General features: G+C 40.4%; 2 non-coding genes across 2 annotated transcripts; one reads left to right on the top strand and one right to left on the bottom strand.

The window, feature by feature from the left end:
• The first annotated feature begins 39,847 nt into the window (after positions 1-39,847).
• Positions 39,848-39,951, top strand: LOC130972047 (small nucleolar RNA R71). Its single transcript, XR_009083249.1, has one exon. It is a non-coding gene; the product is annotated as a small nucleolar RNA R71 (small nucleolar RNA).
• Positions 39,952-60,697: 20,746 nt separating this feature from the next.
• On the bottom strand, positions 60,698-60,805 carry LOC130972543 (small nucleolar RNA R71). Its single transcript, XR_009083705.1, has one exon. It is a non-coding gene; the product is annotated as a small nucleolar RNA R71 (small nucleolar RNA).
• Positions 60,806-72,089: the final 11,284 nt, after the last annotated feature.

Genomic DNA, 72,089 nt, shown 5'->3' with positions numbered 1-72,089 from the left:
ACCTGTTTAATACCCTTGCTAACTGAAGCATCGGAGTCCCTTGCAGGTACCCCCACTCTTCGGTGACGAAGGATCAGCACAACCACCAAGTTCAACAAGTCGGACACAACCGCGCCAACCAGTACAGAAGATCTCATTTGAGATCGACCTACAATTTTAGGTAACCCTCGGAATATTAGCGCCATTGCCGGGGAACCTAGAAGTCATCCCATCATCATGGCAGACAACCTTGACAACAACCACGACTCTGATCTAGAGGATAGGACACCGCACAAGAATGCGGATGTCACACCAAAGGATACTCCTCAAAACAAGGATAAGAGCCCACCAAATGTAGAAATCCTAGAGGCACTTCAGGTTCAAGAAGAACGTCTCAAACAACTCGAAAAAGAGGCCAAGTATCAACGAGAAGCCGAGAAGGACCTCAGAAGAAAAACTAGGCCACGCAAAGAGCTGGAAGACAAACTATTACAGCTTGAAGCAGATCTATAAAAGACTACTCGATCCAATCACGAGGATAATCCCCACAAGGATCAAGACCCATTCACCAAAGAAATTATGAAAGCCAAAATTCCAAAAGACTTCAAAGCCCCAGACATGACCCCGTATGACGGCACATCGGATCCAAGCCATCATCTCAGTAATTTCAGAAGCAGAATGTATCTCACTCATGCCTCGGATGCAATCCGATGCAAAGCATTCCCAACTACCTTAACTAAAACGGCAATTAAGTGGTTCGACAGCCTACCCCCAAGGTCCATCTCAAGCTTTGACGACTTAGCAGGAAAGTTTCTTGCTAGATTCTCTATCCAGAAGGACAAAGCCAAGCATGCCCCAAGCTTATTAGGGATCAAGCAAGGAGATCGGGAAAGTCTTCGCAGCTACATGGAAAGATTCAGCAAAGTATGTCTGGATATACAAAGTCTGTCAACTGAAGCAGCCATCATGGGTCTCATCAATGGCCTACGAGAGGGACCTTTCAGTCATTCTATATCAAAGAAACATCCTACATCCCTGAACGAAGTACAAGAACGAGCAGAAAAGTACATCAACATGGAGGAGAACTCTCGACAAGGAGAGACCTCAAAATCCGGATCCTTTTACTCCTCCCGAGATAAGGATAAAGAGTCCAAGAAAAAAGAAGATCAGCATGGAGAGAAGATCAAGAAATACCACAACTACACCCCTCTTCGGGTGTCTCTCGTAGAAGTATATCGAGAAGTATGCCACACTGAAAAAATCCCACCACCTTGCCCACTTAAAAGCAAAAAGGGAGGAGGAAATCGGACAGAATACTGTGAATACCATCGAATCTATGGACATCCCACCAACGAGTGCTTCGACTTGAAGAATGTCATAGAAAAGTTGGTAAGAGAAGGGAGACTAGATCGGTACCTAGCCAGTAAGACAGATGAGCCCAGAAAAAGAAGAAGAGACGAAGAGGGCGGGCAAATAGAACGACCACCTTGTACCCCAGAGAGACATGTTCACATGATACATAGAGGATTTGCAGGAGGAAAAATCTCCAAATTATCTCGCAAAAGACACCTCAAAGAAGTATATCACGTCGAGGGGGGAGAAGAAGCACACGACCTCCCTACTATTACTTTCACTAAAAAGGACGCAGCTGGTGTCATCTCGGGACATGACGATCCCATGGTCATCACTATTATATTGGCCAACACTAACCTCCACTGCACACTGGTGGACCAAGGAAGTTCAGCTGACATCTTGTTCAAAACAACCTTCGACAAACTCGGCCTGAAAGAAAAAGAGCTCAGAGCATATCCGAACAGCTTATTCGGATTAGGAGACACACCAATCCAACCACTTGGATACATCTCGCTACACACAACCTTTGGAAAGGGAAACCGGACAAGGACACTCAACATAGACTACATTGTGGTCGATGTGAGCTCAGCCTACAATGCCCTAATAGGTCGGACAACGCTAAATCAGCTCGGGACAGTAGTCTCAACTCCATATCTATGCATGAAGTTTCCAACTACAGAAGGGATCGCTACGATAAAAGGAGACCAGAAAACAGCACGTTGCTGTTATAGTGAAAGTCTGAACCTTCGAGGCAAAGGAGAAGAAATCCACACCATCGAACTCGGGAGAATTCGAGGCTGGGAAGAACTCTGTCTACAGCCTGAAGGTGAGATAGAAAAAGTCCAGATCGGAGATGTCCTAGATAAAACGACCAATATCGGCGCAATCCTAAAAGGAGAAGTAAAAAAGTCCCTTATACAGTTCTTAAAAGATAATAACGACCTCTTCGCATGGAAGGCCGTGAACATGCCGGGCATAAACCCCAAGCTAATGTGCCACAAGCTGGCAGTATATCCAGGATCTTAGCCAGTATAGCAGAGGCGTAGAAAGCTCGAACCAGAAAGATCCCAAGCTGTGGAGGAACAGGTACAAGCTCTACTAGAGGTAGGATTCATTAGGGAAGTCAAGTAGCCACTATGGTTAGCCAATGTTGTCTTGGTGAAAAAATCAAATGGGAAGCGGCGAATTTGCACCGATTACACCGACCTCAACAAAGCTTGCCCAAAAGATCCTTATCCACTCCCAAACATCGATACTCTAGTGGACGCTTCCTCTGGATACAAGTACCTCTCATTTATGGACGCCTATTCAAGATACAATTAAATCCCGATGTACCCACCTGATCAAGAAAAAACCTCATTCTTAACACATAAAGCGAACTATTGCTACGTCATCATGCCATTCGAACTCAAAAATGCAGGAGCTACCTACCAAAGGTTAATGAACAAAGTCTTCGCAGATCACATTGGAAAACTAATGGAGGTATACATGGATGACATGTCAGTAAAGACACAAAGTGAGGAATCATTACTGTCTGACCTCACCCAAGTATTCAATACCATAAGAAAGCATGGCATGCGACTTAACCCTGCGAAATGCACCTTCGCAGTAGAAGCTGGAAAATTCTTAGGATTCATGCTCACATAAAGAGGAATCGAAGCAAAACCCGGACAAATGCCAGGCCATACTCAACATGAAAAGCCCGACCTTTGTCAAAGAAGTGCAACAACTCAACGGGCGACTGGCAGCCTTGTCCAGATTTCTAGCTGGATCAGCCATAAGATCTCTCCCCTTCTACGTTACGCTAAGGAAGGGAAAGAAGTTCGAATGGACATCAGAGTGCGAGCTAGCGTTCCAGGATTTCAAAAGATTCCTGGGACAACAACCTGTTCTTACTCGACCTCGGGAAGGAGAAGCACTCATATTATACCTAGCAGTAGGAAGCCGGGCAATAGCCTCGGCACTAGTCCCAGAAGACGAAAATGGACAACAACCTATATACTTCATCAGCAAAGCGTTACAAGCGTCCGAACTGAACTATCAAAAGATAGAGAAGTTTGCCTACACTCTCATATTAACCTCTTGACGAATTCGTCCATACTTCCAGGCTCACACCATCAAGGTTCGGACCAACCAGCCCATAAAAGGCATTCTGCAGAAAATAGATTTAGCAGGGAGAATCCAACAGTGGGCAGTCGAGTTGTCCAAATTTGACCTCCAATATGAGACTCAGACAGCAATCAAATCACAGTATCTGGCCAACTTCATTGCAGAATACACTGACACCCCAGAAATCCCTACAAAGTGGAATCTTTACGTGGACGGCTCTTCCAATAAAACCGGGAGCGGAGTAGGCGCGATAATAGAAAGTAATCAGGGAACCCAAATCGAACTTTCACTAAAGTTCGAGTTCCCTGTTTCCAATAATCAAGCTGAGTATGAGGCACTATTGGCTGGTTTGAAGCTGGCTAAAGAAGTCGGAGCCCAGAAACTTGTCATCTTTAGCGATTCACAGGTTGTCACCTCGCAAATAGCAGGGACCTACCAAGCCAAAGATTCAGCTATGAAAATTTTCCTGGAAAAAAACCAGGGAACAACTCAGACAATTCCAGGAATATGAAATCCAACATATACCTCGGGAACAGAACGCTCGAGCTGACGCACTCTCAAAGTTATCCAGCACCAAACTAGGGGGCAATAATAGGAGCCTTATCCAGGAAGTACTGCAGAACCCGTTGATAAACCCATATTTTGTGATATATTTTGTGCTTAGTTTGAGTAATTTATTCAATCATTCACCCACTTATTCACATTAATTGCATGGTTTTACTTTCCCTTCCTTATTATGTGATGTATGTGAAAAACATGTTTTCTATGCTTTAAAATTAATTATTTAATTACCTTTATTTTCCATTCGATGCCATGATTAGTGTGCTGAATAGTTCAGATCTTCTAAGGCAGGAATGACTTAAAGGATGAAAAAGGAAACATATAAAAATGGAAGGAAAGCGTAAAACGGAGTTTTGGAGAAACTGGCATCCACGCGATCGCTTTCCAAGAGCGAAGAAGCAGCGACGCGGCCGTATGACTGACGCGACCGTGCACCTAAAGAAGAACACCTATGACGCGGCCGCATGACTGACGCGACCGCGCGACAAGGAAAACTCCAATTGACGCGACCGCGTGACCCACGCGGACGTGTGACAGAGGCCACGCACTAGAAATTGCAAAAATAGCTCATAGTGCATTCTGAAGCCCTTTTTGGCCCAAATCCAAGTCCAGAAGGCATAGACCAGATGTTTTGAAGTGGGGGAATGCATCCATTCAAGGAGCCTCCGAATTTTAGTCACTTTCCATGATTTAGGTTAGTTGGAGAGAGGTTCTCTCCTCTCTCTTTAGGATTAGGATTTAGATTTAGGATTTTATTTGCTTTGAAGATTATCTTTTTATCAGGTTCAATATTCCTTTTTCATCACTTGTTTTCTCAATTTAGTTTATGAATTCTTCTATGTTATAGATTACCCTTTCGAATTAATGTTATTTGAGGTATTTCGGTTAATATTGCTTTCTTTTATTTATGTTATTGATTATTCCCAATCTGAAGATATTTTTATTCCAGTAGATTTAATTTCTTTTTCTTTTGGTCTTGGTTAAGAAATCAGTAACTCATGAGTTATCTTAGCTTAACATAATTGATAATTGTTATCTTTGCTAATTGAACTGAACTTCAATAATTCCAACCTTTTCTTAGGAAATAAATAGGATTCGAAGGTCAAACTAATTAGTCCCTTGACTTCCCTTTGCTTTAGCAAAGGTTAACTAAGTGGAATTAAGATTCAACTTTCATTATTATTGATAAGAATAACTAAGTCTAGACTTCCAATTTCTCGTACCTTGCCAAAGGGTTTGCTTTACAGTATTTATTTATTTTAATTGCCATTTAAATTATTTGCCATATTCATTCCTCATTCTCAAACCCCAATTTACAATCTCCATAACCAATAATAAGAACATACCTCCCTGCAATTCCTTGAGAAGACGACCCGAGGTTTAAATACTCGGTTATCAATTTTAAAGGGGTTTGTTACTTGTGACAACCAAAACGTTTGCACGAAGGGATTTCTGTTGGTTTAGAATCTATATCTACAATGCGACTATTTTTATAAAATTCTTTACTAGCAAAAATCCTAACGTCAAAATGGCGCCGTTGCCGGGGAATTGCAAACGTGTGCCTTATTATTGGTTATTGTAAATATTTTTCAAAAGAAATATTTTTCTTTTACTTGTTTATTTGTTTTCTCTCTTCCCTCTTATTTCTGATATCTATTATGAATTCTCACCCCTCTCGCTTTGAGTTTGGTTCTAATTTTGTTGCAAGGAATGGAAGCTATAACAGGACTATGCATCAAGGTCTAAGCAATCAAAGATGGAAGGAGCCACAAGGATCCGATCAACCCTTTAGGCAACAACATCCTCCTAGATATCATGGACAGAGACCATTTTACAATGCATGCCCAACTGATAGATTTGGTGGACCACCACACTCACAAGCTTCTTTTCACCATTCACTACCACATGATCCTTATTCACCCCAACGCCAATCCAATTACTCCCAAGAACCACCACTCCCTTATGCACAATGTCCATATCCATCAAGCCATGAATCACAGTTTCGCTTCAAGGAATCAGTAAACCAGTTTAATGCAACCCTTCATCAACTGGAGCAAGCAATAAATCAATTATCTTCCAGACGTTCAGACACTCAATAGACTCCCATGGCTTCATGTGGAGAATCTAATGAAGAATATATTGTGAAGAAGACACAAGAAACTCCAGTGGACAGCATAGAGCATAACTTCGTACTGGAACAAGTAGAGGGCGCTGTCATTGCAGAAGAAGAAGAGTTGGTTGAAGATTTAGGAGATGCCGAACCGCCACCTGAATCCAGAGTTGTGGAGAACTCCGTCAAGGATGTTATAATTGATGCTAAAGAGGATGTTGCGCAGCCCCCAATGCAGATATCTTATGAAGAACTAGACGGAATTACCCAAGACACATGTTTCCGGGATGATGACAATCACCAGTCAAGTCCTCCTAGTGATGAACTTGCACCCGCAAGTGAATTCTTTGAGACTGAAGAATCTTCCCCAAGTGAATACGATGATGATGCAGAGGTCGACTTTTCTCAACCTCCTAATTATGACCCAAGTGATGAGGAAGATATGGAAGACTTTGACCAGGATATGGCTGGAATGGAAAAGGTTTGCAAGGAAGTGGAGGAATTCACTGAAAACCAAAAGGGAGTAGAGCTTGCAGAACCGCTGGAAACACTGACCCCAAGGCCACTACCACTCAACACAAACTTCAAGTGGGTAAAATCCTTGACCTTTATCTTCAATTTTCCATTTGAATATGGTTTTCTTGAGACAGATGGCCAGCTTAGAGCTCTTTGTGGCTTTAAAAAAAAGGGAAATGACTCGCACTCAGCACTGGTATGCAAGATTCAATGAGGTTTCGCACTTCAATTTGAGGTGCAGGAATTAGTGTCAAGCTCAATTTAAAGGATCTCGGAAGCTGTTTGGTCACTGCAGTGAGAATTCGGATTACTCCTCACCCAACTGGAACAATGTAGATCAAGACAAAGATGGGTGTAGAAGAAAAGTTTGGGATCCTGGAGTCTATTCTGACATTCAACATTCCGGGAGCCTACAAGCCTGTTTGAACTCACACAAGGGCTTTACGTACTTTGTTTGGGACCCCGGAGGATGCTGGCATTCCAAACACTGGTGGAAATTTCTGGACGAATTCAAGCACAAGCCACCATAACAGAAAGCTCATTAAATATCCAACTTAAGGACTTTAACTAAAAGTGCTAGGTGGGAGACAACCCACCATGTTATGATCGTTCCTGTTTCCATTTTATTTCGTTTTTATTTATTTTATATTGTTTATTTCTATTGAACCTGGATGCTATTCATAACATTTGCATTTAGCACCGCATACTGCATAATTACAAACCTGCATAAAAAAGAGAGAAAGGGAGAGAGAGAGAGAGAGAGAGAGAAAAAGGGCGTGCAATGCGACCGCATCGATCATGCGATCACGTTAGTTGCGACAAAACACCTCCCACGCGTCCGCGTCACTCACGCGGCCGCGTGACTTGGAAATCGGTGTAAAGATCCAACGCCCAGAAAGTTGGGCTGGAATCGTGTGGCCATTGTGCGTTTCGAACAAATTGAACCACGCGGTCGCGTCCCTGACGCGACCGCGTCAATTGCACACAACCAATCCCACGTGACAGCGTGAGTGACGCGATTGTGTCACATGGATTGCACAACACCCAACAATGAGACAGAGAGTTGCGCTGACACGATGCTAGAATCGTGTGTTTAGCACAATTTCAAGCGACGTGATCGCATGCCTCAGGCGATCGCGTCATCCCCTCTTTTATCCGTTCCATGCGATCGCGCGACCCACGCAATCGCGTCAACTCCTATTCCACCCCAGCCACGCGACCGCGTGTCCCACGCGATCGCGTGAGCCCAAATTTGATTACACCCTGTTCCGAGGGTTACCTGAAATTGTAGGCGATCTCGGTCGAGATCTTCTGTGTTGGTCGGAGCCGACGTGTCCGGTAGGTGTATAGCGGCCGGAGTTGGTGTGTCCGACTTGTGGAACTGAGAGTGTTGCTGATCCTTTTTCACCGAAGGGTGGGGGGTACCTGCAAAGGACTCCGATGCTTAAGTTAGCAAGGGTATTAAGCAGGTATTGAGTAGAATCAGAGTATGAGTTATACCTGGGTGCTCTAGTGTATTTATAATGGTGAGGAGTGAGTCCTAGAGTTTCTCTTTTACTGCTGTATCTTGACATCTGATGTTTTGCTGTTATTGTCTGAGTTGTTTCCTTATTTGTCTGAGTTGTTTGGTAATAACCCCATGGTCGACCTATGTCTTCTTGAAAAAATATTGCTGAGATGTCTACTAAGATCCCGGACGGTATGTCTGATTGACTGGATTCCATAGTTTTAATGCGTGTTCCTGTGGCTGACCCTGAGTACTATGTGCGACTTAGGAGGTTCTGTAGAATTTGTAGGGATAGGGATGAGGAGAAGAATTATGAGCTGGTATCGCCAGACTCTGAGGAGAGGGTTTGTTTTCCTTCCTTGTTGTGGTCTTGTAATGTAGCCTGGATGAGGCTTCTATTATTGCCCCCTGGTTTGGTGTTGGCTGATTTTGAAAGTGCATCAGCTTGGGCATTCTACTCTTGAGGTATGTGTCAGACTTCATATTTCCCGAATTGTCCGAGCTGTTGGTACTGGCTGATTTTGAAAGTGCATCAGCACGGGCATTCTGCTCCCGAGGTTTGTGTCGGACTTCATATTCCCCGAAATGTCCGAGCTGTTTTCTGTTTTTGTCTAGGGTCCCCCGAATTGTCCGAGCTGTTCTCTAGGTTTGTCCAGGGTCCCCCGAATTTTCCGAGGTATTTTTTCATGGTGGGATCCTCAGCTTGGTTGCTCCCTTCTATTTGTGAGGTGACTACTTGTGAATCACTGGACATGGTAAGCTCCTACCTTCTTAGCTAGCCTTAAACCAACGAGTAGTGCCTCGTATTCAGCTTGGTCATTTAGCTTGATTTGGCTTCCCTGATCGCTTAATATAATTACGCCTGCACCACTCCTGGTTTTGTTTGAAGAGTCGTCCATGTAGAGTTTCTATTTTGTAGGATTTCCCGGGGTGTCAGTGTACTCTATAATAAAGTCGGCCAGATATTGTGATTTGATGACTGTCTGAGCTTTATGTCGAAGATCGATTTCGGATAACTTGATTGCACATTGTATAATTCTTCCTGCTAAGTCTGTTTTCTGTAGGATGCCTTCTATGGGCTGGTTGGTCCGAACTCTAATAGTGTGAGCTTGAAAGTATGGGTGGAGTCATCGAGAGGTGAGTATGAGGGCGTATGCGAACTGCTCTATCTCTTGATAGTTTAGTTCGACCCCTTGTAGATCCTTGATGATGAAGTAGACAGGTTGTTACCCACTTTTGTCTTCTTTAACTAGTGATGAGGCTATTGCCAGACTTCCCACTACGAGGTATAATGTGAGCTTTTCACTTTCCCTTTGGTTGAGTAAGAACGGGTGGTTACCCCAAGAATTTTCAAAATCTCGGAAGGCTTGTTTGCACCCCGTAGTCCTATTCAAACCTCTCTCCCTTCCTTAATATACCTCTTTGAGGTGTCCTTTGCGAGATGATTTAGAGATCCTTCCTCCTGCGAATCCTGCATGAACATGTCTCTCAAGGGTGTGAGGTGGACGTTCAACTCGTTCGACCTCTTTGGTGTGAGACGTTCGACTTGTCCGACCTCTTTGGTGTGAGGTTGACCTTTAACTTGTCCGACCACTTTGGTGTGAGATGGACCTTCAACTTTGTCCGACCTCTTTGGTGTGAGGTGGACCTTCAACTTGTCCGACCACTTTGGTGTGAGGTGGACCTTCAACTTTGTCCTGACCTCTTTGGTGTGGGGTGGACCTTCAACTTTCGCCGACCTCTTTGGTGTGGGGTGGACCTTCAACGCGTCCGACCTCTTTGGTGTGAGGTGGACCTTCAACGCGTCCGACTTCTTTGGTGTGAGGTGGACCTTCAACTCGTCCGACCTCTTTGGTGTGAGGTGGACTTTCAACGCGTCCGACCTTTTTGGTGTGAAGTGGACCTTCAACGTGTCCGACCTCTTTTGTTTTTGATTGGGCGAGTTGATGGGATCTTCTTAGTGTTGCATATTTCTCGGAAGACATCCACAACAGACACCCGAAGGGGGTGTAATTGTGGTATTTTCTAGGCTTCTCTCCATGTTGATATTCTTTTTTCTTGGACTCTTTATCCTTATCCCGAGAGGAGTAGGAATGTTCGGTTTTTGAGATCTCTCCTAGTCGAGAGTTTTCCTCCATGTTAATGTACTTCTCTACTCGTTCTTGTACCTCGTTTAGAGATGTTTGGGTGCTTCCTGGATATTGAGTGGCTAAAAGGTCCTTCTCGTAGACCATTGATGAGGCCCCTGATAGCTGCTTCTGTTGGCAGACTTTGTATGCCCATACATGTTTTGTTGAATCTTTCCATGTTGTTGCGAAGGCTCTCTCAATCTCCTTGCTTGATCCCTAATAGGCTCGGTGCATGTTTAGCTTTGTCCTTCTGGATGGAGAATAACGGATTGCATCTGAGGCCTCCGTGAAATACATCCTGCTTCTGAAATTGCTAAGATGATGGCTTGGATCTGATGTGCCGTCTTACGGGGTCATGTCTGGAGCTTTGAAGTCCTTTGGGACCTTTAGCTTTCATGATCTCTTTGGTGAATGGATCTTGGTCCTTGCAGGAGCTATCCTCATGAGAGGATCGATTAGCTTTGGCCTTGAGATCGGCTTCGAGTTTTAGGAGTTTGTCCTCCAATTCCCGACGTCGCTTTATCTCCCTTTGTAGGTCTTTCTCAGCCTCTCGTTGATGTAGGGCTTCTTCTTCCAGTTGTTTTAAACGGTCTTGAAGCGCCTCCATGGCTCCCACATTTGGAGAATCCTTTTCGTTGTTAAGTTGAGGAGTATCCTTTGGTGTAGTGTCCATGTTTTTGTGCGGCGTTCTATCCTCTAGATCTGAATTGTGGTCGTTGTCATGGTTGTCTGCCATGGTGGTGGGATGACTTCCAAGTTCCCCGGCAATGGCGCCAATGTTCCGAGGGTTACCTGAAACTGTAGGTCGATCTCGGTTGAGATCTTCTGTGTTGGTCGGAGCCGACGTGTCCGGCAGGTGTATAGCGGCCGGAGCTGGTGTGTCCGACTTGTGGAACTGAGAGTGTTGCTGATCCTTTATCACCGAAGGGTGGGGGGTACCTGCAAGGGACTCCGATGCTTAAGTTAGCAAGGGTATTAAGCAGGTATTGAGTAGAATCAGAGTATGAGTTATACCTGGTTGCTCCAGTGTATTTATAATGGTGAGGAGTGACCTCTCTGGAGATAAGATAGTTATCTTATCTTATCTTATCTTATCTTTGAGTGAAGTCATCTTATCTTTAAGGGAACCGCCTTTAACTTTATGGGCTTTGGCTGCCTTTAGATTGGGCTGTGTTCCTTCATTTTGGGCCTGCTTTGGGCTCCTTTGGCGATTTGGCCGAGCTCTTTGAGAAGAGGTCGGATAGTCTGACCTGAAGAGGTCGATCGGCTTGTTGCTAAACATCCCGGGTCGGACAGCTTGACCTAGGGTATGAACACACCCTGTGACGCGAAACCCTACCCATTCGCGTGCCCCCCAAACCCTTCTCCTTCCTCTCTTCTCCCCAACTACCCAACCACCCAGCCACCACCACCGGCCACCGTCGCCCCCGTCGACCACCCAGATCCCATCACCACGCCTCCCCCTTCCTTCCTCCCCCTCTTTCTTTTTCTTTTTTCCCCTTCTCCCTCCACCGCCGCTAACCGCCCTCCGCGATCGCCACCCACCGCGCCGCCATCACCGCCGCACCTCTATCTGCCCACAACCACCACCCTCCACCCCCGTCCCAACCCTTCCCCTCCTACCCCCATTACCCCTGCCTTTCCCTCCCTGCCCCCAACCAGCTGCCACCGCCGCCGCGCCACCCTCCTCCATCGCGCCAGACGCCACTACCACCATCCCCCAGCCACCTCTCTGCCCCGCCTTCATTCATACGTCTACCAGGTTCCGCAGAACACCACCCTTCTATCATTCTTAGTTAATTCCATATTTTTTCTGTTTCTGTTTATCATTAAGCTAGTTAGATATGCATGTTGTAGTGGATTCTAGGTTGTTAGGTAGCCTAGGATGTGGTTAGTGGATTTAGGCCTGATAATTGCGCTGTTTGTGTTTCTTGCTTTCTTATTTTCACAATTCTGATGTTTCTGTGATGTTGCTATTGTTCATATGCTGTACTTTCTTGTTTCATGTTGCTTTTTATATTGCCTTTTCCTGTTCGTACTCCTTATATGTGATTGAAGCTATGTTTTATTTTTCATTCATATGAACTATTTTGTTGCTGTTTATTTTCTGAGATGATCCAATTTTAGCCGGAATGCTGCCCAAATTTCTGTAAAATGTTTCCATTCTTGTCTTGGTTTTGGCATTTTCAACTGTGCTTTCCTTAGATTCCCCCAAACCAATTCATCAATGCCAGGGAACGCATTCTTATTCTCTTTGATCTCCTGGTTCATAAATTGCATTTTTGATGTTTGATTCAAATTTTTGCTATTTCTATATCTATCTGAATCAACATCCCCCTGTTTTCCTTGTTTGGTTATGAGTTACCTGTAGCTTCTAATTATGAATGCTTGTTACCTAGAAACTTATCCTTATGCCACTTACCTCAACCCATTTTTCACTAACTCACTAATTTTAACTTCCTAAACTCTTTTTCAATTCTAACCAAACTAACCTTTTAAAATATCTCTTCTGGTTTTTCACTTTCTTTTAACTTTCTAATCATGGCATACTGATAATTTTTCCTAATTAACATGCCTTCTATTACATTATGGATTGTGCATATTTTTTCTCGGATTTCAACTCCTATACAATCTTTAATGCACATTGCTTAACTCAATTTTCATTCTTTTATTGCCCCTTTACGACTATGTGCTTATTTTATTATGTGCCTACCTATTTTCCTATTCCTATTATATCCTTGATTTCTGTCTTTTAGGATGTCTGACACCCAAAGAAAGGGAAAAGGAAAGGCAACTACTGGTAAACGGAAAAGAGGTGACTCCTCTATGTCTCTCATGGAACTTCTGCATGATGACTCCTGGCGGGACAAGCACTTTACCGCGCAGGAGAAGGCTGACCAACTCCTCCCTGCCAATGATCCAATCAAGTTTGCAACCCGGTACTGTGAGCTGAAGTTTCCTAAGTTTGCTACCTCCAGAAACCTGTACCTGGAGAGGACTTTGAAAATCCCAGAAGAACTACAGTAGTACACCTCCGATCAGATCAAACAAAGAGGCTGGTTCTTCTTAGAGCGAAACTTGACTGAGGTAAATGCTTCATGGGTAAGAGAGTTTTACTACAATTACTTCAAGACTTCCCTGGATGCCGTGCACCTCAGAGGGAAACAGATACTGGTCACTGAAGAGGTCATTGAGGATATTCTGCACCTTCCACCAAAGTCTGATCAGCCTGATGGGTACGAAAAGGCTGAGGAGGACATGCGCTTCATGAGGTTTGATTGGGATACTGTCATGGCAAGGATAGCCCTTGACCCGACTGTTCCATGGGAATTGGGTCAGGACACCACCATGCCTAAGGGAATCAAGCGAATTTATTTAAATGATGAGGCTAGGTTATGGCATCAGATCCTGAGCAACTTTGTTATGCCAAGTACCCATGAGACTGTGATACCTGCTGCCATGATCACCCTCCTCTGGTGTGTGATGGAGGGTAAGTACCTGTACTTACCACGATTCATCCGACACTATATGGCTAGGGTACATATCCGAGGCACCCTCCCCTTCCCTTATCTATTTACCCAGCTAGGCCGTCAGGCTGATGTGCCTTGGGAGGACGCTGATGAGAGGCCACCTGCTGCCGAGTGCAGGAAGATTATTCCTCACAGCAGGAACTTTCTGGCCTTGGGCTACAGACCTGATTTCCTTACTCCCTCAGATGAGACAGCCACACCTTCAGCTGCCCCCTCTTCTTCCACTGCTGCACCTACCCCACCCACTACACCTCCACCTGCCTCAGAGCCAGTTTATCACCTAGTGCACCGCTTGTTTCAACAGCTAGACAGGATGGAGCGCCGCAACCGGCGTCGGTATGTGAGATCTGAGCGTCGCAGCCAGCGACGTTATGAGCACCTGAAGCTGTTGATACGATCTGGCCGCGACATCCCCATCCACAGAGAGAGGCTGCGCAGGCAGGCTCAAAGCAGACTGCACCCCAGCAGGAGGACCCACCTCAGATTCAGGCTGCAGACTCCGAGATCCCTATTCAGACAGTCCCTCCTCTACAGTAGCCAAATCCTCAGACTACCACCACAGAGACTCCAGCTACCCAGCCTCCCAGTGATGACACCCCTTCACACCCTGCTTGACTGAGCATCGAGGACGATGCTATTATTTAAGTGTGGGGAGGTTGCCATCTCTAACATATCTGTATTTTGGTGAACCACTACAAACTCTCTCTTATTTTGTTCATTTTCTGTATTTTTGCATATTTTTCTCTTTTTGCTTTTTATTGTACTTTTTGCATTTTGCACTTTGAGCTATATGTATAATATTTTGGATATTTTAGCTTGATTTGCACATTAGTTTACTAGTCATATTTTAAGTGGATTAATTAGTATAGTTTACCCTTTTTAGTATATAATAGTTGACTTGATTGAAAAAAAAAGGAGTAAGCTAGAGACCTCAACAGAAATAATCCACACACCTTGTATATATAGCATTACATGTTAGTTAGTTAACAACATTTCATCAAGGAGAAACACTAAAACCTTAAAGGCCACCCAAAACAATTTTTTTATGAGAATAATGGGAATTTTTAACTAAACCTGCATGACATATATGAATGATATATGATGTTTGAGTTAAAGAACACACAGCTTGTGAGTTTTGAGCTTAATTGTATGGTTACATTCAAACCATAAATTTCATTCCTGTGTGTTTGCCCTTCTTTTTATTTTTCTGATGTTCTTTACTTTGCTTTAATTTATATGTCCAGTATAGAATATAGATACATACCAAGATAGGATTGAGGCCATTTGATTAAAACTCACTTATCCCAAATAAAGCCTACCTTTTATGCCATCCTTGTTAGCCCCCTTGAGTTTTTAAATTCCCCTTGTTTTATAACCACATTACTAGCCTTAAGCAGAAAAACAAATTAAAAATCCCAAGTTGAATCCTTGGTTAGCTTAAGATAGAAATTGTGTAATTGTTTAAGTGTGGGAAAACTTTATGGGAACATGGATGATAGAAACAAAGGTAGAAAAGTTGAAAAGAATAAAGATGTTTTGGGAAGCATGCTCATGTGAAATTAAAATAATTAATTACCATGTGCATTTAAAAAAAATGCAAATTAAAGCAAGTGCACATATAGCAAAAATTAAACCTAATGCATGAGCATGTAACATAAAAAGTGGGAAGTATGAGAAAATAGGTAAAGAAGCTTTGCTTTATAAAATATGTATGTTAGGTGAGATCTTAGACTAATCAAGGATTCACTTAATTAGCTCACTTGGCCTTATACATATACCCTTACCTTTACCTCGGCCCCATTACAACCTTGAAAAGACCTCATGATCTTTGTATGTCTATATTTTATAATTGTTGATTGGTTAGATGAAGAACAAAGTTATAGAAAGCAAGGATAAAAAGAAGAATAGAGTGATTAACCCAATAAACATTGAGTGATTAGAGAGTAAACACAAAATCCAGTGAGGGTTCAATAACTCATCAACATATATCTATGCTTAATTTGTTAATTGTCTTGCAAGTTTATAAAATATTTTTCTTCTCATCTCAAGTGTAAAAGTGCTTTAACATTATCTAAGGTTGGCTATGTATATATGATTCCTTGAGAATGTGAATTGATTTAACTACATGTAAGCTTTATATACGAGTGAATAAAATTAGAATTGCATGACTCATTTAGGTAGTTGCATTTAGATTAGAATTGCATTGCATGGCATTCCACCACTTCAACCTTACTTTTAACCTTGGATATAGCATGAGGACATGCTATTGTTTAAGTGTGGGGAGGTTGATAAACCCATATTTTGTGATATATTTTGTGCTTAGTTTGAGTGATTTATTCAATCCTTCACACACTTATTCACATTAATTGCATGGTTTTATTTTTCCTTCCTTATTATGTGATGTATGTGAAAAACATGTTTCCTATGCTTTAAAATTAATTATTTTAATTACCTTTATTTTCCATTTGATGCCATGATTAGTGTGTTGAATAGTTCAGATCTTCTAAGGCAGGAATGACTTAAAGGATGAAAAAGGAAACATACAAAAATGGAAGGAAAGCGTAAAACGGAGTTTTGGAGAAACTGGCATCCACGCGATCGCATGGATGACGCGACCGCGTGCCAAGAGAGAAGAAGCAGCGACGCGGCCGCATGACTGACGCGACCGCGCACCTAAAGAAGAACACCTATGACGCGGCCGCATGACTGACACGACCGCGTGACAAGGAAAACTCCAATTGACGCGACCGCGTGACCCACGCGGACGCGTGAAAGAGGTCACGCACCAGAAATTGCAGAAAAAGCTCATAGTGAATTCTGAAGCCCTTTTTGGCCCAAATCCAAGTCCAGAAGGTATAGACCAGAGGTTATGAAGTGGGGGAATGCATCCATTCAAGGAGCTCCGAATTTTAGTCACTTTCCATGATTTAGGTTTAGTTGGAGAGAAGTTCTCTCCTCTCTCTTTAGGATTAGGATTTAGATTTAGGATTTTATTTGCTTTGAGGATTATCTTTTTATCAGGTTCAATATTCCTTTTTCATCACTTGTTTTCTCAATTTAGTTGATGAATTCTTCTATGTTATAGATTACCCTTTCGAATTAATGTTATTTGAGTTATTTCGGTTAATATTGCTTTCTTTTATTTATGTTATTGATTATTCCCAATCTGAAGATATTTTTATTCCCGTAGATTTAATTTCTTTTCCTTTTGGTCTTGGTTAAGAAATCAGTAACTCAGGAGTTATCTTAGCTTAACATAATTGATAATTGTTATCTTTGCTAATTGAACTGAACTTCAATAATCCCAACCTTTTCTTAGGAAATAAATAGGATTCGAAGGTCAAACTAATTAGTCCCTTGACTTCCCTTTGCTTTAGCAAAGGTTAACTAAGTGGAATTAAGATTCAACTTTCATTATTATTGATAAGAATAACTAAGTCTGGACTTCCAATTTCTCGTACCTTGCCAAAGGGTTTGCTTTACAGTATTTATTTATTTTAATTGCCATTTAAATTATTTGCCATATTCATTCCTCATTCTCAAACCCCAATTTACAATCTCCATAACCAATAATAAGAACATACCTCCCTGCAATTCCTTGAGAAGACGACTCGAGGTTTAAATACTCGGTTATCAATTTTAAAGGGGTTTGTTACTTGTGACAACCAAAACGTTTGCATGAAGGGATTTCTGTTGGTTTAGAATCTATATCTACAACGCGACTATTTTTATAAAATTCTTTACTAGCAAAAATCCTAACGTCACCCGTCAATCTCAGAAGAAGAAAAAATTTTAGCCATATCAGGTCAAGATCAAGGATGGATGACTCCCATAATTAACTACCTCAAATCAGAGATACTCCCTACAGATAAACAGGAGGCAAAGAGGTTAAAACGGGAGGCATAGTATTACACCATCATAAACAACATTCTATACAGAAGAGTAATTTCGACACCTCTACTAAAATGTGTACCGACCTCTAACACAAAAGAGGTATTAGAAGAGGTACACAGTGGCGCCTGTGGGAACCATCTCGGAGCACAAGCCCATGCTAAAAAAGTACTTCGAGCTGGATTCTTTTGGCCAACTTTGCAAAAAGAAGCCACGAAATACGTTAAAAAGTGCCCACCATGTCAAAAACATGATAACTTTCATGTCGCCCTACCAGAGGAGCTCATCAGCGTGATATCACCTTGGCCTTTTGCAAAGTGGGGACTCGACCTTCTCGGGCCCTTCCCCCAAGGGTCAAGACAGGTTAAGTTCCTCATTGTAGGGGTAGATTATTTCACAAAATGGATAGAGACAGAGCCCTTAGCCAATGCCACGGCCCAAAGAAGTCGAAAATTCCTATATAGGAACATCATCACGAGGTTTGGGGTTCCCTACTTCATCACCACAGATAGTGGCACTCAATTTATAGACACAGGCTTAGAAAATTGGTAGCTGACTTGAAGATAAAGCACCAATTCACATCCGTGGAACACCCACAGGCTAATGGACAAGCAGAAGTGGCCAATAAAGTCATACTAGCCGGGTTAAAACGGAGGCTTCAGGATGCAAAGGGAGCCTGGGCCAAAGAGCTCCCATAAGTTCTATGGGCATATCAGACAACTCCACACTCCACCACAAAGAAATCACCCTTTCGATTGGCTTATGGAATGGAGGCTATGATACCGGTAAAATTTGAAGAAGGATCTTCTAGAACGATCCTCTACAGCGAAGAAGCTAACTCCCAACTCCAAAGGGAAGAGCTCAACCTACTCTCAGAAGTCCGGGAAAGAGCTCGGATCAGAGAAGAAGCACTAAAATGCCGCATGGCCTTAAGATACAATCAAAAGGTAATATAGCGAAGCTTCGCCAACAATGACCTCATTCTAATCCGAAATGATATCGAAACAAGTCGACCCGGAGAGGGAAAACTAGTAGCTAATTGGAAAGGACCCTACCGAATCACAGAGGTACTGGGAAAAGGTTACTACAAAATGTCCAAACTCGAGGGCCGAGAGCTACCGAGATCATGGCATGCTTGCAACCTAAGAAGGTATTATAGTTAAAAGGTAATAAAAGATCTTAGGACAAAGGTGCACTCTTTTTCCTAAAAAAGGTTTTTTAATGAGGCACCAAGCCAAGATCTACAAAATTACCTAGGGTAAGCACCCACATGTATATATTTCGCATATTTTTTATTATGAATAAAGTTTTTCAGATTTCCTACAAAATATCTTTATCAAGACGCATTATTCTGAAAATGCAAAATTCATCACCCGATTATAAAGCTACAGATCGGCAAAAGTGAAAACCAAATTCACTGTCCGACGTGATCGACAAAGAATGAAACCGAGTTCATCCAAGATTGACCAAGCGAGGATCAAACTCTACAAAATCCGCAAAAGATGAAAAGCGATAAAAATAGAACATTGCAAGAAGTTATAAGAAGCAATACATGAATAGAGGCCTGACAAGGTCTGAAACAAAAATGGATTGCTAAGAAATAACTTGGAATGGAACGACACAAAAGAAGTCGGACCAGATCAAAGCGACAAAAAGTTATAAAAAGTAATCCCTAAAAAGAGGCCTGGTCAGCCCTAAAAAGTGCATTACTAGAAATAACTTCCAAAGGGACCGACATGAAGAAGTCGGACTAAAGCTACAAAAAGTTATAAAAAGTATTCCGTAAAAAGAGACATGACAAGGTCCAAACAAAGCGGATTACTAGAAATAACTTCCAAGGGGACTGATACGACGAAGTCGGCCGAGAAAGCTACAAAGTTATACAAAGTAAATCCATAAAAAAAGAGACCGGACAAGGTCTAAATAAAATGGATTACTCAAAATAACTTGGGGCAGATCGACATGAAAAAGTCAGCCCGAGGCGACCAAAAGTGACAGAGTTATAAAAAGTAAACCCAAGGGGTTACTAGAAATAAGTCAAGAAAAGATCAACTAAGAGAATCAACCAACAGAAGGCGCGCGTCAAAAGGGAGACAACTCGACCCGAAAGACCACGACCTCGCCAAAATCAATTTACAAAGTATTCTATCAAAGAATACTCAAACAAACAGCTAGCCTCAAAAGGGACACTTCAACTAAGGCAGGAAATAAACAAAGCACAAAGGCAATCAAAAGAGGTCGGACAATAAACACTCTGAAGATTCCCGGAAAGTGCTAAAGAAAGCTGCAGGAAAGCATATCACAAAGAAACAATGCAGTTACCATAAAACAAGACTCAAGAGGCCGCTTGAAGCCGACCCCAAGAGCAAGAGAAACTATTTTTGTTTTTCAAAAAAAATTTGCTAAAATAGCAACGGGAGTATCCAAAGTCAAAGATCACAAACTTACGAAAATAAAGAGTTCAAAAGCCCACAAAACCGGGCTATACATAAATATATCAGAGAAATTATAGAGGATCCAAAGACTTCCCAGTAGCAGCATCTCGGGGAGAAAGAGGGCGAGTCTGAACGGGAACTGCGTCCACTGTCCCATCATCTCGGTTCAAAATCTGGACATCTAGATCAGATTCTGGCTGACTGGCTTCAACTGCTGGAGTTGAGGAAGGCGGGTGATGAGCGGATATTTTATACGCTTTTTGGGGGTAATTTCATGTAGATTTTAGCATGTTTTAATTAGTTTTAGTAGAATATTATTAGTTTTTAGGCAAAAACCATATTTCTGGGCTTTACTATGAGTTTGTGTGTTTTTCTTTGATTTAAGGTATTTTCTGGCTGAAATTGAGGGAGCTGAGCAAAAATCTGAGTGAGGCTGAAAAAGGACTGCTGATGTTGTTGGATCCTGACCTCCCTGCACTCGGAATATATTTTTTTGAGCTACAAGAGTCCAATTGATGCGCTCTCAATTGGGTTGGAAAGTAGACATCTAGGGCTTTCAAGCAATATATAATAGTCCATACTTTGCGCGAAGATAAACGACATAAACTGGCGTTCAACGCCAGTTTCATGTTGCAGTCTGGCGTCCAGCGCCAGAAACAAGTTACAAGTTGGAGTTCAACGCCAGAAACAGGTTACAACCTGGCGTTGAACGCCCAAAACAGCCCAGGCACGTGAGAAGCTTAAGTCTCAGCCCTAGCACACACCAAGTGGGCCCCAGAAGTGGATTTCTGCACTATCTATCATAGTTTACTCATTTTCTGTAAACCTAGGTTATTAGTTTACTATTTAAACAACTTTTAGAGACTTATTTTGGATCTCATGACATTTTCAGATCTGAATTTTATACACTTTGACGGCATGAGTCTCTAAACTCCATTGTTGGGGGTGAGGAGCTCTGCAGCATCTCAATGAATTAATGCAATTGTTTTTATTTCTCCATTCAAACGTGTGTGTGTTCCTATCTAAGATGTTCATTCGCGTTTAATTGTGAAGGAGGTGATGATCCGTGACACTCATCACCTTCCTCAATCCATGAATGTTTGCCTGACAAACACCACCGTTCTACACCAGATTGAATGAGTATCTCTTAGCTTCCTTAATCAGAATCTTCGTGGTATAAGCTAGAACTGATGGCTGCCACTCTTGAGGATCCGGAAAGTCTAAACCTTGTCTGTGGTATTCCGAGTAGGATTCAATGATTGAATGGCTGTGACGAGCTTCAAACTCGCGATTGTTGGGGCGTGATGACAAATGCAAAAGTATCAATGGATCCTATTCCAACATGATCGAGAACCAACAGCTGATTAGCCGTGCTGTGACAGAGCATCTGGACCGTTTTGACTGAGAGGATGGAAAGTAGCCACTGAGAATGGTGACAACCTACATACAGCTTGCCATGGATGGAACTTTACAAACAATTGAGTTGAATATTACATTGCAGAAATTCAGAGGACAAAGCATCTCCAAAACTCCAACATATTCTCCATTATTAAAGTAACAATTATTTATTTCACGCTCTTTTATTTTTCTAATAATTCCTACTGATAATTTCAATTGATATCCTGACTAAGAATAATAAAATAAACATAGCTTGCTTCAAACCAATAATCTCTGTGGGATCGATCCTTACTCACGTAAGGTACTACTTGGACGACCCAGTGCACTTGCTGGTTAGTTGTGCGGATTGCAAAAGTGTGATTGCAATTTCGTGCACCAAGTTTTTGGCGCCGTTGCCCGGGATTATTCGAGTTTGAACAACTAAAGGTTTATTTTGTTGCTTAGATTAGGAATAATTTATTTTTGTTGTTATAGAGTCATTAAATTCTGAGTCCTTTATTCCCTTTTCAAAAATTTTTTCAAAAATATTATTTTTCTTCATCAATTTTTAATTTTTTTCGTGAGTTTAGTGTCTTGTTCAAGGATTGGTGTCAATTGCATGTTTTATATTTTCCTTTGATTTTTGACTTTGTGTTCTTTGTTCTTCATTGATCTTTAAGTTGTTCTTGTTTATTTTTCTTGTTTGATCTTAAGTTTTTCTTGTTCTGTGTCTTTTCTTGTGCTTTTTCAAAACATTAACTTTCAAAAATTATACTTTTATCCATAAATATAATACATCTTTAAAATCAACATTGAAGTTACTGCCCAATTGGCTAGAGCATTAGTTTATGTTCTTGATAATTGGGTATCTTCTTTAAAATCTTTTTCAAAAATAATTTTTCTTTGATTGAATCTTGTGCCAAACTCTAAGTTTGGTGTTTTCTTGTTAATTTTTCTTTAATTTTCGAAAATTTGTCTTGGTTTTCTAAAAATTTTAAGTTTGGTGTTCTTTCTTATGTTCTTGTTGTTCTTGTGAATCTTCAAGGTGTTCTTGAGTTTTTCTTGTGTCTTGATCTTAAAATTTTTAAGTTTGGTGTTCCTTGGTGTTTTTCCTCCAAAATTTTCGAAAATAAGGAGCATTAGATCTAAAAATTTTAAGTCTTGTGTCTTTTGTGTATTTTTCTCTTTCATCATAAAATTCAAAATTCAAAAAAATATCTTTTCTAACTAATTTTAAACTATAATTTCGAAATTTTTATATATAAATTCAGATTTTAATTTCAAAATTTTTCAATTCTTATCTTTTTAAGAATTTAAAAAAAATTTTTAAATAAAATATCTTTTTCAAAAATATCCTAACTACCTTCTCTCTCTTCAATTTTTCGAAAATCTTTCAAACTTTTTTTATAAATTTTAATTTTTAATTTTCTTTCTTTATTTATTTTATTTTTAATTCGGTTTTTATTTTATTCTATTATTTCGAAAATTATCTTTATAATAAAATAGACAATATCAACATCCATACCATCTCCCTTGCTCCATCATGGAACCAAGTGGAAATGAACAGTCTAGAAGGACTCTGGGGTCATATGCTAACCCCACTACTGCTTCATACGGGAGTAGTATTTGTATACCCTGCATTGGAGTTAGTATCTTTGAGTTGAATCCTCAGCTCATTATCATGGTGCAGCAAAGCTGCCAGTACTCCGGTCTTCCGCATGAAGAACCTACAGAGTTTCTGGCACAATTCTTACAAATTGCTGACACAGTACATGATAAGGAAGTAGATCAGGATGTCTACAGATTACTACTGTTTCCATTCGCTGTAAAAGATCAAGCTAAGAGGTGGTTAAATAACCAACCTAAAAATAGCATAAGGACATGGAAACATTTGTCAGAAAAATTCCTGAATCACTATTTTCCTCCTAAGCAGATGATACAGCTAAGGCTGAGCATCCAAGGCTTCAAACAAGGAGATAATGAATCCCTTTATGATGCTTGGGAGAGATACAGAGAGATGCTGAGAAAATGCCCCTCTGAAATGTTTTTAGAGTGGGTGCAATTAGACATCTTCTACTATGGGCTTACAGAAAAAGCTCAGATTTCTCTAGATCACTCAGCTGGTGGATCTATACATATGAGAAAAACAATTGAAGAAGCCCAATAACTCATTGATACAATTGCCAGAAATCAGCATCTGTACCTAAGCAGTGAATCTTCCATGAAAGAAGAAGCTAAAACAGTAACTGCTGAACTCAGTCCTGTAGATCAGGCTAATGAATTCAATCAGCAATTAGACTTTCTAACTCAGCAGCTAGCCGAATTCAAGGAAATACTACAGGAAACAAGAATGGCTAACAGGAATATGGAAGTACAGTTAAAGCAAATAGAAAAGCAACTATCAAAACAAATAACAGAAGAATGCCAAGCAGTTCAACTAAGAAGTGGAAAAACATTAAATACCTCACTTCAAAGCAGCAGAAGCCAAGAAATGAACAAATGGCTACTCAACATCCCTCTGAGGACAATCAGAGCTCAGAGAGGAATAATGCTGGCGCTGAACGCCCAGACCATGTTCATTCCTGGCGTTCAATGCCAGAAACAAGCATGAATCCGGCGTTGAACGCCCAAAGGGAGCACAGTTCTGGCGTTCAGACGCCAGTAACAGATAAGGAGTTGGCGTCTAACGCCACTCCAGCTTCCACCCCTGGCATTCAAACGCCAGTGGGGGATCAATCACATACAAGTGCTGATAACAACCCTTCTAAAAAGGCTTCCCAACCCACTTCTGTAGGTAATAAACCTGCAGCAACTAAGGTTGAGGAATATAAAGCCAAAATACCTTATCCTCAAAAACTCCGCCAAGCGGAACAGGATAAGCAATTTGCCCGCTTTGCAGACTATCTCAGGACTCTTGAAATAAAGATTCCGTTTGCAGAAGCACTTGAGCAAATACCCTCTTATGCTAAGTTCATGAAAGAGATCTTAAGTCATAAGAAGGATTGGAGGGAGACTGAAAAAGTTTACCTCACTGAAGAATGCAATGCAGTCATTTTGAAAAGCTTACCTGAGAAGCTTAAAGATCCCGGGAGCTTCATGATACCATGCACATTAGAGGGTAATTGCACCAAGCAAGCTCTATGTGACCTTGGGGCAAGTATCAACCTAATACCTGCATCTATTATCACAAAGCTTGGTTTGACTGAAGAAGTCAAACCAACCCGGATATGTCTTCAACTTGCTGATGGCTCCAATAAATACCCATCAGGTGTGATTGAAGACATGATTGTCAAGGTTAGGCCATTTGCCTTTCCTACTGACTTTGTGGTGCTGGAAATGGAGGAGCACAAGAGTGCAACTCTCATTCTAGGAAGACCTTTCCTAGCAACTGGCCGAACCCTCATTGACGTCCAAAAAGGGGAAGTAACCCTAAGAGTCAATGAGGAGGATTTCAAATTGAATGTTGTCAAAGCCATGCAACATCCATACACCCCAAATGACTGCATGAGTGTTGATCTTATTGACTCTCTGGTAAGAGAGGTCAATATGACTGAGAGTCTCGAATCAGAGCTAGAGGACATCTTTAAAGATGTTCAGCCTGATTTGGAAGAATCAGAGAGAATAATAGAACCTCTGAAAATCCCTCAGGAAGAGGAGAAACCTCCCAAACCCGAGCTCAAACCATTACCACCATCCCCGAAATATGCATTTCTGGGAGAAGGAGATACCTTTCCTGTAATCATAAGCTCTACCTTAGAGCCACAGGAAGAGGAAGCACTAATTCAAGTGCTAAAGACACACAAGACAGCTCTTGGGTGGTCCATCAGTGACCTTAAGGGCATTAGTCCAGCCAGATGTATGCACAAGATCCTCTTGGAGGGTGATGCCAAGCCAGTAGTCCAACCACAAAGGCGGCTGAATCCAGCCATGAAGGAAGTGGTGCAGAAGGAGGTCACTAAATTACTAGAGGTTGGGATTATTTATCCTATTTCTGACAGCCCCTGGGTAAGCCCTTTCCAAGTAGTCCCTAAGAAGGGAGGCATGACAGTGGTTCATAATGAAAAAAATGAACTGGTTCCTACAAGAACAGTTACAAGGTGGCGTATGTGTATTGATTATAGAAGGCTCAATACAGCCACCAGAAAGGATCATTTTCCTTTATCATTCATAGACCAGATGCTAGAAAGACTAGCAGGTCATGAATACTACTGCTTCCTGGATGGATATTCAGGTTATAATCAAATTGCAGTAGATCCCCAAGATCAAGAGAAAACGGCATTCACATGTCCCTCTAGAGTATTTGCATACAGAAGGATGCCATTTGGCCTGTGCAATGCACCTGCAACCTTTCAGAGATGCATGCTCTCAATTTTCTCTGATATGGTGGAAAAATTTCTGGAAATTTTCATGGATGACTTTTCAGTATTTGGAGACTCATTCAGCTCCTGTCTTGACCATCTAGCACTTGTTCTAAAGAGATGCCAAGAGACTAACCTGGTTTTAAACTGGGAGAAGTGTCACTTTATGGTGACTGAAGGAATTGTCCTTGGGCACAAAATTTCAAACAAGGGAATAGAGGTGGATCAAGCTAAGGTAGAGGTAATTGAAAAATTACCACCACCTGCCAATGTTAAGGCAATCAGAAGCTTTCTGGGGCATGCAGGATTCTATAGGAGGTTTATAAAGGATTTTTCAAAAATTGCCAAACCTCTGAGCAACCTGCTAGCTGCTGACACGCCATTTATCTTTGATAAAGAGTGTCTCCAGGCATTTGAAACTCTGAAAGCTAAATTGGTCACAGCACCAATAATCTCTGCACCAAACTGGACATTGCCATTTGAACTAATGTGTGATGCCAGTGACCATGCCATTGGTGCAGTGTTGGGACAAAGGCATGACAAGCTCCTGCACGTCATTTACTATGCCAGTCGTGTTCTAAATGACGCACAGAAGAACTACACAACCACAGAAAAAGAGCTACTTGCAGTGGTTTACGCCATTGACAAGTTTAGATCCTATTTAGTAGGATCAAAAGTGATTGTGTACACTGACCATGCTGCTCTTAAATATCTACTCACAAAGCAGGATTCAAAACCCATACTCATTAGATGGGTGTTACTTCTACAAGAGTTTGATATAGAAATAAGAGACAGAAAAGGGACAGAGAATCAGGTAGCAGATCACCTGTCCCGAATAGAACCAGTAGAAAGGGCGTCCCTCCCTCTTACTGAGATCTCCGAAAACTTTCTGGATGAGCAACTCTTTGCCATCCAGGAAGTGCCATGGTTTGCAGACATTGCAAACTACAAGGCAGTGAGATTCATACCCAAAGAATACAGTAGGCAGTAATCAAAGAAGCTGATCACGGATGCAAAGTATTATCTTTGGGATGAGCCGTATCTCTTTAAGAGATGTGCAGACGGAGTAATCCGTAGATGTGTGCCTAAAGAAGAAGCACAGAAGATCCTATGGTATTGCCATGGATCCCAGTATGGAGGACATTTTGGAAGTGAGCGAACAGCCACAAGAGTCCTCCAATGCGGCTTCTACTGGCCTACCCTCTATAAAGATTCCCGAGTGTTTGTACTTAATTGTGACAGTTGCTAAAGATCTGGTAATCTGCCTCACAGTTATGCGATGCCTCAACAAGGGATCTTAGAGATTGAGTTGTTTGATGTATGGGGTATTGACTTCATGGGACCTTTCCCACCATCATACTCAAACACTTATATTCTGGTGGCAGTGGATTATGTATCCAAATGGGTGGAAGCTATTGCGACACCCACTAATGACACTAAGACTGTGTTAAAATTTCTCTAGAAACACATCTTCAGCAGATTTGGTACCCCTAGAGTACTAATCAGTGATGGGGGCACTCATTTCTGCAATAAACAGCTCTATTCTGCTTTGGTTTGTTATGGAGTTAGCCACAGGGTGGCCACTCCATATCACCCACAGACTAATGGGCAAGCTGAAGTCTCAAATAGAGAACTCAAAAGAATCCTGGAATGGACTGTAATTAACCGTAGAACGGATTGGGCAAGAAGCTTGGATGATGCTCTGTGGGCATACAGAACAGCATTCAAGACCCCTATAGGGACCTCTCCATACCAGCTTGTGTATGGAAAGGCATGTCACTTGCTAGTGGAACTGGAACATAAGGCCTACTAGGCAACCAGATTCCTGAACCTTGATGCCAAGTTAGCTGGAGAAAAATGATTGCTTCAGTTAAATGAGCTAGAGGAATTTAGACTCAATGCTTTCGAGAATGCAAAAATATACAAAGAGAAAGCAAAAAGATGGCATGATAAGAAATTGTCATCCAGAATCTTTGAGCCAGAGCAGAAAGTTCTGCTGTTCAATTCTAGGCTCAAATTATTCCCCAGGAAATTGAAGTCCCGGTGGAGAGGTCCATATGTGATTACAAGTGTATCACCATATGGATACATAGAGCTTCAGGATAATTACTCTAACGAAAAGTTCATTGTTAATGGACAGAGAGTTAAACATTATCTTGAAGGCAATTTTGAGCAAGAATGCTCAAAACTGAGACTTGATTAGAGCTCAGTAATAGTCTAGCTAAGGACAATAAAGAAGCGCTTGCTGGGAGGCAACCCAGCCATTCATAAAATTTAATTTTATTTGTTTTTGCTAATTAATTTTTACAGGTATATGTCAAAGTATCTTCAAAGGGTAAAATAGCAATTGATTGGATTCACAGAGTTACAAGGGAATTTGGAAGCTCACTGGCGTGAAAAAACCAGTAAGAAACATTTTGGGCGTTGAACGCCCAAAAGAATTACCCACTGGGCGTTCAACGCCAGTAAGGGTAGCCATCTGGGCGTTAAACGCCAGAAAGGAGCATCTTCTGGGTGTTGAATGCCAGAAAGAAGCACCTTCTGGGCGTTTAACGCCAGATTGACAGCGTCCTGGGCGTTCAGAAAAACGCCCAGTGACAAAGGACTTCCTGGCGTTCAACGCCAGAAAGAAGCAATAGCTGGGCGTTGAACACCCAGGAGAAGCAACAATTGGGCGTTAAACACCCAAAACATGCAGGAATTGGGCGTTTAACGCCAGGATGGTGGGGAGGAGGTAAAATTCGTTTTTCTTTACAAATTTTCTAATTATTTTTATGTTTCAAATCATGATTTCTTGCATAAACATGTTTCAAAATGTCATCCTTCAAATCAAAATAGTTTTCTAAGAACCCTAATTTCTAAAATCCTTTTTTTCAAAAATAATATAGCTTCATACATAAACATAAACCTTTTTCCAATCCAATCCAACTCTTTTTCCAATTTTTTTCAAACTTAATTATCTTTTAAAATCTTTTTCAAATTAAAAATTCAGATTTATTTTTAAATATCATTCATATCTTTTTAAATTATATCCTTTTCTTATCATATTTATCTTTTATCTTATATCTTTTCCTTATTTTCGAAAACCCACCCCCCTCCCTTTATATCCACTTTCGGCACCCCTCTCATCATCCACCATTCCACACTTGCTCTCCTCCTATCCTTCTCCTCTCTTTTCTTTTGCTTGAGGACAAGCAAACCTCTGAGTTTGGTGTGCTTATCCGTGATCACAAAAACATACCCACTTTGATCATGGCCCCTAAAGGAAAACAACCCAACCCAAGAGGCAAGAAAGAGAATATTCCAAAGCCACTTTGGAATCAAGGGAAGTTCTTAACTAAAGAACATTCAGACCATTACTATAAAATGATGAGTCTAAGATCAGTGATCCCGGAAGTCAAGTTCGATCTGAAAGAAGATGAATATCCGGAGATCCAAGAACAAATTCGAAACAGGAACTGGGAAATCCTAGCTAATCCTGAAACGAAAGTGGGAAGGAACATGGTTCAAGAGTTCTATGCTAATTTTTGGCAGACAGACAGGCAAAGAATAATTGGAGCTGCCCTCTATGATCATCAGACCTTAGTCAGAGGAAAGATTGTTCACACCCATCCTGACAAAATCAGGGAGATCTTTAAGCTTCCTCAACTGAAAGATGACCCAGACTCCTTTAATAGGAGAATGATGAGGGTAAACAAAGGCCTGGACAAGATTCTAAAGGATATATGCATCCCTGAAGCCAGGTGGACCACCAGCACCACTAGCATCCCAAATCAACTCAAAAGAGAAGATCTCAAACCAGCTGCCAGAGGATTTACTGTTAAAAGAGCAGTGATGATTTACTGCATCATGTTGGGAAAAGAAGTAGAAGTCCATCAACTGATCTCGTGTGAACTATACAAAATAGCAAACAAGAACTCCAAGGATGCCAGATTGGCCTATCCAAGCTTAATTTCTATGCTCTGCAGAGATGCCGGAGTGAAGATGGGAATAACTGAGTATATCTCAGTTGAGCAGCCAATCACTAAAATATCAATGGAAAGACAACAGCTGCAGGATGATCCAATCAAGAGGAGGGCACAAGAATTCCTCCCAGAACTTCCTCAATTCGAATATTGGGAACATCTTGAGGCATCTATTTCCAAATTGCAAGAAGCTATGAACCAAATAAAGGAAGAACAGAACAATCAAAGTAGCATGCTTTGCAAACTGCTTAGGGAACAAGAAGAGCAAGGGCGTGATTTAAGGGAGCTGAAGCGCCAGAAATTAATCCTTGAAGGACCAAGCACCCCAGAGATCAGAGGAACATTCACTTCCCAAAACATAGGTTGTTGAGTTCTAATTTTAGCTTTAACTCTGTGATAGTGTTATTATAGAAATTTACCTTAGAAGTTATACAGTAGTAGTAGTAGTAATTAGCATATCTATTCTGGTTTTATTTCCAATTAAGTTATAATTTATTTTTCTCATCATCATCAAACATGAATAAAATAGTAGATTTTTAGAATAAAGAAGTAATTTATATTTTTCGAGTTCTTAATAATAAAAATTATAATTAATTATATGTGGTGGTAATACTTTTTGTTCTCTGAATGAATGCTTGAACAGTGCATATTTTATCCTGAATTTGATGAATGTTGGCTCCTGAAAGAATGAGGAACACGAAAAATATTATTGATGATCTGAAAAATCATGAATTTGATTCTTGAAGCAAGAAAAAGCAGTGAAAAAAAAATTTTACAAGGAATCATTGGATCAAGAAAAGGAACAAAAGCCAATAGCCCTTAAAACCAAAAGGCAAGGGTGAAAAGGATCCAAGGCTTTGAGCATCAGTGGATAGGAGGGCCCAAGGAAGTAGTTCCAGGCCTAAGCGGCTAAATCAAGCTGTCCCTAACCATGTGCTTGTGGCATGCAGGTCCAAGTGAAAAGCTTGAGACTGAGTGGTTAAAGTCGTGATCCAAAGCTAAAGAGTGTTCTTAAGAGCTCTGGACACCTCTAACTGGGGGCTCTAGCAAAGCTGAGTCACAATCTGAAAAGGTTCACCCAGTCATGTGTCTGTGGCATTTATGTATTCGGTGGTAATACTGGAAAACAAAGTGCTTAGGGCCACGGCCAAGACTCATAAAGTGACTGTGTTCAAGAATCAACATACTACACTAGGAGAATCAATAATACTATCAGAATTCTAAGTTCCTATGGATGCCAATCATTCTAAATTTCAAAGGATAAAGGGAGATGCTAAAACTGTTCAGAAATAAAAAGCTACAAGCCCCGCTCATCTAATAAGAATCTGAGCTCCATTTAAAACTCTGAGATATTATTACTTCTTAATTTCTTTTCATCCTATTTTATTTGTCTAGTTGCTTGAGGACAAGCAACAGTTTAAGTTTGGTGTTGTGATGAGCGGATATTTTATACGCTTTTTGGGGGTAATTTCATGTAGATTTTAGCATGTTTTAATTAGTTTTTAGTAGAATATTATTAGTTTTTAGGCAAAAATCATATTTCTGGACTTTACTATGAGTTTGTGTATTTTTCTGTGATTTAAGGTATTTTCTGGCTGAAATTGAGGGAGCTGAGCAAAAATCTGAGTGAGGCTGAAAAAGGACTGCTGATGCTATTGGATCCTGACCTCCCTGCACTCGTAATAGATTTTTTTGCGCTACAGGAGTCCAATTGTCGCGCTCTCAATTGGGTTGGAAAGTAGACATCCAGGGCTTTCCAGCAATATATAATAGTCCATGCTTTGCGCGAAGATAAATGACGTAAACTGGCGTTCAACGCCAGTTTCATGTTGTAGTCTGGCGTCCAGCGCCAGAAACAAGTTACAAGTTGGAGTTCAACGCCAGAAACAGGTTACAACCTGGCGTTGAACGCCCAAAACAGCCCAGACACGTGAGAAGCTTAAGTCTCAGCCCCAGCACACACCAAGTGGGCCCCAGAAGTGGATTTCTGCACTATCTATCATAGTTTACTCATTTTCTGTAAACCTAGGTTATTAGTTTACTATTTAAACAACTTTTAGAGACTTATTTTGGATCTCATGACATTTTTAGATCTGAATTTTATACACTTTGACGGCGTGAGTCTCTAAACTCCATTGTTGGGGGTGAGGAGCTCTGCAGCGTCTCAATGAATTAATGCAATTGTTTTTATTTCTCCATTCAAACGTGTGTGTGTTCCTATCTAAGATGTTTATTCGCGTTTAATTGTGAAGGAGGTGATGATCCGTGACACTCATCACCTTCCTCAATCCATGAACGTGTGCCTGACAAACACCTCCGTTCTACACCAGATTGAATGAGTATCTCTTAGCTTCCTTAATCAGAATCTTCGTGGTATAAGCTAGAACTGATGGCGGCCACTCTTGAGGATCCGGAAAGTCTAAACCTTGTCTGTGGTATTCCGAGTAGGATTCAAGGATTGAATGGCTGTGACGAGCTTCAAACTTGCGATTGCTGGGTGTGATGACAAACGCAAAAGGATCAATGGATCCTATTCCAACATGATCGAGAACCAACAGCTGATTAGCCATGCTGTGATAGAGCATTTGGACCGTTTTCACTGAGAGGATGGGAAGTAGCCACTGACAATGGTGACACCCTACATACAGCTTGCCATGGATGGAACTTTACAAACAATTGAGTTGAATATTACATTGCAGAAATTCAGAGGACAAAGCATCTCCAAAACTCCAACATATTCTCCCTTATTAAAGTAACAATTATTTATTTCACGCCTTTTATTTTTCTAATAATTCCTACTGATAATTTCAATTGATATCCTGACTAAGAATAATAAAATAAACATAGCTTGCTTCAAACTAATAATCTCCGTGGGATCGACCCTTACTCACGTAAGGTACTACTTGGACGACCCAGTGCACTTGCTGGTTAGTTGTGCGGATTGCAAAAGTGTGATTGCAATTTCGTGCACCAGCGGGATAATAGAGGCTTTGGTAGAAGTAACTGGAGGAGGGATGACATCATCATCCTCATCGGGGTCATCAGGAACAATCTTACCATCTTTTACAATGTTGTCCAAACTAAAAAGGGTAAGGTCAAGCTCGAGCGCAAGAACTCGGACCTGATCCTTTAGATTCTCATAAGCAGCATTTACACTACCTAAAAGATGACCCTGAAGCTCGGCATAGTCATCTCGGGCAGAATCCAAACTCTTCCGGAACTCTACTATCTATCTATATGTCCGGACATAGCTATCCTTATGCTTCTGGGCCATCTCCTCAGACAGATATGCCAAGGCCTTAGCCGCTGGTGGACGAAATTATGATCCATGTTCTAACTATTTTGTATGAAATCATTATTATGGCATCAGTTGTTTTCACAACTCCGTTCAACTAACCAGCAAGTGTACTGGGTCGTCCAAGTAATAAACCTTACGTGAGTAAGGGTCGATCCCACAGAGATTGTTGGTATGAAGCAAGCTATGGTCACCTTGTAAACCTCAGTTAGGCAGATTAAACCAATTGATTATGGATTTTCTAAAATAAATAATAAACAGAAAATAAAAAGGGATAGAATACTTATGCAGGTTCATTGGTGGGAATTTCAGATAAGCATATGGAGATACTATATGGCTCAAGGACGCCTGCTCTCCTACTGCTTCAACTCAATCCTTCTTGCTCCTTTCCATAGCAAGCTTTGTATAGGGGTTCACCGTTCGACGATGGCTACTTTCAATCCTCTCGGGAAAATGGTCCTCTGCGGCTGTCACTCGCATGGCTAATCGTCTGGAGGCATCACCTGGCCGAAGGCTACATCCCATCCTCGCAGTGAAAACTACGCTCACGCGCTCTGTCACAGCACGGCTAATCACTGGTTGGTTCCCATGCCTACTGGAATAGAATCCCTTGATTCTTTTGCGTCTGTCACTAACGCCCAGCACTTGCGAGTCTGAAGCACGTCACAGTCATTCATTACCGGAATCCTACTCGGAATACCACAGACAAGGTTAGACTTTCCAGATTCCCAGGATCCTACTCGGAATACCACAGACAAGGTAAGACTTTCTGGATCCTCATAAATGCCGCCATCTATCTAGCTTATACCACGAAGATTCTGTTGGGGAATCTAAGAGATACACATTCAAGCTCTGTTGCATGTAGAACGGAAGTGGTTGTCAATCACGTGCATTCATAAGTGAGAATGATAATGAGGGTCATATAATCATCACATTCATCATGTTCTTGGGTGCGAATGAATATCTTGGAATAAGAATAAGAGAGAATTGAATAAAAGAAAATAGAACTGCATTAATACTTGAGGTACAGCAGAGCTCCACACCCTTAATCTATGGTGTGCAGAAACTCCACCGTTGAAAATACATAAGTACAAGGTTCAGGCATGGCCAAATGGCCAGCCCCCATGTGGTCACAAGACCGAATGATCAAAGACATCTAATACAATAGTTAAATGTTCTATTTATAATAAACTAGCTCCTAGGGTTTACATGAGTAAGTAATTGATGCATAAATCCACTTCCGGGGCCCACTTGGTGTATGCTTGGGCTGAGCTTGATCAATCCACGAGCTGAGGCTTCTCTTGGAGTTGAACTCTGAGTTATGACGTGTTTTGGGCGTTCAACTCCGGATCATGACGTTTTTCTGGCCTTTAACTCCAGACAGCAGCATGAACTTGGCGTTCAACGCCAAGTTATGTCATCAATTTCCGAATAAAGTATGGACTATTATATATTGCTGGAAAGCCCTGGATGTCTAATTTCCAACGCCGTTGAGAGCGCGCCATTTGGAGTTCTGTAGCTCCAGAAAATCTATTTCGAGTGCAGGGAGGTTAGAATCCAACAGCATCAGCAGTCCTTTTGTCAGCCTTTTTCAGAATTTTGCTCAAGTCCCTCAATTTCAGTCAGAATTTACCTGAAATCACAGAAAAACACACAAACTCATAGTAAAATCCAGAAATGTGAATTTAACATAAAAACTAATGAAAACATCCCTAAAAGTAGCTTGAACTTACTAAAAACTACCTAAAAACAATGCCAAAAAGCGTATAAATTATCCGCTCATCACAACACCAAACTTAAATTGTTGCTTGTCCCCAAGCAACTGAAAATCAAACAGGATAAAAAGAAGAGAATATACTATAAATTCAGAAGTATCAATGAATATTAATTATAATTAAATGAGCGGGACTTGTAGCTTTTTGCCTCTGAATAGTTTTGGCATCTCACTTTTTCCTTTGAAGTTCAGAATGATTGGCTTTTCTAGGAACCTAGAATTTCAGATAGTGTTATTGACTTTCCTAGTTAAGCATGTTGATTCTTGAACACAGCTACTAATGAGTCTTGGCCGTGGCCCTAAGCACTTTGTTTTCCAGTATTACCACCGGATACACAAATGCCACAGACACATAACTGGGTGAACCTTTTCAGATTGTGACTTAGCTTTGCTAAAGTCCCCAGTTAGTGGTGTCCAGAGCTCTTAAGCACACTCTTTTGCTTTGGATCACGACTTTAACCACTCAGTCTCAAGCTTTGCACTTGGACCTTCATGACACAAGCACATGGTTAGGGACAGCTTGATTTAGCCGCTTAGGCCTGGATTTTATTTCCTTGGGCCCTCCTATCCATTGATGCTCAAAGCCTTGGATCCTTTTTACCCTTGCCTTTTGGTTTTAAGGGCTATTGGCTTTTTCTATTGCTCCTTCTTTTTCTATATATTTTTTTTTCGCCATTTTTTTTTCGCCATTTACTGCTTTTTCTTGCTTCAAGAATCAATTTCATGATTTTTCAGATCATCAATAACATTTCTCTTTGTTCATCATTCTTTCAAGAGCCAACAGTTTTAACATTCATAAACAACAAGATCAAAAGACATATGCACTGTTCAAGCATTCATTTAGAAAACAAAAAGTATTGTCACCACATCAATATAATTAAACTAAATTCAAGAGCTATTTTCGAAATTTATGTACTTCTTGTTCTTTTGAATTAAAACATTTTTCTTTTAAGAGAAGTGAAGGATTAATGGAATTTATTCATAGCTTTAAGGCATGGTTACATACTAATGATCATGAAATAAAGACACAAAACATAGATAAACATAATACTAAAAACCGAAAACAGAAAGAAATAAAGAACAAGGAATGAATCCACCTCTAGTGGCGTCTTCTTCTTGAAGGACCAATGATGTTCTTTAGCTCTTCTATGTCCCTTCCTTGCCTTTGTTGCTCCTCCCTCATTGCTCTTTGATCTTCTCTTATTTCTTGGAGAATGATGGAGTGCTCATGATGTTCCACCCTTAATTGTTCCACATTGTGGCTTAAATCTTCTAAAGAGGTGTTGAGTTGCTCCCAATAGTTGTTTGGAGGAAAGTGCATCCCTTGAGGCATCTCAGGGATTTCTTGATGATGAGCTTCCTCATGCACCTCTTGAGGACCGTGAGGGGCTTCTCTTGCTTGCTCCATCCTTTTCGTGGTGATGGGCTTGTCTTCTTCAATGGAGACATCTCCTTCTTTGATAACTCCAGCTGAGTAACATAGATGGCAAATAAGGTGAGGAAAAGCTAGCCGTGCCATAGGTGAGGGCTTTTCGGCTATTTTGTAGATTTCATTGGAGATGACCTCATGAACTTCTACTTCCTCTCCAATCATGATGCTATGAATCATGATGGCCCGATCCACAGTAACTTCAGATCGGTTGCTAGTAGGAATGATGGAGCGTTGAATGAATTCCAATCATCCTCTAGCTATAGGCTTGAGGTCCAGTCTTCTTAGTTGGACTGGCTTGCCTTTGGAGTCTCTTTTCCACTGAGCTCCTTCCACACAAATGTCCATAAGGACTTGGTCGAACCTTTGATCAAAGTTGACCCTTCTAGTGTAGGGGCGTTCATCACCTTGCATCATAGGCAAGTGGAATGCCAACCTTACATTTTTCGGACTGAAATCCAAGTATTTCCCCTAACCATTGTGAGATAATTCTTTGGACTTGGGTTCATACCTTGGTCATGGTTCCTAGTGATCCATGCATTGGCATAGAACTCTTGAACCATTAAGATTCCAACTTGTTGCATGGGGTTGGTTAAGACTTCCCAACCTCTTCTTTGAACTTCATGTCGGATCTCTGGATACTCATTCTTCTTGAGCTTGAAAGGGACCTCAGGGATCACCTTCTTCCTTGCCACAACATCATAGAAGTGGTCTTGATGGCTCTTGGAGATGAATCTTTCCATCTCCCATGACTCGGAGGTGGAAGCTTTTGTCTTCCCTTTTCCTTTTCTAGAGGATACTCCGGCCTTAGGTGCCATTGGTAATGGAAAAACAACAAAAAAGCTTATGCTTTTACCACACTAAACTTAAAATATTGCTCGCCCTCGAGCAATAAAAGAAAGAAGAGAAGAAGAAGAAGAAGAAAATGTGGTAGAGAGGGAGAGAGGTAGTTTCGGCTTTAGGTGAAGAAGGAGGGGTTATGTTGTGTGAAAATGAAGTAGAATGGAAGGGTATTTATAGGGAAAGGGGGGAAGGTAGGTTCGGCCATTTGGGTGGGAATGGGGGGGAAATTGGTTTGAATTTATGAAGGTAGGTGGGGTTTATGGGGAAGAGTGGGTGGATGTGAGTGGTGAATGGGGTGATTGGGAAGAGGAGTTGAGGTGATTGGTGAAAGGTGTTGGGAAGTGTGACATGGGGAAGAGTGGATTTGGATTAGGAGAGTGTGATTAGGATTAAAAGGTAAGGTGGGAATATGTTAGGTGGGGATCCTGTGGGGTCCACAGATCCTGAGGTGATCCTGTGGGGTCCACAGATCCTGAGGTGTCAAGGAATTCCTTCCCTGCACCAAAATAGGCATGTAAAATGCCTTCGTGCAGCATTCTGGCATTTAAACGCCCATTGGTGCACATTCTGGGCGTTCAACGCCCATGTAAAGCATGTTTCTGGCATTGAACGCCAGTTTCATGCTTGTTACTGGCGTTCAGCGCCAGTTTTTCCTCTCTGGGCACATTCCTGGCGTTCAGCGCCAGGATGTTGCTTGTTTCTGGCGTTCAGCGCCAGAATGGTGCTCTGTTCTAGCGTTGAACGCCAGCCAGATGCATCTTACTGGCGTTGAACGCCAGCCTGTGCATCCTCCAGGGTGAAAATTTTTTTTTCTTCTGTTTTTGACTCTGTTTTTAATTTTTTTTATTTTTTCGTGACTCCTCATGATCATGTACCTAATAAAACACAAAATAACAATAAAATAGAATAAACTAAGAATTAGATAAAATTGGGTTGCCTCCCAACAAGCGCTTCTTTAATGTCAATAGCTTGACAGTGGCTCTCATAGAGCCACAAGGTGATCAGGTCAATGTTGTATAGTTGTCCACACCAAACTTAGAGTTCGGATATGGGATGTGAACAACAAATTTAGAGTTTGGTTGTGGCCTCACAACACCAAACTTAGAGTTTGACTGTGTGGGCTCTTCTTGACTCTGAACTGAGAGAAGCTCTTCATGCTTACTCTCTTTTGTCACAGAGGGATGGCCATGTGCCTTAAACATAAGGTAGTCCCCATTCAATTGAAGGACTAACTCACCTCTGTTGACATCTATCACAGCTCTTGCTGTGGCTAGGAAAGGTCTTCCAAGGATGATGCAATCATCCTCTTCCTTTCTAGTGTCCAAGATTATGAAATCAGCAGGGATGTAAAGGCCTTCACCCTTTACTAACACGTCCTCTACTATTCCATAAGCTTGTCTCAATGACTTGTCTGCCAGTTGTAATGAGAACAAGGCAGTTTGTACCTCAATGATCCCCAGCTTCTCCATTTACAGAGAGTGGCATTAGATTTATCCCTGACCCCATGTCACACAGAGCTTTTTCAAAGATCATGGTGCCTATGGTACAGGGTATTAAGAACTTGCCAGGATCTTGTTTCTTTTGAGGTAGAATTTTCTGAATCCAAGTATCCAGTTCATTAATGAGCAAGGGAGGTTCACTTTCCCAGGTCTCATTACCAATCAACTTGGCATTCAGCTTCATGATAGCTCCTAAATATTGAGCAACTTGCTCTCCAGTTACATCTTCATCCTCTTCAGAGGATGAATAGTTTTCAGAGCTCATGAATGGCAGAAGGAGATTCAATAGAATCTCTATGGTCTCTGTATGAGCCTCAGATTCCTTTGGGTCCTCAATAGGAAACTCCTTCTTGCTTGAGGGACGTCCCAGGAGGTCTTTCTCATTAGGATTTTCGTCCTCCTCCTCCCTTGTGCATTCGGCCATATTGACTATGTCAATGGCTTTGCACTCTCCTTTTGGCTTCTCTTCTGTATTGCTTGGGAGAGTACTGGGAGGAGTTTCAATGACTTTCTTACTCAGCTGGCCCACTTGTGCCTCCAGATTTCTAATGGAGGATCTTGTTTCATTCATGAAACTGAAAGTGGCCTTTGACAGATCAGAGACTACATTGGCTAAATTAGAAGTGTTTTGTTCAGAATTCTCTGTCTGTTGCTGAGAAGATGATGGATATGGCTTGCTATTGCCCAGCCTATTGCGTCCACCATTGTTAAAACCTTGTTGAGGTTTTTGTTGATCCTTCCATGAGAAATTTGGATGATTTCTCCATGATGAGTTATAGGTGTTTCCATAAGGTTCACCCATGTAATTAACCTCTGCCATGGCAGGGTTCTCAGGATCATAAGCTTCTTCAGAAGCTGCCTCTCTAGTACTGTTGGATGCATGTTGCCATCCATTCAGATTTTGAGAGATCATGTTGACCTGTTGAGTCAACACTTTGTTCTGAGCCAATATGGCATTCAGAGCATCAATTTCAAGAACTCCTTTCTTCTGAGGTATCCCATTATTCACGGAATTCCTCTCAGAGGTGTACATGAACTGGTTGTTTGCAACCATGTCAATGAGTTCTTGAGCCTCTTCAGGCGTTTTCTTCAGATGAATAGATCCACCTGCAGAATGGTCCAATGACATTTTCGAAAATTCAGAGAGACCATAATAGAATATATCCAATATGGTCCATTCTGAAAACATGTCAGATGGACATCTTTTGGTCAGCTGCTTGTATCTTTCCCAAGCTTCATAGAGGGATTCACCATCTTTTTGTTTAAAGGTTTGAACATCCACTCTCAGCTTGCTCAGCTTTTGAGGAGGAAAGAATTTATCCAAGAAGGCAGTGACCAGCTTATCCCAAGAATCCAGGCTATCCTTAGGTTGTGAATCCAACCATATTCTAGCTCTGTCTCTTATAGCAAAAGGGAAAAGCATGAGTCTGTAGACTTCAGGATCTACTCCATTCGTCTTTACAGTCTCACAGATCTGCAAGAACTCAGTTAAAAACTGATAAGGATCTTCAGATGGAAGTCCATAAAACTTGCAGTTTTGTTGCATTAAGGCAACTAACTGAGGTTTCAGCTCAAAGTTATTGGCTCCAATGGCAGGAATGGAGATGCTTCTTCCATCAAACTTGGACGTTGGCTTTGTGAAGTCACCAAGCATTCTCCTTGCATTATTATTATTTTCGGCTGCCATCTCCTTCTCTTGTTCTAATGTTTCTGAAAGGTTACCTTTAGAATAATATAATTTAGCTTCTCTTAATTTTCTCTTCAAAGTCCTTTCAGGTTTTGGATCTATTTCAACAAGAGTGCCTTTATCCCTGTTCCTGCTCATATGAAAGCGAAGAAAACAAGAAAAGAAAGAGGAATCCTCTATGTCACAGTATAGAGATTCCTTTATGTTAGTAGAAAAAGAAGGGGGTAGAAGAATGAAGAAGGATGTATTCGGATTTTTGGATGAAGAGAGGTGGAGAGAAATGTTAGTAAACAAATAATTAAATAAAAGAAGAAAAGAGAAAGAGAATTTCGAAAATAATTTTAAAAAGGGGTTAGTGATTTTCGAAAATTAGAGATAAATTGTAATTAAAATTAAAACATGAAACATTTAGTTAATTAAAAAGAACTTTTGAAAAAGGGGTGAGATATTTTCGAAAATTAGAGAGGGAAAAGTAGTTAGGAGGTTTTGAAAAAGATAAGAAACAAACAAAAAGTTAGTTAGTTGATTGAAAAAGATTTGAAATCAAATTTGAAAAAGATAAGAAGATAAGAGGTTTAGATAAGATATTTTGAAATCAAATTTTGAAAAATATAAAATTTTGAAAAGGATAAGATAAAAAGATAAGATAAAAGTTTTAAGAAAAAAGATATTTTGAAAAAGATTTAATTTTTAAAATGACTTAACTAACAAGAAACTACAAGATAAGATTCTAGAATTTAAAGATTGAACCTTTCTTAACAAGAAAGTAACAAATTTCAAATTTTTGAACCAATCACATTAATTGTTAGCTAATTTTCGAAAATATGATATAAAGATAAGAAAAAGATTTTGAAAAATAATTTTTAAAATTTTCGAAAATAAAATAAAAAAATGAAAAAGAGATGATTTTTGAAAAAGATTTTGAAAAGATAAGATTTTAAAATTGAAATTTTGACTTGACTTGTAAGAAACAACTAATTTTAAAAATTTTTGACCAAGTCAACCCAAAATTTCGAAAATTTGGAGGAAAATAAGGAAAAGATATATTTTTGATTTTTGAATTTTTAATTATGAGAGAGAAAAACAACAAAAATGCTCAATGCATGAAATTTTTAGATCAAAACAATGAATGTATGCAAGAATACTATGAATGTCAAGATGAACACCAAGAACACTTTGAAGATCATGATGAACATCAAGAACATATTTTTGAAAAATTTTTGATGCAAAGAAAACATGCAAGACACCAAACTTAGAAATTTTTAATGCATGGACTCTAACAAACAAAGAATGCACATGAAAAACAACAAATAACACAAAACAAGAAATCATCACGATCAAACAAGAGGACTTATCAAGAACAACTTGAAGATCATGAAGAACACTATGAATGCATGGGATTTTCGAAAAATGCAAGAAAATTTTTTTTTAAAAAAAAAAACATGCAATTAACACCAAACTTAAAAATTGACTCAAGACTCAAACAAGAAACACAAAATATTTTTTTTATTTTTATGATTTTCTAATTTTTTTTGGATTTTTATTAATTTTTTCGAAAATAATGTTTAGAAAAACGAAAAATAAAAGAAAAATTTTGAAAAAGATTTTTGAAAAGAAAATTACCTAATCTGAGCAACAAGATGAACCGTCAGTTGTCCATACTCGAACAATCCCCGGCAGCGGCGCCAAAAACTTGGTGGACGAAATTGTGATCCATGTTCTAACTATTTTGTATGAAATCATTATTATGGCATCAGTTGTTTTCACAACTCCATTCAACTAACCAGCAAGTGTACTGGGTCGTCCAAGTAATAAACCTTACGTGAGTAAGGGTCGATCCCACAGAGATTGTTGGTATGAAGCAAGCTATGGTCACCTTGTAAACCTCAGTTAGGCAGATTAAACCAATTGATTATGGATTTTCTAAAATAAATAATAAACAGAAAATAAAAAGGGATAGAATACTTATGCAGGTTCATTGGTGGGAATTTCAGATAAGCATATGGAGATACTATATGGCTCAAGGACGCCTGCTCTCCTACTGCTTCAACTCAATCCTTCTTGCTCCTTTCCATAGCAAGCTGTGTATAGGGGTTCACCGTTCGACGATGGCTACTTTCAATCCTCTCGGGAAAATGGTCCTCTGCGGCTGTCACTCGCATGGCTAATCGTCTGGAGGCATCACATGGCCGAAGGCTACATCCCATCCTCGCAGTGAAAACTACGCTCACGCGCTCTGTCACAGCACGGCTAATCACTGGTTGGTTCCCACGCCTACTGGAATAGAATCCCTTGATTCTTTTGCGTCTGTCACTAACGCCCAGCACTTGCGAGTCTGAAGCACGTCACAGTCATTCATTACCGGAATCCTACTCGGAATACCACAGACAAGGTTAGACTTTCCGGATTCCTAGGATCCTACTCGGAATACCACAGACAAGGTAAGACTTTCCGGATCCTCATAAATGCCGCCATCTATCTAGCTTATACCACGAAGATTCTGTTGGGGAATCTAAGAGATACACATTCAAGCTCTGTTGCATGTAGAACGGAAGTGGTTGTCAATCACGTGCGTTCATAAGTGAGAATGATAATGAAGGTCATATAATCATCACATTAATCATGTTCTTGGGTGCGAATGAATATCTTGGAATAAGAATAAGAGAGAATTGAATAAAAGAAAATAGAACTGCATTAATACTTGAGGTACAGCAGAGCTCCACACCCTTAATCTATGGTGTGCAGAAACTCCACCGTTGAAAATACATAAGTACAAGGTTCAGGCATGGCCGAATGGCCAGCCCCCATGTGGTCACAAGACCGAATGATCAAAGACATCTAATACATTAGTTAAATGTTCTATTTATAATAAACTAGCTCCTAGGGTTTACATGAGTAAGTAATTGATGCATAAATCCACTTCCGGGGCCCACTTGGTGTATGCTTGGGCTGAGCTTGATCAATCCACGAGCTGAGGCTTCTCTTGGAGTTGAACTCCGAGTTATGACGTGTTTTGGGCGTTCAACTCCGGATCATGACATTTTTCTGGCGTTTAACTCCAGACAGCAGCATGAACTTGGCGTTCAACGCCAAGTTACGTCGTCAATTTCCGAATAAAGTATGAACTATTATATATTGCTGGAAAGCCCTGGATGTCTACTTTCCAACGCCATTTCGAGTGCAGGGAGGTCAGAATCCAACAGCATCAGCAGTCCTTTTGTCAGCCTTTTTCAGAATTTTGCTCAAGTCCCTCAATTTCAGTCAGAAATTACCTGAAATCACAGAAAAACACACAAACTCATAGTAAAGTCCAGAAATGTGAATTTAACATAAAAACTAATGAAAACATCCCTAAAAGTAGCTTGAACTTACTAAAAACTACCTAAAAACAATGCCAAAAAGCGTATAAATTATCCGCTCATCAGCCGCTGTAGCCCGAATCTTTTCACCCTCCAACTCTTTCTCCAGTTTTACCACCTTTTTTTTTGAGCTCCTCCTTAAACCCCTTGATCCTATCATACTCCGACTTGGCCTCCTCCATGAAAGCCTTAGTGGCATGAACAGGAACATCCTTAGTAGTCCGGAACAAGGCCGCTCCCATGTGCGCCATTCTCACACTATTTCGGGTAATGAATTCTAGATGGTCATGGATGGATACATCATCCGTAGGCATAATGCCATAAGGATCAATTTGTTGGTCAACAAACCCCACGGCATCGAAGTCAGGGGCATCCAAATTAAAGGGCTCAGCAGTTCTCGGCTTTTTAGGAGAAAAGCCAGCAACAGATGGGGAGGCAACACTGGAAGACAGGAGAGGAGGAACAAAGGAGGCCATCCGGACGTTAGGAGTCGGGATGATCTTTTTGGGACCAGAAGTGTCCGAGGTCGACCTCTTCAAAGAAGCCCTAGACGACCCCTCCTCAGGAACCTTCCCCGAGAGGTTTAGGGCCGCAGTTGCCTTCTTCGCCTTCTTAAAGGCCTTCATAGCATCATTATTTTTAACCATCCCTGAAAAAATCCAACAAAGAAACCAAGTTATAAATCGAAAAGAAAAAAGATAAACTCAACAAAATAGAGCAACACAACAGATACAAAAGAAGTTGACCACTACCCAGCTCAGCTCGGAGAAGTAAAGGATCTCCTAGAAATTTCTTAGTATCGAGATGGGGAGGTGATGAGCGGATGATTTATACGCTTTTTGGCATTGTTTTAGATAGTTTTTAATAAGTTCTAGTTACTTTTAGGGGTGTTTTCATTAGTTTTTATGCTAAATTCACATTTATGGACTTTACTATGAGTTTGTGTGTTTTTCTGTGATTTTAGGTATTTTCTGACAGAAATTGAGGGACCTGAGCAAAACTCTGATAGGAGGCTGACAAAGGACTGCTGATGTTGTTAGAATCTGACCTCCTTGCACTCGAAATAGATTTTCTGGAGCTACAGAACTCCAAATGGCGCGCTCTCAACGGAGTTGGAAAGTAGACATCCAGAGCTTTCCAGCAATATATAATAATCCATACTTTATTCGTGATTAGATGACGTAAACTGGCACTCAACGCCAGTTCCATGTTGCTGTCTGGAGTCAAACGCCAGAAACACGTCACGAACCAGAGTTGAACGCCCAAAACACGTTACAACTTGGCGTTCAACTCCAAGAGAAGCCTCAGCTCGTGGATAGATCAAGCTCAGCCCAAACATACACCAAGTGGGCCCTGATGACAAGTCATCATATACCCATTTCTCAAGCTAATTTCACTTGTTTTATTAGTTTTTGTGCACTTTCTTGCACCATAAGTAAGCAATTTAGAGTGGAATTTCATGTTTTATTTGAATCAATCAACCACCACTTAATTGATGCTAAATCATGAGGTTTAAGCTAAATTTAATTGAATTTTAATTGATTTATAAACCTTGTGAATTTAGTGATACTTTGATTGGTTGTTTTGATTATTTGAAGGTGAAGAAAAAGAAGAAAAGAGTGAAGCGTGGCTTAAGAAAGCGTGGCCCAAGGAAGAAAAGAGTGTAGCGCATGGAAGGAAGGAAGCCACATTGCCTTCCTCAAGAGCACACTGCCCTCCAAGGGAGCACAACAATGAACCAAGCACTCAAGGCCTCACTGCCCTGCCCTCCTTAAGGGCGGAGCACAATTCTAGGCCAAGAAACAAGGGAAGGAAAAATTCTGCCATGCCCTCCTCAAGAGCAATATCGGGCTCTCACCAAAATAAATCAAAGGAAATTGTCTCCAAGTGCCACCCATGGGTTTCAAACCCAAGAACAAGAAGGAAAGAAGTAGCGCTCAAATACAAGGAAAACAAGCAAAAATTGGTTTGTTTTCAACCTCCAAGGATCGAACATAGCACTTTGAGGAAGCAAAGAACTAGGCGCTACTTTGGTGCCAAGAAACCCAAGAAAAAAAGGCAACAAAAGCCATCCAGCAAGTTTCGAACTTGGGACCTCACCCAAGAACAAGGAAAGCCTACGCTGCCCTGCCCTTGTGGAGGGCAGGGCAGCATTTCTTGGTGCTTGGCGCAGCATTTTGGCACGGCCAGGAGCATGGGCGCACGCACATTGACGCACGGGCAGGGAGGCAAGACCGCACCATGACAACATTGCCCTGCCCTCCACAAGGGCAAGGCAGCATCCTGAATGCCTCTCCCACACTTGGCATGCACCATGCTTCCTCACACAACTTCCCTGCTCTGCCCTCCACAAGAGCAGGGCAGCCTCCTGGGAGCAAGATGGGCTAAAATTGACTCAAAAATCCAACTTAATTCATTTCTTAACCAAATCAAAAAGCCCACTTAAAATTCTTAGATCCAAAATAGAAAGTGTATAAATAGGTGTTAGTTAGGATTAGAATAGGGAGTTTTTTTTGGAGAGCTTACTTTCATTTTGAATTTTCATCCTTAGTCACTTGAGAGCATTTTCCATTTTTCTGTTTTTTGCAATTGGAGGAGAGAATTCATTTCTTTTACCTCTGATCTTTTGGTTTTCTTTACTGGGTCTTGTTTGAGTCTTGAATGTGAAGAATTGAGGAATTTCTGTCTCAATCTCCTTTCAAGATCTCTTTGATTTTTCTACTGCATAATTGAGTTCAATTCCATTTCCTTTACTGCTGCAATCTTAAATTTCTCTTTAATTGCTATGTGAACTTAGATCTAGGAAGGCAATTGAGATCTAGACTCTGCTATCTAATCTCTGGAGCCCTGAGATCTAATTCTCTTTTTGGTTCTTCTGCTGAACCACTGCTGCAATTACATTTTCACTTTCTGTTTGAATTCTAGTTACTTTCAATTCATCTCTTGCTTTATTAATTGCTGCAATTTAATTTCCCTTGCTTAAATTCTGAATTCCCAGTCCTCAAATCCCTTTTCCATTCAAGAAATTTATATTTATTGCACTTTAAGTTACTACAATTTACATTTCTTGCACTTTAAGTTTCAGTCATTTAATTTCTCGTTCTTTAAGATTCAGCACCTTTACTTTCAATTCTCTTTAATTTCTGCAATTCATCCCTCTCCCTTTACATTTTCTGCTATTTACTTACTGTTGGATACAAAATCACTCAACCAATACTTGATTTGCTTGACTAAATCACCCACTAAACTAAAATTGCTCAATCCTTCAATCCCTGTGGGATCGACCTCACTCCCGTGAGTTTTATTACTTGATGCGACCCGGTACACTTGTCGGTGAGTTTTGTGTTGGATCATTTTCCACACATCAAGTTTTTGGCACCGTTGCCGGGGATTGAAATAGATTGACAATGATTAAGTGAAGTGGAGGTCTAGATCAAGCACTTTTTCTTTTCTATTTCTTTAATTTTTAATTAACCCATTAACTGTTTGAATTTTTTCTTGAGCTAACTAAAACTTCATTTTAGCAATAGATTGAAGTTTCAATGGTTTTCTGGTTCTGTGTGTTTCTTGTGGTGTGTTTGTATGTCAGGTACAGGGAGAGCTTCTCCTATTTTCTCTGAAACTGACCAAAGAACTGTTCGAAGATTAAGAAGAGCTGAAAGAGGGAAGAATATTGTTGGAGAGGAAGAATATGAGGAGGAATTCCAAGAGATGGAAGGAGATCCATCAAATCTCAATCAGCCAGAAGGAGGGGCCAACAATAACCCACAACAGAGGAGAGTACTGGCCTCCTATACATTTGCAAATGCTAGACATTGTGGGAGTAGCATTCTTACCCCTAATGTCAATGCAAACAACTTTGAACTGAAGCCACAACTCATCACGTTGGTCCAAAACAACTGCTCTTTTGGAGGAGGGCCATTGGAGGACCTGAACCAACATCTATCCACTTTCTTGAGGATCTATGACACAGTTAAAAGCAATGGAGTGCACCCTGACATATACAAGTTGCTGTTGTTCCCATTCTCTCTCAGGGACAAAGCCACTCAATGGCTAGAAACATTTCCAAAAGAGAGCATCAACACTTGGGATGATTTGGTGAGCAAGTTTCTTGCCAAATTTTATCCCCCTCAAAGGATCATAAGATTGAAGACTGAGGTGCAGACATTCACTCAAATGGATGCTGAAAATCTATATGAAGCATGGGAAAGATATAAGGCTCTGCTGAGAAAATGTCCACCAGAGATGTTCACTGAGTGGGACAAGCTGCAGAACTTCTATGAAAGACTTACTCTGAAGGCTCAAGAGGCACTTGATCACTCAGCTGGAGGATCATTACAATTGATGAAAACTGCAGAGGAAGCTCAAAACCTGATTGATATGGTAGCCAACAACCAATATTTCTTTGCTCACCAAAGGCAACGCCAACCATCACAGAGGAAGGGATTGTTAGAATTGGAAGGAGTGGATACAATTTTGGCTCAGCACAAAGTGATGCAGCAGCAGATTCAGCAACAATTTGAGCAAATGGCCAAGAGAATTGATAGCCTTCAGGTTGCATCAGTGAGTGCCACAAGCCAACCATCAACTCCTTGGGGGCAGAATGAAGAGAACCAAGAAGAACAACAACAAGATCAAGTGCACTATATGCACAACCAAAATTCTGGATCAAATGAGGTATATGGTGACACCTACAATCCATCTTGGAAGAATCGCCCAAACCTTAGGTGGAGAGATAACCACAACCAAAACCAACAACCATGGCAAAGGAACTCAGCTCAAAATACTCCAAGAAACAACCAAAATCACAACCAGCAGCCGACTAACCAAATTCCTTACAGAAAATCCCAAAACAATTACCCCAATTCCAACCATTATCCATCCAATACCCAACCAAATAACCAAAACACTTACCATCATCCATCAACACCCCAAAACCAACCAATCTCACAAGACTCTCAGAGGATTACTAATATGGAGATGCTCATGGAGAAGATGATGAAGAACCAAGAATTAACAACAAAGAACCAAGAAGCTTCCATGAAGAGCCTAGAAAGGCAGATTGGACAAATCTCCAAGCAGATTTCTATTGAGAGACCTTCAAGCTCACTAATAAGTGACACCATTCCTAATCCAAAAGAAGAGTGCAAAGCTGTGCAACTAAGGAGTGGAAAGACATTGGTGTATCTTTTTTATATTGTGTTTATCTATGTTTTGTGTCTTTATTTCATGATCATTAGTATGTAACCATGCCTTAAAGCTATGAATAAAATCCATTACTCCTTCACCTCTCTTAAAAGAAAAATGTTTTAATTCAAAAGAACAAGAAGTACATAAATTTCGAAAATAGCTCTTGAATTTAGTTTAATTATATTGATGTGGTGACAATACTTTTTGCTTTCTGAATGAATGCTTGAACAGTGCATATGTCTTTTGATCTTGTTGTTTATGAATGTTAAAATTGTTGGCTCTTGAAAGAATGATGAACAAAGAAAAATGTTATTGATGATCTGAAAAATCATGAAATTGATTCTTGAAGCAAGAAAAAGCAGTGAAGAAGAAGAAGCATTCGAAAAAAAAAAGGAGTATATAGAAAAAGAAGGAGCAGTAGAAAAAGCCAATAGCCCTTAAAACCAAAAGGCAAGGGTAAAAAGGATCCAAGGCTTTGAGCATCAATGGATAGGAGGGCCCAAGGAAATAAAATCCAGGCCTAAGTGGCTAAATCAAGCTGTCCCTAACCATGCGCTTGTGTCATGAAAGTCCAAGTAAAAAGCTTGAGACTAAGTGGTTAAAGTCGTGATCCAAGGCAAAAGAGTGTGCTTAAGAGCTCTGGACACCACTAACTGGGGACTTTAGCAAAGCTAAGTCACAATCTGAAAAGGTTCACCCAGTTATGTGTCTGTGGCATTTATGTATCCGGTGGTAATACTGGAAAACAAAGTGCTTAGGGCCACAGCCAAGACTCATAAGTAGCTATGTTCAAGAATCAACATGCTTAACTAGGAAAGTCAATCACACTATCCGAAATTCTAAGTTCCTAGAGAAGCCAATCATTCTGAACTTCAAAGGAAAAAGTGAGATGCCAAAACTATTCAGAGGCAAAAAGCTACAAGTCCCGCTCATTTAATTATAATTGATATTCATTGATATTTCTGAATTTATAGTATATTCTCTTCTTTTTATCCTGTTTCATTTTCAGTTGCTTGGGGACAAGCAACAATTTAAGTTTGGTGTTGTGATGAGCGGATAATTTATACGCTTTTTGGCATTGTTTTTAGGCAGTTTTTAGTAAGTTCAAGCTACTTTTAGGGATGTTTTCATTAGTTTTTATGTTAAATTCACATTTCTGGACTTTACTATGAGTTTGTATGTTTTTCTGTGATTTCAGGTAAATTCTGACTGAAATTGAGGGATTTGAGCAAAACTCTGAAAAAGGCTGACAAAAGGACTGCTGATGCTGTTGGAATCTGACCTCCCTGCACTCGAAATAGATTTTCTGGAGCTACAGAACTCCAAATGGAGCGCTCTCAACGGCGTTGGAAAGTAGACATTCCGAGCTTTCCAGAAATATATAATAGTTCATACTTTATTCGGAATTTGACGACGTAACTTGGCATTGAACGCCAAGTACATGCTGCTGTCTGGAGTTAAACGCCAGAAAAACGTCATGATCCGGAGTTGAACGCCCAAAACACGTCATAACTCGGAGTTCAACTCCAAGAGAAGCCTCAGCTCGTGGATTGATCAAACTCAGCCCAAGCATACACCAAGTGGGCCCTGGAAGTGGATTTATACATCAATTACTTACTCATGTAAACCCTAGTAGCTAGTCTAGTATATATAGGACCTCTTATTATTGTATTAGACATCTTTGGTCTCAGTTTTGTTTTATTCTTCATCTTAGGAGGCTATTGATCACGTTATGGGGGCTGGCCTCTCGGCCATGCCTGAACCTTTTACTTATGTATTTTCAACGGTGGAGTTTCTGCACACCATAGATTAAGGGTATGGAGCTCTGCTGTACCTCAAAGTATTAATGCAATTCTATTTTCTTTTATTCAATTCTCTCTTATTCTTATTCCAAGATATTCATTCGCACCCAAGAACATGATGAATGTGATGATTAGATAACTCTCATTATCATTCTCACTTATGAACGCACGTGATTGACAACCACTTCCGTTCTACACGCAACAGAGCTTGAATGTGTATCTCTTAGATTCTCCAACAGAATCTTCGTGGTATAAGCTAGATAGATGGCAGCATTCATGAGGATCCGGAAAGTCTAAACCTTGTCTATGGTATTCCGAGTAGGATTCTGGGATTGAATGACTGTGACGAGCTTCAAACTCCTGAAGGCTGGGCGTGATGACAAGCGCAAAAGAATCAATGGATTCTATTCCAACCTGATTGAGAACCGACAGATGATTAGCCATGCGAGTGACAGCCGCAGAGGACCATTTTCACTGAGAGGATGGGATGTAGCCACTGACAACGGTGATGCCCTACATACAGCTTGCCATGGAAAGGAGTAAGAAGTATTGAGTTGAAGCAGTAGGAAAGCAGGCGTCCTTGAGCCATACAGTATCTCCACATGCTTATCTGAAATTCCCACCAATGAATCTGCATAAGTATTCTATCCCTTTTGTTATTTCTTCTTTTTATTATTAATTTCCGAAACCATAAACAATTTTAATCTGCCTAACTGAGATTTACAAGGTGACCATAGCTTGCTTCATACCAACAATATCTGTGGGATCGACCCTTACTCACGTAAGGTTTATTACTTGGACGACCCAGTACACTTGCTGGTTAGTTGAACGGAGTTGTGAATTCAACCAGTGCCATAATAATGATTTATCTCAAAATAGTTAGAACATGGATCACAATTTCGTCCACCAAGTTTTTGGCGCCGTTGCCGGGGATTGTTCGAGTATGAACAACTGACGGTTCATCTTGTTGCTCAGATTAGGTAATTTTCTTTTCAAAAATCTTTTTCAAAATTTTTCTTTTATTTTTCGTTTTTCTAAAGTTTATTTTCGAAAAAAAAAATTTAATAAAAATCCTAAAAAATTTAGAAAATCATAAAAATAAAAAATATTTTGTGTTTCTTGTTTGAGTCTTGAGTCAATTTTTAAGTTTGGTGTCAATTGCATGCTTTTAAAATTTTTCTTGCATTTTTCGAAAATCCCATGCATTCATAGTGTTCTTCATGATCTTCAAGTTGTTCTTGATAAATCCTCTTGTTTGATCTTGATGATTTCTTGTTTTGTGTCTTTTCTTGTTTTTCATGTGCATCCTTGCATTCATATTTTTCATGCATTAAAGATTTCTAAGTTTGGTGTCTTGCATGTTTTCTTTGCATCAAAAATTTTTCAAAATTGTGTTCTTGATGTTCATCATGATCTTCAAAGTGTTCTTGGTGTTCATCTTGACATTCATAGCATTCTTGCATGCATTCATTGTTTTGATCTAAAAATTTCATGCATTGAGTATTTTTGTTGTTTTTCTCTCTCATAATTAAGAATTCAAAAATCAAAAAATATCTTTTCCTTATTTCCCTCCAAATTTTCAAAATTTTGGGTTGACTTGGTCAAAAATTTTTAAAAATTAGTTGTTTCTTACAAGTCAAGTCAAAATTTCAATTTTAAAAATCTTATCTTTTTTAAAATCTTTTTCAAAAATCATATCTTTTTCATTTTTTTTTCTATTTTTCGAAAATTTCAAAAACATTTTTCAAATTATTTTCAAAATCTTTTTCTTATCTTTTATATCTAATTTTCGAAAATTAGCTAACAATTAATGTGATTGGTTCAAAAATTTGAAGTTTGTTACTTTCTTGTTAAGAAAGGTTCAATCTTTAATTTCTAGAATCTTATCTTGTAGTTTCTTGTTAGTTAAGTCTTTTTAAAAATTAAATCTTTTTCAAAATATCTTTTTCTTAAAACTTTTATCTTATCTTTTTATCTTATCCTTTTTAAAATTTTATATTTTTCAAAATTTGATTTCAAAATATCTTATCTAACTTCTTATCTTCTTATCTTTTTAACATTTTGATTTCAAATCTTTTTCAATCAACTAACTAACTGTTGTTTGTTTCTTATCTTTTTCAAAACCACCTAACTACTTTTCCCTCTCTAATTTTCGAAAATATCTCTTCCCTTTTTCAAAAATTCTTTTTAATTAACTAATTGTTTCATGTTTTAATTTTAATTACAATTTATCTCTAATTTTCGAAAATCACTAACCCCTTTTCAAAATTATTTTCGAAAATTCCCTTCTCTTTTCTTCTTCTATTTAATTATTTAATTACTAACACTTCTCTTCACCTCTCTTCATCCAAAAATCCGAACCTCCTTCTTCATTCTTCTACCCCCTTTCTTTTTCCACTAACATAAAGGAATCTCTATACTGTGACATAGAGGATTCCTCTTTCTTTTCTTGTTTTCTTCTCTTTCATATGAGCAGGAACAGGGATAAAGGCACTCTTGTTGAAATTGATCCAGAACCTGAAAGGACTCTGAAGAGAAAATTAAGAGAAGCTAAATTACAACAATCCAGAAGCAACCTTTTAGAAATTTTCGAACAAGAGAAGGAGATGGCAGCCGAAAATAATAATAATGCAAGGAGAATGCTTGGTGACTTCATAAAGCCAACGTCCAAGTTTGATGGAAGAAGCATCTCCATTCCTGCCATTGGAGCCAATAACTTTGAGCTTAAACCTCAGCTAGTTGCCTTGATGCAACAAAACTGCAAGTTTTATGGACTTCCATCTGAAGATCCTTATCAGTTTTTAACTGAGTTCTTGCAGATCTGTGAGACTGTAAAGACGAATGGAGTTGATCCTGAAGTCTACAGACTCATGCTTTTCCCTTTTGCTGTAAGAGACAGAGCTAGAATATGGTTGGATTCACAACCCAAGGATAGCCTGGACTCTTGGGATAAGCTGGTCACTGCCTTCTTGGATAAGTTCTTTCCTCCTCAAAAGCTGAGCAAGCTGAGAGTGGATGTTCAAACCTTCAAGCAAAAAGATGGTGAATCCCTCTATGAAGCTTGGGAAAGATACAAGCAGCTCACCAAAAATCTGACATGTTCTCAGAATGGACCATATTAGATATATTCTATTATGGTTTCTCTGAATTTTCGAAAATGTCATTGGACCATTCTGCAGGTGGATCTATTCACCTGAAGAAAACGCCTGAAGAGGCTCAAGAACTCATTGACATGGTTGCAAATAACCAGTTCATGTACACTTCTGAGAGGAATTCCGTGAATAATGGGATACCTCAGAAGAAATGAGTTCTTGAAATTGATGATCTGAATGCCATATTGTCTCAGAACAAAGTGTTGACTCAACAGGTCAACATGATCTCTCAAAATCTGAATGGATGGCAACATGCATCTAACAGTACTAGAGAGGCAGCTTCTGAAGAAGCTTATGATCCTGAGAACCCTGCCATGGCAGAGGTTAATTACATGGGTGAACCTTATGGAAACACCTATAAATGGAGAAATCATCCAAATTTCTCATGGAAGGATCAACAAAAGCCTCAAAAAGGCTTTAACAATGGTGGACGCAACAGGCTGGGCAATAGCAAGCCATATCCATCATCTTCTCAGCAACAGACAGAGAATTCTGAACAAAACATCTCTAATTTAGCCAATGTAGTCTCTGATCTGTCAAAGGCCACTTTCAGTTTCATGAATGAAACAAGATCCTCCATTAGAAATCTGGAGGCACAAGTGGGCCAGCTGAGTAAGAAAGTCATTGAGACTCCTCCCAGTATTCTCCCAAGCAACACAGAAGAAAATCCAAAAGGAGAGTGCAAAGCCATTGACATAGTCAAAGTGGCCGAATGCACAAAGGAGGAGGAGGACGAAAATCCTAGTGAGGAAGACCTCCTGGGACATCCCTCAAGCAAGAAGGAGTTTCCTATTAAGGATCCAAAGGAATCTGAGGCTCATATAGAGACCATAGAGATTCCATTAAATCTCCTTCTGCCATTCATGAGCTCTGAAGACTATTCATCCTCTAAAGAGGGTGAAGATGTAACTGGAGAGCAAGTTGCTCAATATTTAGGAGCTATCATGAAGCTGAATGCCAAGTTATTTGGTAATGAGACTTGGGAAAGTGAACCTCCCTTGCTCATTAATGAATTGGATACTTGGATTCAGAAAATTCTACCTCAAAAGAAACAAGATCTTGGCAAATTCTTAATACCCTATACCATAGGCACCATGATCTTTGAAAAAGCTCTGTGTGATCTGGGGTCAGGGATAAATCTAATGCCACTCTCTGTAATGGAGAAGCTGGGGATCATTGAGGTACAACCTACCTTGTTCTCATTACAACTGGCTGACAAGTCATTGAGACAAGCCTATGGAATAGTAGAGGACGTGCTAGTAAAGGTTGAAGGCCTTTACATCCCTGCTGATTTCATAATCTTAGACACTAGGAAGGAAGACGATGATTGCATCATCCTTGGAAGACCTTTCCTAGCCACAGCAGGAGCTGTGATAGATGTCAACAGAGGTGAGTTAGTCCTTCAATTGAATGGGGACTACCTTGTGTTTAAGGCACATGGCCATCCCTCTATGACAAAAGAGAGTAAGCATGAAGAGCTTCTCTCAGTTCAGAGTCAAGAAGAAGAGCCTCCACAGTCAAACTCTAAGTTTGGTGTTGTGAGGCAACAACCAAACTCTAAGTTTGGTGTTGAGACCCCATATCCAAACTCTAAGTTTGGTGTTGGGACTACACTACATTGACCTGATCACCTTGTGGCTCCATGAGAGCCACTGTCAAGCTATTGACATTAAAGAAGCGCTTGTTGGGAGGCAACCCAATTTTATCTAATTTCTATTTTATACTATTTTATTGTTATTTTGTGTTTTATTAGGTACATGATCATGAGGAGTCACGAAAAAAAAATCAAAAAATTAAAAATAGAGTCAAAAACAGAAGAAAAAAATTTTTTCACCCTGGAGGACGCACAGGCTGGCGTTCAACGCCAGTAAGATGCATCTGGCTGGCGTTCAACGCCAGAACAGAGCACCATTCTGGCGCTGAACGCCAGAAACAAGCAACATCCTGGCGCTGAACGCCAGGAAAGTGCCCAGAGAGGAAAAACTGGCGCTGAACGCCAGTAACAAGCATGAAACTGGCGTTCAACGCCAGAAACATGCATTACATGGGCGTTGAACGCCCAGAACATGCACCAATGGGCGTTTGAACGCCAGAATGATGCATGAAGGCATTTTACATGCCTATATGGTGATGGAATGGTATTTCTTTACACCTCAGGATCTGTGGACCCCACAGGATCCCCACCTAACATATTCCCACCTTACCTTTTAATCCTAATCACACTCTCCTAATCCAAATCTACTCTTCCCCATGTCACACTTCCCAACACCTTTCACCAATCACCTCAATTCCTCTTCCCAATTACCCCATTCACCACTCATATCAACCCACTCTTCCCCATAAACCCCACCTACCTTCATAAAATTCAAATTCAATTTCCCACCCATTCCCACCCAACATAGCCGAACACCCACCCTTCCCCCTCCCTATAAATACCCTTCCCTTCTACTTCATTTTCACACAACACAACCCCTTCTTTTCCCACATAACCGAACCTACCTCTCTCCCTCTCTACCATATTTTCTTCTTCTTCTACTCTTCTTTTCTTTTTTTTGCTCGAGGACGAGCAAAATTTTAAGTTTGGTGTGGTAAAAAGCATAAGCTTTTTGTTTTTTCCATTACCATCAATGGCACCTAAGGCCGGAGTATCCTCTAGAAAAGGAAAAGGGAAGACAAAAGCTTCCACCTCCGAGTTATGGGAGATGGAAAGATTCATCTCCAAGAGCCATCAAGACCACTTCTATGATGTTGTGGCAAAGAAAAAGGTGATCCCTGTGGTCCCTTTCAAACTCAAGAAGAATGAGTATCCGGAGATCCAACATGAAGTTCAAAGAAGAGGTTGGGAAGTCTTAACCAACCCCATGGAACAAGTCGGAATCTTAATGATTCAAGAGTTCTATGCCAATGCATGGATCACTAGGAACCATGACCAAGGTATGAACCCAAGTCCAAAGAATTATCTCACAATGGTTAGGGGGAAATACTTGGATTTCAGTCCGGAAAATGTAAGGTTGGCATTTGATGAGCGGATAATTTGTACGCTTTTTGGCATTGTTTTTAGTATGATCTAGTTAGTTTTTAGTATATTTTTATTAGTTTTTAATTAAAATTCACTTTTCTGGACTTTACTATGAGTTTGTGTGTTTTTCTGTGATTTCAGGTATTTTCTGGCTGAAATTGAGGGATCTGAGCAAAAATCTGATCCAGAGACTGAAAAGGACTGCAGATGCTGTTGGATTCTGACCTCCCTGCACTCGAAGTGGATTTTCTGGAGCTACAGAAGCCCAATTGGCGCGCTCTCAACGGCGTTGGAAAGTAGACATCCTGGGATTTCCAGCAATATATGATAGTTCATACTTTGCCCAAGATTTGATGGCCCAAACCGGCGTTCAAAGTCACCTACAGAAATTCCAGCGTTAAACGCCGGAACTGGCACCCAAATGGGAGTTAAACGCCCAAACTGGCACCAAAGCTGGCGTTTAACTCCAAGACAAGTCTCTACACGAAAATGCTTCATTGCTCAGCCCAAGCACACACCAAGTGGGCCCGGAAGTGGATTTTTATGTCATTTACTCATCTCTGTACACCCTAGGCTACTAGTTTTCTATAAGTAGGACCTTTTACTATTGTAATAGGGAGCTGGATAGAGAGTCTTTTGATCATGTTTTGATGATTGAACTCACTTTGGGAGGCTGGCCATTCGGCCATGCCTAGACCTTGTTCTTATGTATTTTCAACGGTGGAGTTTCTACACACCATAGATTAAGGTGTGGAGCTCTGCTGTACCTCGAGTATTAATGCAATTACTATTGTTCTTCTATTCAATTCTGCTTGTTCTTTTACCAAGATATCACTTGTTCTTCAACTTGATGAAGGTGATGATTGACACTCATCATCATTCTCACCTATGAACAAGGTGACTGACAACCATTCTTGTTCTACAAGCATTCGAGGCTTGGTGAATATCTCTTGGATTCTTTAACCGGAGTCTTCGTGGTATAGGCAAGAACTGATGGCGGCATTCAAGAGAATCCGGAAGGTCTAACCTTGTCTGTGGTATTCTGAGTAGGATTCAATGATTGAATGACTGTGACGTGCTTCAAACCTGTAACCTGCTTGGCGTTAGTGACAGACGCAAAAGAATCACTGGATTCTATTCCGGTAGGGGAGGGAACCACACCGGTGATTGGCAGTACTGTGACAGAGTACGTGCATTAGCTTTCACTGCGAGGATGGGAGGTAGCCATTGACAACGGTGAAACCCTACACAAGCTTGCCATGGAAAGGAGTAAGAAGGATTGGATGAAGACAGTAAGAAAGCAGAGAGACGGAAGGGAAGGCATCTTCATACACTTGTCTGAAGCTCTTACACCAATGACATACATAAGTATCCCTATCCTTATATTTTATGTTATTTTCGTTCATCACCATTATACATTTGAGTCTGCCTGACTGAGATTTACAAGATGACCATAGCTTGCTTCATACCACCAATCTCCGTGGGATCGACCCTTACTCGCGTAAGGTTTATTACTTGGACGACCCAGTGGTTAGTTGTGCGAGGTTGTGTTTATGCCATGGTATTGAGCACCAAGTCTTTGGAGCCATTACCGGGGATTGTTTGTGTATTAAAAAGTATTGATCACAATTTCGTGCACCAAGTTTTTGGCGCCGTTGCCGGGGATTGTTCTTGTGTATGGACAACTGACGGTTCATCTTGTTGCTTAGATTAGGCATTTATTTTTTCGAAATTCTTGAAGATGAATTCTAGAGTTTCATGATGATTTGCTGAAATCTGGCTGGCTGTAAAGCCATGTCTAATTTCATTGGACCGAGGTTTCAACTTATCATCACAAGAGCTTGTGATCTTGCTTTTGGAGCAGTGATCTGCTAAGGCTTGGCTGGCATTTGGCCATGTCTAGTGTTTTGGACCGAAGCTTTCTTTGGAAGCTTGGCTGGCTGTGAAGCCATGTCTAATTCTTGGACCGGAGTCTTAGACTAGCATTGCACTGATTCCTGGAATTCTCATTAAGAATTTTGATGTTTTTACTTAATTTTCGAAAATCACAAAAAAAATTTAGAAAATCATAAAAACCAAAAATATTTCTTGCTTGAGTCTAGTGTCTCATCTTAAGTTTAGTGTCAATTGCATGCATTCATGTGTCTTTAGGGTCTTCAAGTAATTCTTGATGATTTCTTACTCTGATTTTTGAATTCTTTTGACTTGAGTGTTTATGTGTCTCATGTAGTGTCAGTAGTATACAAACTGCTAAGTTTGGTGTCTTGCATGCATTGTTATTTGATTCTTGTTGCATTTTGATTATTAAAAATCCAAAAATATTTTTTATTTGTGTCTTTTCAAGTCAATAATACAGAGAATTGAAGATTCAGAACATACTGCAGAGGAATTATACAGAAAAAGCTGGGCATTCGAAAATGCCCAGTGAAGAAGGCAGACTGGCGTTTAAACGCCAGCCAGGGTACCTGGTTGGGCGTTTAACGCCCAAAAAGGGTGCATTTTGGGCGTTAAACGCCATAATGGATGCCATTCTGGGCGTTTAACGCCAGGATGGTGCTAAGGGGAAGATTTTGTTTTCAAATCAATTTTTTTTCAAGTTTTCAAAGTTTTTCAAAATCAAATCTTTTTCAAATCATATCTTTTCAATCAAATGTTTTCAAAATTAATTTCTTTCCTTTTTCAAAGATACTTACTAACAATTAATGATTTGATTGAACATTTTTTGCCTTTTCTGTTGAGGAAGGTTTTATGTTTGAATCATATCTTTTCTTGTTAGGCAAGTCAATTATTTTTAAAATCAAATCTTTTTTTTTTAATTAATTGTTTTCAAATCAAATCTTTTAAAATTGTTTTCAAATCAAATCTTTTTAAATGTTTTTCAAATCATATCTTCTCAATCACATTTTTTAAAACCAATCATATCTTCCTAATCACATCTTTTTCAAAATAAGTTTTCAATCAAATCTTTTTAACTTCTAATTTCAAATCCTTTTCAAAAATCACTTGATTTCTTCTCCACTTTGATTTTCGAAAATCAATTAATGCTTTTCAAAAATGTTTTCAAAATATTTTAATTGAATTTTCGAAAATTCTCTTCCCTCCTTCTCACCTCCTTCTATTTATGGAGTACCACTCCTTCTTAATGCACAATTCGAACCTTATCTAAGTAAAGTTCGAATTCTTCTTCTCCTTCTTCTTTCTATTTCTCTTTTCCTCTGACAACTAAAGGAATCTCTATACTGTGACATAGAGGATTCCACATCTTCTTGTTCTCTTCTCTTTCATATGAGCAGGAGCAGAGACAAAGGCATTCTTGTTGAAGCTGACCCTGAACCCGAAAGGACCTTGAAGAGAAAGCTAAGAGAAGCCAAAGCACTACTCTCTTTAGAGGACCTGACCGAATTCTTCAAAGAAGAAGAAGACATGGCAGCCGAAAATAACAATAATGCAAACAATGCAAGGAAGGTGCTGGGTGACTTTACTGCACCTACTCCCGACTTCTATGGGAGAAGCATCTCTATCCCTGCCATTGGAGCAAACAACTTTGAGCTTAAACCTCAATTAGTTTCTCTAATGCAACAGAATTGCAAGTTCCATGGACTTCCAATGGAAGATCCTCATCAGTTCTTAGCTGAATTCTTGCAAATCTGTGACACAGTCAAGACTAATGGGGTAGACCCTGAGGTCTATAGACTGATGCTATTCCCTTTTGCTGTAAGAGACAGAGCTAGAATATGGTTGGACTCTCAACCCAAAGAAAGCCTGGACTCTTGGGAAAAGCTGGTCAATGCCTTCTTGTCAAAGTTCTTTCCACCACAAAGATGGAGTAAGCTTAGAGTGGAAGTCCAAACCTTCAGACAGAAGGATGGTGAATCCCTCTATGAAGCTTGGGAAAGATACAAACAATTGATCAGAAGATGTCCTTCTGACATGCTTTCTGAATGGAGCATCATAGGTATTTTCTATGATGGTCTCTCTGAACTGTCCAAGATGTCTTTGGATAGCTCTGCTGGAGGATCTCTTCATCTGAAGAAGACGCCTACAGAGGCTCAAGAGCTAATTGAGATGGTTGCAAATAACCAATTCATGTACACTTCTGAAAGGAATCCTGTGAACAATGGGACAAGTCAGAAGAAAGGAGTTCTTGAGATTGATGCTCTGAATGCCATATTGGCTCAGAATAAAATATTGACTCAACAAGTCAATTTGATCTCTCAAAGTCTGTCTGGAATGCAAAATGCACCAAGCAGTACTAAGGAGGCTTCATCTGAGGAAGAAGCTTATGATCCTGAGAACCCTTCAATGGAAGAGGTGAATTACCTAGGAGAACCCTATGGTAACACCTATAATTCTTCATGGAGAAATCACCCAAATCTCTCATGGAAGAATCAAGAGAGACCTCAACAAGGTTTCAATAATAATGGTGGAAGAAACAGGTTTAACAATGGCAAACCTTTTCCATCATCTTCTCAGCAACAGACAGAGAATCCTAAGCAGAACCCCTCTGACTTAGCAACCATGGTCTCTGATCTAATTAAAACCACTCAAAGTTTCATGAATGAAACAAGGTCCTCCATTAGAAATTTGGAAGGACAAGTGGGACAGCTGAGCAAGAAAGTTACTAAACTCCCTCCAAGTACTCTCCCAAGCGACACAGAAGAAAATCCAAAAGGAGAGTGCAAAGCCATCAATATGGCCGAATTTGGAGAGGAAGGGGAGGAAGTGAACGCCACTGAGGAAGACCTCAGTGGGCGTGCACTAGCCTCCAATGAGTTCCCCAATGAGGAACCATGGGAATCTGAGACTCAACATGAGACCATAGAGATTCCATTGGACTTACTTCTGCCTTTCATGAGCTCTGATGAGTATTCTTCCTCTGAAGAGGATGAATATGTCACTGAAGAGCAAGTTGCTAAATACCTTGGAGCAATCATGAAGCTAAATGACAAGTTATTTGGAAATGAGACTTGGGACAATGAACCTCCTTTGCTCACCAAAGAACTGGATGACTTGTCTAGGCAGAAATTACCTCAAAAGAGACAAGATCCTGGGAAGTTTTCAATACCTTGTACCATAGGCACCATGACCTTCAAGAAGGCTCTGTGTGACTTAGGGTCAAGTGTAAACCTCATGCCTCTCTCAGTAATGGAGAAGCTAAGGATCTTTGAGGTACAAGATGCAAAAATCTCATTAGAGATGGCAGACAACTCAAGAAAACAAGCTCATGGACTTGTAGAGAATGTTTTGGTAAAAGTTGAAGACCATTACATCCCTACTGATTTCATAGTCCTAGAGACTGGGAGGAGCATGGATGAATCCATCATCCTTGGCAGACCCTTCCTAGCCACAGCAAAAGCTGTGATTGATGTTGATAGAGGTGAACTGATCATTCAAGTGAATGAAGAATCCTTTGTGTTTAAGGCTTAAGGATATCCCTCTGTCATCATGGAGATGAAGCATGAAGAGCTTCTCTCAAATCAGAGTCAAGAAGAGCCCCCACAGTCAAACTCTAAGTTTGGTGTTGGGAGGCCACAACCAAACTCTAAGTTTGGTGTTGAACCCCCACATTCAAACTCTAAGTTTGGTGTTGGGAGGTTCCAACATTGCTCTGAGTATCTGTGAGGCTCCATGAGAGCCCTCTGTCAAGCTACTGACATTAAAGAAGCGCTTGTTGGGAGGCAACCCAATGATTATAATTTATATAGTTTCTTTTGTTATTTTATGTTTTTTGTAGGTTGATGATCATAAGAAGTCACAAAATCCATTGAAAAAGCAAAAACAAAATGAAAAACAGGAAGAAAAACAGCACACCCTGGAAGAAGAAGCTGCTGGCGTTCAAACGCCAGTAAGCCTAGCAATTGGGCGTTTAACGCCCAGTCTGGCACCATTCTGGGCGTTTAACGCCAGAAAGGGGCACCAGACTGGCGTTAAACGCCAGAAAAGGGCAAGAACCTGGCGTTAAACGCCAGGAATGGGCACCAGCCCGGCGTTTAACGCCAGAAATGGCTCAAAACGTGATTTTGAGCAACATTTGGTGCAGGGATGACTTTTCCTTGACACCACAGGATCTGTGGACCCCACAGGATCCCCACCAACCCTACCACCACTCTCTCTCTTCTTCCCCCATTCACCAATCACCTCAACACCTCTTCCCCAAAAGCCCTTCACCTATCAAATCCCATCTTTCTCTTCACCACTCACATCCATCCTTCATAAAACCCCACCAACCTCACCCTTCAAATTCAAACCACTTTCCCTCCCAAACCCACCTAATATGGCCGAACCCCATCTCCCCTCTTTCCTATAAATACCCTTCTTCACTCCTTCATTTTCACACAACCGAATACACCACCTTCTCCCTCTTCCTCATTTCTTCTTCTTCTACTCTCTTCTTTCTTCTTTTGCTCGAGGACGAGCAAACATTTTAAGTTTGGTGTGATAAAAGCATTGCTTTTTCATAACCATTATGGCATCCAAGGCCGGAGAAACCTCTAGAAAGAGGAAAGGGAAGGCAAAAGCTTCCACCTCCGAGTCATGGGAGATGGATAGGTTCATCTCAAGGGTGCATCAAGACCACTTCTATGAAGTTGTGGCCTTGAAGAAGGTGATCCCCGAGGTCCCCTTTTCACTCAAAAAGGGTGAATATCCGGAGATCCGCCATGAGATCCAAAAAAGAGGTTGGGAAGGACTTACCAACCCCATTCAACAAGTTGGAATCTTGATGGTTCAAGAGTTCTATGCCAATGCATGGATCACCAAGAACCATGATCAAAGTGTGAACCCGGATCCAAAGAATTATCTTACTATGGTTCGGGGGAAATACTTGGATTTTAGTCCGGAAAGTGTGAGGGTGGCGTTCAACTTGCCTATGATGCAAGGAGATGAACATCCTTACACAAGAAGGGTCAACTTTGATCAAAGGTTGGACCAAGTCCTCACAACCATATGTGAAGAGGGCGCACAATGGAAGAGAGATTCAAGAGGCAAGCCGGTTCAATTGAGAAGGCATGACCTCAAACCCGTGGCTAGAGGATGGTTGGAGTTTATCCAACGCTCAATCATCCCCACTAGCAACCGGTCCGAAGTTACTTTAGACCGGGCCATCATGATCCATAGCATCATGATTGGAGAGGAAGTGGAAGTTCATGAGATTATAGCCCAAGAACTCTACAAGGTGGCGGATAAGTCCTCTACCTTGGCAAGGCTAGCCTTTCCTCACCTTATTTGTCACCTCTGTTATTCAGTTGGAGTTGACATAGAGGGAGACATCACCATTGAAGAGGATAAGCCCATTACCAAGACAAGGATGGAGCACACAAGAGACCCCTCTCATCATGAGATCCCTGAGATGCCTCAAGGGATGCACTTTCCTCCACAAAACTATTGGGAGCAACTAAACACCTCCCTAGGAGAATTGAGTTCCAACATGGGACAACTAAGGGTAGAGCACCAAGAACACTCCATTCTCCTCCATGAAATAAGAGAATATCAAAGAATCATGAGAGAGGAGCAACAAAGGCAAGGAAGAGACATTGAGGAGCTCAAGCACTCCATAGGACCTTCAAGAAGAAGGAAGAGCCGCCATCACTAAGGTGGACCCGTTCCTTGATTTCCTTGTTCTTTATTCTTCTGTTTTTTGAATTTTTATGCTTATGTTTATCCATGTTTGTGTCTTGTGATCTTTAGTGTCTTAGTGTCTATGCCTTAAAGTTATGAATGTCCTATGAATCCATCACCTTTCTTAAATAAAAACGTTCTTAATTGAAAAGGAAAAGAATTGCATGAATTTTGAATTTTATAACAGTTTAATTATTTTGATGTGGTGGCAACACTTTTGTTCTCTGAATGTATGCTTGAACAGTGCATATGTCTTTTGAATTTGTGGTTCATGAATATTGGCTCTTGAAAGAATGATGAAAAAGGAGACATGTTACTGAGGATCTGAAAAATCATAAAAATGATTCTTGAAGCAAGAAAAAGCAGTGAAAAAAAAAAAGAGAGAAGCAAACGAAAAAAAAAGAAGAGAAGAAAACCGAAAAAAAAAGGAGAAAGAGAAAGAAAGAAATAAAGTTGTGATCCAAGGCAATAAGAGTGTGCTTAAGAACCCTGGACACCTCTAGTTGGGGACTTTAGCAAAGCTAAGTCACAATCTGAAAAGGTTCACCCAATTATGTGTCTGTGGCATGTATGTATCCGGTGGTAATACTGGAAGACAGAGTGCTTTGGGCCACAGCCAAGACTCAATAAAGTAGCTGTGTTCAAGAATCATCATACTTAACTAGGAGAATCAATAACACTATCTGGATTCTGAGTTCCTAAAGAAACCAATCATTCTGAGTCCCAAAGGATAAAGTGAGATGCCAAAACTATTCAGAGGCAAAAAGCTAAAAGCCCCGCTCATCTAATTAATACTGATTTTCATAGATGTTTTTGGAGTTCATTGCATATTCTCTTCTTTTTATCTTATTTGATCTTTAGTTGCTTGGGGACAAGCAACAATTTAAGTTTGGTGTTGTGATGAGCGGATAATTTGTACGCTTTTTGGCATTGTTTTTAGTATGTTTTTAGTATGATCTAGTTAGTTTTTAGTATATTTTTATTAGTTTTTAATTAAAATTCACTTTTCTGGACTTTACTATGAGTTTGTGTGTTTTTCTGTGATTTCAGGTATTTTCTGGCTGAAATTGAGGGATCTGAGCAAAAATCTGATCCAGAGATTGAAAAGGACTGCAGATGCTGTTGGATTCTGACCTCCCTGCACTCAAAGTGGATTTTCTGGAGCTACAGAAGCCCAATTGGCGCGTTCTCAACGGCGTTGGAAAGTAGACATCCTGGGCTTTCCAGCAATATATGATAGTCCATACTTTGCCCAAGATTTGATGGCCCAAACCGGCGTTCAAAGTCACCTACAGAAATTCCAGCGTTAAACGCCGGAACTGGCACCTAAATGGGAGTTAAACGCCCAAACTGGCACCAAAGCTGGCGTTTAACTCCAAGACAAGTCTCTACACGAAAATGCTTCATTGCTCAGCCCAAGCACACACCAAGTGGGCCCGGAAGTGGATTTTTATGTCATTTACTCATCTCTGTACACCCTAGGCTACTAGTTTTCTATAAGTAGGACCTTTTACTATTGTAATAGGGAGCTGGATAGAGAGTCTTTTGATCATGTTTTGATGATCGAACTCACTTTGGGAGGCTGGCCATTCGGCCATGCCTAGACCTTGTTCTTATGTATTTTCAACGGTGGAGTTTCTACACACCATAGATTAAGGTGTGGAGCTCTGCTGTACCTCGAGTATTAATGCAATTACTATTGTTCTTCTATTCAATTCCGCTTGTTCTTTTACCAAGATATCACTTGTTCTTCAACTTGATGAAGGTGATGATTGACACTCATCATCATTCTCACCTATGAACAAGGTGACTGACAACCATTCTTGTTCTACAAGCATTCGAGGCTTGGTGAATATCTCTTGGATTCTTTAACCGGAGTCTTCGTGGTATAGGCAAGAACTGATGGCGGCATTCAAGAGAATCCGGAAGGTCTAACCTTGTCTGTGGTATTCTGAGTAGGATTCAATGATTGAATGACTGTGACGTGCTTCAAACCTGTAACTGCTGGGCGTTAGTGACAGACGCAAAAGAATCACTGGATTCTATTCCGGTAGGGGAGGGAACCACACCGGTGATTGGCAGTACTGTGACAGAGTACGTGCATTAGCTTTCACTGCGAGGATGGGAGGTAGCCATTGACAACGGTGAAACCCTACACAAGCTTGCCATGGAAAGGAGTAAGAAGGATTGGATGAAGACAGTAAGAAAGCAGAGAGACGGAAGGGAAGGCATCTTCATACACTTGTCTGAAGCTCTTACACCAATGACATACATAAGTATCCCTATCCTTATCTTTTATGTTATTTTCGTTCATCACCATTATACATTTGAGTCTGCCTGACTGAGATTTACAAGATGACCATAGCTTGCTTCATACCACCAATCTCCGTGGGATCGACCCTTACTCGCGTAAGGTTTATTACTTGGACGACCCAGTGCACTTGCTGGTTAGTTGTGCGAGGTTGTGTTTATGCCATGGTATTGAGCACCAAGTCTTTGGAGCCATTACCGGGGATTATTTGTGTATTAAAAAGTATTGATCACAATTTCGTGCACCAGCATTCCACTTGCCTATGATGCAAGGTGATGAACGCCCCTACACTAGAAGGGTCAACTTTGATCAAAGGTTGGACCAAGTCCTTATGGACATTTGTGTGGAAGGAGCTCAGTGGAAAAGAGACTCCAAAGGCAAGCCAGTCCAACTAAGAAGACTGGACCTCAAGCCTATAGCTAGAGGATGGTTGGAGTTCATTCAACGCTCCATCATTCCTACTAGTAACCGATTTGAAGTTACTGTGGATCGGGCCATCATGATTCATAGCATCATGATTGGAGAGGAAGTAGAAGTTCATGAGGTCATCTCCAATGAAATCTACAAAATAGCCGACAAGCCCTCACCTATGGCACGGCTAGCATTTCCTCACCTTATTTGCCATCTATGTTACTCAGCTGGAGTTATCATAGAAGGAGATGTCTCCATTGAAGAAGACAAGCCCATCACCAAGAAAAGAATGGAGCAAGCAAGAGAAGCTCCTCACGGTTCTCAAGAGGTGCATGAGGAAGTTCATCATCAAGAAATCCCTGAGATGCCTCAAGGGATGCACTTTCCTCCAAACAACTATTGGGAGCAACTCAACACCTCCTTAGAAGATTTAAGCCACAATGTGGAACAATTAAGGGTGGAACATCATGAGCACTCCATCATTCTCCAAGAAATAAGAGAAGATCAAAGAGCAATGAGGGAGGAGCAACAAAGGCAAGGAAGGGACATAGAAGAGCTAAAGAACATCATTGGTCCTTCAAGAAGAAGACGCCACTAGAGGTGGATTCATTCCTTGTTCTTTATTTCTTTCTGTTTTTTTCGGTTTTTTTTATATTGTGTTTATCTATGTTTTGTGTCTTTATTTCATGATCATTAGTATGTAACCATGCCTTAAAGCTATGAATAAAATCCATTACTCCTTCACCTCTCTTAAAAGAAAAATGTTTTAATTCAAAAGAACAAGAAGTACATAAATTTCGAAAATAGCTCTTGAATTTAGTTTAATTATATTGATGTGGTGACAATACTTTTTGCTTTCTGAATGAATGCTTGAACAGTGCATATGTCTTTTGATCTTGTTGTTTATGAATGTTAAAATTGTTGGCTCTTGAAAGAATGATGAACAAAGAAAAATGTTATTGATGATCTGAAAAATCATGAAATTGATTCTTGAAGAAAGAAAAAGCAGTGAAGAAGAAGAAGCATTCTAAAAAAAAAAAGGAGTATATAGAAAAAGAAGGAGCAGTAGAAAAAGCCAATAGCCCTTAAAACCAAAAGGCAAGGGTAAAAAAGATCCAAGGCTTTGAGCATCAATGGATAGGAGGGCCCAAGGAAATAAAATCCAGGCCTAAGTGGCTAAATCAAGCTGTCCCTAACCATGCGCTTGTGTCATGAAGGTCCAAGTAAAAAGCTTGAGACTAAGTGGTTAAAGTCGTGATCCAAGGCAAAAGAGTGTGCTTAAGAGCTCTGGACACCACTAACTGGGGACTTTAGCAAAGCTAAGTCACAATCTGAAAAGGTTCACCCAGTTATGTGTCTGTGGCATTTATGTATCCGGTGGTAATACTGGAAAACAATGTGCTTAGGGCCACAGCCAAGACTCATAAGTAGCTGTGTTCAAGAATCAACATGCTTAACTAGGAAAGTCAATCACACTATCCGAAATTCTAAGTTCCTAGAGAAGCCAATCATTCTGAACTTCAAAGGAAAAAGTGAGATGCCAAAACTATTCAGAGGCAAAAAGCTACAAGTCCCGCTCATTTAATTATAATTGATATTCATTGATATTTCTGAATTTATAGTATATTCTCTTCTTTTTATCCTGTTTCATTTTCAGTTGCTTGGGGACAAGCAACAATTTAAGTTTGGTGTTGTGATGAGCGGATAATTTATACGCTTTTTGGCATTGTTTTTAGGCAGTTTTTAGTAAGTTCAAGCTACTTTTAGGGATGTTTTCATTAGTTTTTATGTTAAATTCACATTTCTGGACTTTACTATGAGTTTGTATGTTTTTCTGTGATTTCAGGTAAATTCTGACTGAAATTGAGGGATTTGAGCAAAACTCTGAAAAAGGCTGACAAAAGGACTGCTGATGCTGTTGGAATCTGACCTCCCTGCACTCGAAATGGATTTTCTGGAGCTACAGAACTCCAAATGGCGCGCTCTCAACGGCGTTGGAAAGTAGACATTCCGAGCTTTCCAGAAATATATAATAGTCCATACTTTATTCGGAATTTGACGACGTAACATGGCGTTGAACGCCAAGTACATGCTGCTGTCTGGAGTTAAACGCCAGAAAAACGTCATGATCCGGAGTTGAACGCCCAAAACACGTCATAACTCGGAGTTCAACTCCAAGAGAAGCCTCAGCTCGTGGATTGATCAAACTCAGCCCAAGCATACACCAAGTGGGCCCTGGAAGTGGATTTATACATCAATTACTTACTCATGTAAACCCTAGTAGCTAGTCTAGTATATATAGGACCTCTTACTATTGTATTAGACATCTTTGGTCTCAGTTTTGTTTTATTCTTCATCTTAGGAGGCTATTGATCACGTTATGGGGGCTGGCCTCTCGGCCATGCCTGAACCTTTTACTTATGTATTTTCAACGGTGGAGTTTCTGCACACCATAGATTAAGGGTGTGGAGCTCTGCTGTACCTCAAAGTATTAATGCAATTCTATTTTCTTTTATTCAATTCTCTCTTATTCTTATCCCAAGATATTCATTCGCACCCAAGAACATGATGAATGTGATGATTAGATAACCCTCATTATCATTCTCACTTATGAACGCACGTGATTGACAACCACTTCCGTTCTACACGCAACAGAGCTTGAATGTGTATCTCTTAGATTCTCCAACAGAATCTTCGTGGTATAAGCTAGATAGATGGCGGCATTCATGAGGATCCGGAAAGTCTAAACCTTGTCTATGGTATTCCGAGTAGGATTCTGGGATTGAATGACTGTGACGAGCTTCAAACTCCTGAAGGCTGGGCGTGATGACAAGCGCAAAAGAATCAATGGATTCTATTCCAACCTGATTGAGAACCGACAGATGATTAGCCATGCGAGTGACAGCCGCAGAGGACCATTTTCACTGAGAGGATGGGATGTAGCCACTGACAACGGTGATGCCCTACATATAGCTTGCCATGGAAAGGAGTAAGAAGGATTGAGTTGAAGCAGTAGGAAAGCAGGCGTCCTTGAGCCATACAGTATCTCCACATGCTTATCTGAAATTCCCACCAATGAATCTGCATAAGTATTCTATCCCTTTTGTTATTTCTTCTTTTTATTATTAATTTCCGAAACCATAAACAATTTTAATCTGCCTAACTGAGATTTACAAGGTGACCATAGCTTGCTTCATACCAACAATCTCTGTGGGATCGACCCTTACTCATGTAAGGTTTATTACTTGGACGACCCAGTACACTTGCTGGTTAGTTGAACGGAGTTGTGAATTCAACCAGTGCCATAATAATGATTTATCTCAAAATAGTTAGAACATGGATCACAATTTCGTCCACCACTATCTTATCTCTGATAGCTCATGGATAAGCCCAGTTCAAGTGGTACCAAAAAAGGGTGGGATGACAGTCATTGTTAATGAGAAAAATGAACTCATCCCCACAAGAACTGTGACAGGATGGAGGATGTGTATTGACTATAGGAGGCTGAATGACGCCATGCGCAAAAATCATTTCCCACTTCCCTTCATTGACCAGATGCTTGAAAGATTGGCCGGCCATGCTTACTATTGCTTCCTGGACGGCTATTCTGGGTATAATCAGATAGTGGTAGATCCAAAGGACCAAGAAAAGACTTCATTCACATGTCCCTTTGGAGTTTTCGCCTATAGAAGGATGCCGTTTGGGCTATGCAATGCCCCAGCCACTTTTCAAAGGTGTATGCTCTCCATTTTTACAGATATGGTCGAAAAGTTTTTAGAGGTTTTCATGGATGACTTTTCTGTTTTTGGTGACAATTTTAATGCTTGCCTGAAACATCTAACTTTTGTCTTGAAACGGTGTCAAGAAACCAATTTGGTTTTGAATTGGGAGAAGTGTCATTTTATGGTGCCCGAGGGGATCGTTCTTGGTCACAAAGTTTCAAGAAAAGGGATAGAGGTTGACAAGGCAAAGGTGGAGATCATAGAGAAGCTTCCTCCACCAACTAATGTGAAATCTATTAGAAGTTTCTTGGAGCATGCAGGATTTTATAGAATGTTTATCAAGGATTTTTCTAAAATAGCCAAACCTTTGAGTAATCTATTAATGATTGATAATCCTTTTGTTTTTGATGAAAACTGCCAGCATGCCTTTGAAACTTTAAAAAACAGACTCACAACAACACCAATCATCACACCCCCGGATTGGGAACTACCTTTTGAACTCATGTGTGATGCAAGTGATATTGCAATTGGTGCTGTGCTTGGACAAAAGAAGGGAAATTTGTATCATGTCATATATTATGCAAGTAAGGTGTTGAATGAGGCTAAAAAAAATTACACGACAACAGAGAAGGAATTATTAGCTGTAGTTTATGCATTTGATAAGTTTAGATCATATTTGATAGGATCCAAAATTGTGGTTTATACTGACCATGCTGCCCTTAAGTATTTGATGTCAAAGCAGGATGCCAAACCAAGACTTATCAGGTGGATATTACTCCTACAAGAGTTTGACATTGAAGTAAAGGATAGGAAGGGCACTGAAAACCGAGTTGCTGATCATTTGTTGAGGCTACCTGGTGCACGAAATTGCAATAACACTTTTGCAATCCCGCACAACTAACCAGCAAGTGCACTGGGTCGTCCAAGTAATACCTTGCGTGAGCAAGGGTCGATCCCACGGAGATTGTCGGCTTGAAGCAAGCTATGGTTATCTTGTAAATCTTAGTCAGGATATCAGAAATTATCAGGATTGATTGTAAGAAGCAAAAGAACATGTAATGGTTACTTGTACTGCAGTAATGGAGAATGGGTTGAGGTTTGGAGATGCTCCATCTTCCGAATCTCTGCTTTCCTACTATCTTCTTCATCAAACACGCAT

This window comes from Arachis stenosperma, chromosome 3 (genome assembly GCF_014773155.1).
Source record: "Arachis stenosperma cultivar V10309 chromosome 3, arast.V10309.gnm1.PFL2, whole genome shotgun sequence".
Taxonomy (NCBI): Eukaryota; Viridiplantae; Streptophyta; class Magnoliopsida; order Fabales; family Fabaceae; genus Arachis; species Arachis stenosperma.
The sequence above is the reverse complement of the archived record's forward strand: the minus strand, read 5'-3'. Positions and strand labels throughout refer to the sequence as shown.